The sequence below is a fragment of the Mobula birostris genome, chromosome 7 (genome assembly GCF_030028105.1).
Source record: "Mobula birostris isolate sMobBir1 chromosome 7, sMobBir1.hap1, whole genome shotgun sequence".
Lineage (NCBI taxonomy): Eukaryota > Metazoa > Chordata > Chondrichthyes > Myliobatiformes > Myliobatidae > Mobula > Mobula birostris.
The window spans coordinates 76,812,014-76,884,102 of NC_092376.1; the positions used below are offsets into that span (position 1 = coordinate 76,812,014).

The 72,089-nt window shown below is 40.9% G+C and overlaps 1 protein-coding gene across 3 annotated transcripts; it reads left to right on the forward strand.

Annotated features, from left to right (window-relative positions):
- The first annotated feature begins 18,532 nt into the window (after positions 1 to 18,532).
- birc2 (baculoviral IAP repeat containing 2) lies at positions 18,533 to 58,687 on the forward strand. Of its 3 annotated transcripts, none has more exons than XM_072263463.1 (9): positions 18,533 to 18,715; positions 40,356 to 42,262; positions 42,590 to 42,689; positions 44,268 to 44,349; positions 44,454 to 44,499; positions 46,401 to 46,640; positions 51,627 to 51,878; positions 55,116 to 55,154; positions 55,362 to 58,687. In XM_072263463.1, exons 2-9 carry the CDS (start codon positions 41,353 to 41,355, stop codon positions 55,553 to 55,555), a joined length of 1,863 nt encoding a protein of 620 aa, XP_072119564.1. In that variant the 5' UTR covers positions 18,533 to 18,715; positions 40,356 to 41,352; the 3' UTR covers positions 55,556 to 58,687. The 3 variants fall into 3 exon arrangements, with proteins under 3 accessions (XP_072119564.1, XP_072119566.1, XP_072119565.1); XM_072263465.1 differs by lacking the exon at positions 18,533 to 18,715 and adding an exon at positions 18,919 to 19,022; XM_072263464.1 differs by lacking the exon at positions 18,533 to 18,715 and adding an exon at positions 19,036 to 19,274.
- Positions 58,688 to 72,089: the final 13,402 nt, after the last annotated feature.

Genomic DNA, 72,089 nt, shown 5'->3' on the forward strand with positions numbered 1-72,089 from the left:
CAGCTCGGACACAATTGCTTTGCATCATAAATCACTTGCATTTATTTTATAAATTGTAAATTGATTTATTATTGTCATGTGTATATAGGTACTGTGGAAAAGCTTGGTTCTGCATGCTATCCATACAGATTGTTTCTTGAGATCAGTACATTGAGTTAGTACGAGGGGGACCAGTAACAAAATGCAGAATAGTGTTACAGAGAAAGTGTAGGCAGACAGTAAGGTGCTAGGCCATAATGAGGTAAGTTGTGAAGTCAGCAGTCTATCATACTAGTCCAATATTCATTCAATAGTCTGATAACTGCTGGATTGAAATGTCCATAAGACATAGGAGCAGAATTAAGCCATTTGGCCCATTGAGAATGCTCCACCATTCAGTCATGGCTGATCCTTTATTCCCCTCCTCAAACCCATTCCTTCTCCCTGTAACCTTTTGATGCCGTGTCCCATCAAGAACCTCTGCCTTAAATACACCCAACGACCCGGCCTCCACAGCTGCCTGTGGTTACAAATTAACCACCCTCTGGCTAAAGAAATTTCTCCGCATGTGTTTTAAATTAATGCCCCTCTATTCTGAGGCTGTGCTTTCTTGTCCTAGACTCCCCCACCATGGGAAATATCCTTTCCACGTTACTCTGTCTAGGTCTTTCAACATTCAAAAGGTTTCAATGAGATTCCCCTCCCCCCCCCACCTCATCCTTCTAAATTCCAGCGAGTACAGACAACAAATGATTCTCGTATGATAACCCTTTAATTCCCAGAATCATCCTTGTGAACCGCCTCTGGACCCTTTCCATTGCCAGCACATCTTTTCTTAGGTGAGGAGCCCGAAACTGTTCACAATTCCTGGAGGTGAGTCCTCACTGAAGCCTTATAAAGCCTCAGCATCACATGCCCGCTCTTGTATTCCAGACCTCTCAAAATTAATGCTAACGTTGCATTCGCCTTCCTCACCACTGACTCGACCTGCAAGTTAACTTTTAGGGTGCACTGCACAAGGACTCCCAAGTCCCTTTGCATCTCAGATTTTTGGATTTTCTCCCCATTTAGAAAATAGTCTGCACATTTATTTCCACTACCAAAGTGCATGACATGCATTTTCCAACATTGTATTTCATTTGTCACTTTCTTGCCCATTCTCCTAATCTGTCTAAATCCTTCTGTAGCTTACCTGTTTCCTCAACACTACCTGCTCCTCCACCAATCTTCGTATCATCTACAAACTTGACAACAAAGCCATCTATTCCATCACCTAAATCATTGAAATACAGCATAAAAAGAAGCAGTCTGAACACCAGTCCCTGTGGAACACCACTAGTCACTGGTAGCCAACCAGACAAGGATCCTTTTATTCCCACTTTCTGCCTCCTACCAATCAGCCAATGCTCTAAACATGTTAGTAACTTTCCTGTAATACCACGGACTCTTGACTTGGTAAGCAGTCTCACCTGTGGCACCTTGTCAAAGGCCTTTTGAAAGTCCAAATATACAATATCCACTGCATCCTCTTTATCTATCCTACTTGTAATCTCCTCAAAGAATTCCAACAGGTTTGTCAGACAGGATTTTCCCTTAAGGAAACCACACTGACTTTGTCCAATCTTGTCCTGTGTCACCAAGTACTCCATAACCTCAAACAACTGACTCCAACATCTTCCCAACCACTGATGTCAGGTTAACTTGTCTATAATTTCCTTTCTGCTGCCTTCCTCCTTTCTTAAAGAGCGGAGTGACATTTGCAATTTTCCAGTCCTCTGGCACCATGACAGATTCCAATGATTTTTGTTGAATGCAGCAGGCCAGGCAGCATCTCTAGAAAGAGGTACAGTCAATGTTTTGGGCCGAGACCCTTCGTCAGGACTAACTGAAAGAAGAGCTAGTAAGAGATTTGAAAGTGGGAGGGGGAGGGGGTGATCTGAAATGATAGGAGAAGACAGGAGGGGGAGGGATGGAGCCAAGAGCTGGAAAGTTGATTGGCAAAAGGGATATGAGAGGATCATGGGATGGGAGGCCTAGGGAGAAAGAAAAGGGGAGGGGGGATCCCAGAGGATGGGCAAGGAGTATAGTGAGAGGGACAGAGGGAGAGAAAAAAGATATAAATAATGGACGGGGTATGAAGGGGAGATGGGGCATTAACAGAAGTTAGAGAAGTCAGTGTTCATACAATCAGGTTGGAGACTACCCAGACGGACTATAAGGTGTTGTTCCTCCAACCTTAGTGTGGCTTCAGCTTGACAGTAGAGGAGGCCATGGATAGACATAGCAGAATGGGAATGGGATGTGGAATTAAAATGTGTGGCCACTGAGAGATCCTGCTTTCTCTGGCGGACGGAGCGTAGGTGTTCAGCGAAACGGTCTCGCAGCCTGCGTCGGGTCTCGCCAATATATAGAAGGCCGCATCGGGAGCACTGGACACAGTATATCTCCCCAACCGACTCACAGGTGAAGTGTCGCCTTCAGGGCCCCAGACAGTCCTTCCAGGTGAGGCAACACTTCACACTCCCACTTTCAAATCTCTTACTATCTTTTCTTTCAGTTAGTCCTGATGAAGGGTCTCAGCCCAAAACATCGACTGTACCTCTTCCGATAGATGCTGCCTGACCTGCTGCGTTCACCAGCAATTTTTATGTGTGTTGCTTGAAATTCCAGCATCTGCAGAATTCCTCGTGTTTCCAATGATTTTTGAAAGATCATTACTAATACCTCCACAATCTCTAATGCTACCTCTTTCAGAACCCTAGGGTGCAGTTCATCTGGTCTGGGTGACTACCCTTGGGTCTTTCAGCTTTTTTGTGCACCTTCTCCCTTGTAATAGTAACTGCACTCACTTCTCTTCCTTCACACACTACAACATCTGGCACACTGCTCATGTCTTCCACAGTGAAGACTAATGCAAAATACTCATTTAGTTCATCCGCCATCTCCTTGCCCCCATTATTATTTCTCTGGCCCCGTTTTTTAATGGTCCTAGTGCCCTTGAACCTGGTGGTACGTATTTTTAGGCTTCAGTATCTTTTGCCTGGGAGGTGAAGGAGGAGAGAGAATGACTGGAGTGGGAGGGGACTCTATGTTGGGTGCTTTACTGAGGCAGCAAAATGTAGACAGACCATGGAGCGGGGGCTGGTTTTTGTGATGTGGTGAGCTGGTCCATAATGCAGCCTTGGAAAGAACAGTTGATTTCCCAAGCCAGGATGCATCTGGACAGGATGCTTTCTATGGTTCATTGATAAAAATTGGTCAGAGTCAGAGGAGACGTACAAAATTTCTTGTGCAAAGTCAGAAGGTAGAGGCAATGGTGAGCTTTCTTGGCTGGCTGTGGCATCAAAATGGTTGGACCAGGTCAGTCTGTTGGTGATGTTCACTTCTAGAAGCTTGAAGCTCTCAATGCTCCAGGCCTCAGCACTGTTGACAGAAACAGGAGCATGTGAATTGCCCTCTTTCTGAATCAATGACCAGCTCTTTTGCTGATGTTGGGGATATTATTGCTGCAAAGAAATGAGATGAAACTTTGAAATAGCCTGCAGAAGATGACTGATGGATACTCAATGTAATTCTTGAAACATAGGCCATCTGGTTGGAAAGCTTGTGCAAAGGAAAGGACTTAGAAGTTCAGCATCAGCCTTGTAGTAGGGTTTTTTTTTGTAAATGTAGTGTCCTTTCTTGCTTGGAAGTGATAATTGACTCAATTTTCTAATGGTCTCACCCATTCAGTATCTGTTGCCAAGATTTACTTGTAAAACAAGCAGAAGCCACACATTAAGTTGAATGACCGCTCAGCACTGTGAAAGCAACCTATTCCAGATACCTATCGTTCATTCTCTTTAATTCCCCAGTGCATCTTTAAACTTTTCCTCTTAAAACTAGTGCCCGCTAGCATTTATAGTTCTACTCTGGGGAAAAGTTTCTGACTGACTAGGTATTAAAAATAATAAAAATTTATAAACTTCTATCAGGTCTTCCTCAGCCTCTGAAGCTCTAGAAGAAAAAACCCAATTTTGCTCATCCTCATAGCTAATACCTTTTTACTCCAGGCAGCATTTTGGTAAACTTCATCTGCACACCTTTCAACGCTATTCCTGTAATGTAATCTATGGAAAAGAGTAAACAGTCGACGTTTTGGGCAGAGAACCTTCATCAGGACTCGTGAAGGGTCTTGTCCTGAAATGTTGATTGTTTACTCTTTTCCTAAGAATAACATTGGCTACCTTCCAGATCTTCAGCATCTTGCCTGTTGCTGGTGAGGATACAGCGACCCTCGTTAAGTCCCAGCAATCTCCTGTTTTGACTCTTTAAATAATCTGGGATATAAGAGACCAAACACTGCCACTTTCTTAATCTCAAAGTGCCTTAGTAGGTTAATATGCCCTTCAATGATCCATCCTCCATGGTAAATACCAACACCAAGTACTTCTTTAGTATCTCACCCACTTCTGCTGACTCCCAAGTATAAATTCCCTTGTATTACCAGGAGTGATCCTATCTCCTCTATAGTTATTTACTTGTTTTAATGTATGTATAAAACACCTTGGGCTATTTTTTTCTTAATTTTAATTGCGAAGGATATTTTGTGGCCCTCATTCCCTGCTTGAGTTCCTTCCTGTTTTCTCTGCATGCAAAGTTTTGATTTCAGCATCATAAAACTTGCACTTTACTTTTTGACTAAATGTTCAACCTCTCTTGTCATCCATGGCTCCCTTGCCTTGCCATCCTCTCCTTCCTCCTTACTGGAGCATGCCATACCTGAACTCTGATCAGCTGGCCCTTAAGTGACTCTCACATTGAGAGCGCCTTTTATTGGGCAAGTCTGGCAATCTATTCTCCCTAGCTCCTGCCTGATTTGCTTACCCCTTCAATTTAGAACTTTGCTCCAAAGTTCTATCCTTGTTTATAACTAAAAACTTAAGGAGCGGTGAATGCTCGTGTTAGAATGCTTTCCCACTGAAATGCCAGTCAGCTGTTCCTTCTCCAGTTCTTACCTATTTTGTTTCAAGAAACTCTCGGATATACACAACAAATTTTATGCTGCTTTACCCTATGGAACACCCAGTTAATGGGGAAGTTAGTCACCCACAACAACAACAATGTTGCTTTTGCGTCTTTCCATAATCTGCCTACATTATTCTTCCTCCGTCTCATAGTCATAGAGCAGTACAACACAGATATAGGCCCTTCAATTCAATGAGTCCATACCAAACACAGTGTCCACCCAGATAGTCCCAGTACTCCAAGTGCAGCCTCACCAATAATGTGTACAATTGCAGCATGATGTCACAATTCGTATCTCCGGTGACTTGACTGATGAAGGCCAAAGTGCTAAATGCCTTTTTCACTACCGTGTCTGTGATACTGTTTACATTAAACTATCCACTTGCACTCTTAGGTCCATCTATTTCATTACACTCCCTAGCGCTCTACCGCTCACAATACACCCCTATCTCATCAAAATCTCCTGTAATGAATGATAACCATCACAATAACACCTCTTCATAATTTTGTTATTCACGGACTTACTGATGAAGTCTTTTTTTTCATCCAAATCATGGAATAACATGGGTCAACAGCCAACCCCTGCCATACATTAGTCACGAGCCTCCGTTCCAAGGAGCACCGTTTAACTACTACCACTTTGCTTCTACTGCCAAGTCAATTTTGAATCCATCTAACTAGATTTCCCTGGATTTCATTGGACATGACCTTCCAGACCAGCTTATTAAAGTCCATATAGACAATATCCACTGCCCTACCGTAATCTACCCTTTTGGTTACCTCTTCAAAAAAAAAATCTAAAAGATTTGTCAAACACGACTTCCCGCACACAAAGCCATCCTAATCAGATCCTCTGTCTGTCCAGGTGTGGTAGATAAACCTTGTCCCTCAGAATTCCCTCTTGTATATTGCCTGCCACTGATGTCAGGCTGACCAACCTGTAATTCCCTGGCTTGTTGCTATTCTTGTCAATGGAATGATATTAACCACCTTCCAGTCTTTGGGAATTTCACCAGTGGCTAACAATGAAGTAATACCTCTGCAAGGGTCTTTGACTTCTTCTCCAACCACTCACAAAGTCCAAGGATGCCACTTGTTCAGGCCTTGAGGACTTATTCACCTCTATGTGCTGTCAGGATGCAAAGACCTCCTCCCTGGTAATATCAACATCTCCATTTATCTCAATTTCTGTTGAGCAACATGATTTTCTCTTCAGTAAATACACCTTTTCCTGTGGCTCTAGGCATTGGTGGCCCTGCTGATCTCTAAGGGGACCTATTCTCTCCTTAGCCACTCTTTTACTCTTAATATCACTATAGAACATTTTGGATTTTTCTTAATCTCACATGCCAGATCCATCTCATACTTTCTCTTTGCCCTCATGATTTATTTTCTGAATTATATTTTAATCTTTTTAAGTCATCAAGGGATTCACTTTCTCCCAACTTCCTAAACCTTGTATACTGTACTTCCTTTCACCTGACTAGGACTTCAATATCTCTGAACAGTTAAGGTTCTCTAACCTTGCTAGGCTGGCAGTAAAAACTTGTTCCATTTATGTAAAATTACAAAGAAACTTACTCTAAGGCAATATGGGCAGTTCAAAAATAAGAAAAGGGATTATACTATAGGCCTCTCAATGGCCAGCAGGAAGCTGCATGGGGCTATATAATAGATCATGCAGTAATTAGTGGGAATTTGCATATTTCGGTCACAAATAGAAATGCTATACACAGCAACACTTCGCGGTTTTGAGTTCATTTGTTGTCATTTGCTTTGGACACAACCAATATGCTGTTTGAAGAGCTGAGTGTAGTCAATGCATACATGTTCTCCACAATATGGGTACTTATCCTGTGTCTAGTAGTCTAGTCCCCTGGATTTCTAGGATTTTCCCAACCAAAGCCTTCCATGATCAGAATTTCAGTTTTTGCTTGATAATTCACATTTTACAGAAAGTCTTGCATGTGTGTAATGGTGATCAATTATTTCCATTGCTTTTTGTCTTGTGTAATGGAATGCAAATGCCTTGTATTCCATACTGTCCTTTAGAAGCCAGCCAGTGGCGTTAGTGGCATCCATACCAGACTTCAAGGTGAATGGTCTCTGGTTTGAATCCGGCTGGGCTGAGCGTCGAGCTAGCAACTTGGCCTCGTAAAAAAACAAATTCTTAAAAAAAAGGCTAAAGATTGCCACCTGATGAGCCACAAGGCACAGAAAGGAACAACACAACTCCATAGAGTTAAATATCTTGGTTTATTTTTATTCCAATGTAATCCTTGTTTGTGGGTGAGAATGTTTCGTAAGTATCCTGTGATTCTTTACCACCATTTTTTTTTAATCCTATGTTATCGTCCCATTAAGCCTGCCATGCCATTTTTCTTAATGGGGTAGGACTGAGGATGGCTTGGAATGCACATCAAATGTCATGATGTTAGGAATGGCTGTTACCATATTAACATCGTGTGATGCAATGTAAATACACCATATATATCTGAAATGTTGCCTTTACCTCAATACAATATTGGTTTTACTGTGTGGTAGGGGTAAGGTTTTATTTAATTTGAGATGGCCAAACAGTTCATACTGTTTGAAAACTAGAAGACACTTGACAAGTGCCAGATTTGGACACAAAAGCATAGCTAACTAAATCAATCCTGTACAGGCCTCCTCTCAATGATTTGGGAATTTATGCCTAAATTTGGAAAGCTGTATATGCATACGTGAGATATTCTTACAAACAAAATTATACTTGCATCCACACTCTGCCAGAGGTAGTACAACAATGGAAGGAGTGTCTTAAGATTTTGAATTCCATGTATGTCATGGCCTCGAATCAAATATGGGTAAAGATTTGTGCTTCATCAACAGCAGTGTTTCTTAGCAGACTATAAAACTACAACATGTTAACTAGCATGTGGTGAATTTGCAAAGATCATGTGTATAGAAGAACAGCCTTTTCATTAGTTTAGTTTTAGGTGCTTGACACAAAATTTGCATTTGAGCTTAAAACGAGTAGGCATTTATACATTCATAATTAGTCAGCTGCTACACAAAAAGTTGGAAAGTTTAATCTGCAGTAAAAAGTTATGATTCAACCAATCATAATGTCAAACCTAGTTGACTGGGGGAGTAATGTTCTGATGTGAATATAATACCTGTGAGATAAAAGGGTTTTTTCACATGTTGCTTAGTATCTGGACAAATATCTGTGAATTAGAACCTGCCTGATTTTTGCAAGCTCATCAAAGTTTACAAGTTATGACTAGTTTAAAAGTTAAGTCAGATTTTCACTGGGGAGATAAAAGGCCATTACACTAAAAAAAAATGGTATTGCTATCAGCAGGATAGACATGTAGCCAGTTCCACAGTAGATTTATAGCAAACGACTACTTTCCTTTTCAAGTTTACACTGTATCATCACTGTGCCAAGAGAATGATTTGTGATCTGTTGTTAAACTTGGACAACAGATATAGCTCTCTGTTAGGACTGTGGTTCAAAGATCTTTGGGTTCAAAAACCACTTGAGGCAAACATTAGAGACTGGCTGCCATGTGTCAGAAAGGATGTGTTCCATTGAAATAAGATAAGCATTATATTCAAAAGATTAAACTTGGATATTCATCATTAGCAAACTACGTAAATAGTAACGCACAGGTCAGGCAGCATCTATGGAGGGGTATAAACAGTCGATGTTTCGGGCTGAGACCCTTCATCAGGCTAGAATAAGAGGGGAAGGAGTACAAGATGGCAGGTGATAAGTGAGACCAGGTGAAAGGAAGATGTGTGTGTGGTAAAGTGAGAAGCTGAGAGGTGATAGGTGGCAAAGGTAAAGGGCTAAAGAAGAAGGAATCTGATAGGAGAGAAGAGTGGACCATGGGAGAAAGGGAAGGAGGAAGGGCACTAGAGGGAGGTGATGGACAGGTGAGAAGAGGTAAGAAGGGAACCAGAATGTGGAATAGAAAGAGAGAAGGGAGAGGGGGAGAAATCACCAGAAGTTTTAGAAATCAGTGTTCATGTCATCTGGTTGGAGACTACCCAGATAGAATACAAGGTGTTTCTCCTCCAAGCTAAGAGTGGCCTCATTGAAGTAGTACAGGAGGCCATGGACTGACATGCCACCAGGAAATCCACTGTGGTGGGTGGAGTAAAGGTGCCCGATGAGGTGGTCCCCCAATCTATGTCGGTTCTCAATGATGTTGTGGAGGCCACAGAATACAGTAGATGACCCTGACAGGCTCGCAGGTGAAATATTGCATCACCTGGAAAAACTGTTTAGGGCCTTGAATAGTGGTGAGGGAGGAAGTGAAGGGGTAAGTGTAGCATTTGCCCTACTTGCTGGGATAAGTGACAGGAGGAAGATCAGTGGACAAGGGAATCCTGGAGAGGAAAGCAGACTCCGGAGGGGGGAGTGAGGGAATGATGTGTTTACTAGTAGGATCCTGTTGAAAGTGGCAGAAGTTATGGTCAATGATATGCTGGATGCAGAGGTTTATGGGGAGGTAAGTGAGGACAAGGGTAACTCCGTTTTTCCGAGGGAAGATGGGTTAAGGTTGGATGTCCAGGAAATGGAGGAGATGTGCGTGAGGGCAGCTTTGTTGGTAGAGAAAGGGAACCCTTTTTTTAAGAGAAGGACATCACAAATGTTCTGGAATGGAAAGCCTCATTCTGAGAACAGATGTGGTGGAGACAGGAAATGAGAAAAGGGAATAGCATTTTTATAAGTGACAGGGTGGGAAGAGGTGCATATAGTCAAGATAGCTGTGAAAGTCAATATGCTTAGAAAAGATATCAGCTGACAGTCTGTCTCTAGAGATGGAGACAGTTCAAGAAAGGGAAGAGGTGTCAGAGATGGACCAAGTAAATTTGAGGGAAGGGTGGAAATTGGAGGCAGAGTTGAAGAAGTTGATAAGCTCTGCATGGGTGCAGGAAGCAGCACTAATGCACTGGGGCTCTGGATTTCTAGCATCTGCAGACTATCTTGTTTATGTAAATAGTAAAACATTTAAATTAAATTTTAATTCATTATATATTGAAATATTCATTGTGATGGAGATTTAAATTTGTATTGAGTCTAAAAGGCTCTTGAAACAATAATTATAGTATTTTGCACTCTTTTAAAAACTTACCTTGCCTTCATGTAGTAAAACTTATTTCAGAGTATTTTACAGAAAGCCTAGAACACTAATATCAGAAAATTTCATCATTTCTACCTGCTTCCCCTAAATGTGTTGGTAGCAGTTGCAGAACAGCCCATCCATGCCGGGAACTTCCAATATTTCCATGTTAAACTATGAATGTTTTTGGCAGTTTCATAGAGTAATGACAACAAACACCCATAGTGTTCTTATATATAGGCATCCGTTAGTCTCATGAGGAAGGTTTCCAGGGCGCAGGCCTGGGCAAGGTTGTATGGAAGACCGGCAGTTGCCCACGCTGTAAGTCTCCCCTCTCCACGCCACCAATGTTGTCCAAGGGAAAGGGCATTAGGACCCATACAGCTTGGCACCAGTGTCATCGCAGAGCAATATGTGGTTAAGTGCCTTGCTCTCAACACGCTGTTTCAGCCAAGGCTCAAACTAGTGACCTTCAGGTCACTAGATGAATGCCTTAAGCACTTGGCCACACGCCAAGTAGTGTTCTTATTGCACACGTTAAACAAGGCCACTATTTCAATTAATAAGTGCCTGTGAATCCAGAGTACAGACACCGACTGTTCTCATTATGAATCCGCTAGACCTAAAAGTATGTCGCAGGATCCTATTAACAACAAAGCACATTTATATACAAGTTTTAACAAAAGTAAAGTGCCCTAAGGTGCTTTACTGAAAAGAGATGAGGTGTAGTTTGGTTGTGTTATGAAATGGTAATGCTTCTCAGCAATGATGTGGATATACCCATTCTCTGGAATTCCCACCCCCACTCTAACTCTTTCTCCTTTAATATGGTGACTAATATCGCAATTCCTTGACCAAATAATTGATCATCTGCACAAGTATGTTCTTTGTCAATTTTATATGAGGATGTTCATGTCAGATGCATTAAATTGCTTAGCAAAGCTGTTATTGTAGAAAATGCCACGGTAGGGTAGTGATTAGCGTGATGCTATTGCATTTCAGGGCGTTCTGCAGTTCAGTTCTGGTCACGTTCCACAAGGAGTCTTTCTATATCCTCCCCGTGGAATGTGTGAGTTTTCTCTGGGTCCTCTGGTTTCCTCCCACGAACCAAAGGCATACCTAGTCAGTTAATTCATCATTGTAAATTGTCCTGTGATTAGGTTAGGGTTAATCGGGTTTGTTGGGGGTTGCTGGGGTGGGGTGGCATAGCTCAAAGGCCCGGAAAGGACTACTCTGCTGTATCACTAAATACAGTAATAAAATAATCTACAAATACATTTTTTCAAACCACCCTCTAGATATAGGGATCACCTCAAAGGCCAGTATTTGTTCTCCATTTCTGGGGGCCTTGAAAACATTGGCCTACTGTGCTGTTGGGTTCAAAATTCAGGGACGTGAGTCAGTTCACACAAAGGAATAGCAAATTATAGATAGGGCGGTGTGTGGCTTTGTAATGGCATTCAAAAGTGCTTTGGAACAGATTCTGCCAATTGTGCTAATACATCCTGTGGAATTTTCCACATTGCAGCAAAGTGAACTAATGGGAGTATGAGTGTGTGTATGCCGGGTAGTGAACTAATCTATTTTCTTTGTCCACTATAAAGGCAAATGCAATATATTTCAATATACTAGAGACACAAAAATACATACAGCTAGTAATGAATTTTGATTTAAAAACAAAAAGAGATGTGGCTGTGACATTGAGCCATTAAGTAACAATCCTGATGCAGGTCTTTGATCTGAAACATTACAATTCCTTTCCTCTTCCAGATGCTGCTGACCCACTGAGTTCCTCCAGCAGATTGCTGGTTGCTCCATATTTCATTGAACACCTGACTTGTTTCCTACAGAATAAAATCAGAAAATGTAGGAGACACTCAACAGATCAGGAAGCCTGTGTAAAGAGGAACAGTTAATGTTTCAGGGCTAAGAATCTTCATGTTTCCAGTGTGTTTTTTTTTACTTCAGATTTGCAGGATCTGCGATTCTTTCACTTTTTTTTGTAAATGCTGAAGAAGCTTTAAGAGCTCAAGATGAGAAGTTCACCATAGTTGGGTAGCCAAATGGCTAATTCATTTTAGTTTCTGATCAGTGATTTCCCTTGGATATTGACGGTGGGATATGTGATAACAGCAATGCTATTGAATATCAAATAGAGTGATAATTCTATCTTGTTTCAAGGGCAGATTTTTACCTAGAAATAGTATGCCTCAAATGTTTTTTGCCATATCAGTTGATTAATATTATTTAGTAAATAGACGTAAACTGCTTTGTTATTGGGGTAAATTCATTGAACACTTCCAACCACATGATGGAGGAAAGCTGATTGAAAAAGCAGCTGAAAGTATCTGGGCTTAATAGCTATCAACACAAAGAACTTAGTTAAAAGTTGTATATAAATCTAAGTAAAACGTCCCTAGCTGCTTCATAGAAAAAGTGACTTGAGGCACTTGACCAAGGTCATTGGTTTTATGGATCATTTGAAACAAAAATCAATAATTAGAATTAGACAATTCCTAATTGCAGATATTATAAGGGTTGTAACATTGTAAAAATATAATATAAAAGAGAAGTGTCTTGACCAAATTTCTAAGATGTACAATGTACCTTGTGTTGCTCAGGGAAGCTGACTTGGTCCCTCACTCTTGTACATGGGAGACATCATTAGAGCGCATAAACTTGATTTCCACAGTTATGCAGGTGACACACAATTGTATATCTCAGCTGAGCCTGATGATAATACTCAATCTTCTCTGACTTCTGGGTATGGCTACAATAAACAAATGGATGAGCAATCTACTGTGATGAAGTGCTTCGAGAGTTTGGTCATGATTAGAATTAACTCCTGACTGAGCAAGGACAGGGATCCACTGCAATTTGACTACTGCTACCAACAGGTTTACAGCAAACTCAGGTCTTCCAGTCTAGTAAAGGTGGTACCAAGTTGTGATGTCCATCGATTGTGGCTCAGAATTAGTAGCTTTGTAGGTTCACGGGGATGGTCATAATTTACTGGCATAATTTACGTATTACTATTTAACTGCTTATGGTTCTATCACTATTTATTATTTATGGTGCAACTGTAATGAAAACCAATTTCCCCCGGGATCAATAAAGTATGACTATGACTATGGTTTGGGGGACAGCACGTGGAGTTAGGGGTCAGTTTAGGTTTTAGGGAAGAGATGAGGGAGAATTAGAAGTTGTGGCAATAAATGATAATTGGGCAGATGCTGGTGTTCAGAGTCCAGGTCTGAGCACTTTGTGGTTGAAGATCAGCAATCTTGGAGGTCAGGTCAGCAAATGCCAGGCCAGAGTTCCATGCTGGCAGGATTCATTTGGGCCAGTGAACCCCACCAGTCAGCGAGTCACAGGGTCAGAGATTTATGCGAGTCCAGAAGTTGGGAACTGAAGGTAAGTGTCCCATGATCGCAGAGTCCCTGGGGTCAAAACCCAGAAGTCAGTAAAGTCCAGGGGGCGGCAAAGCCAGTGGCCCGATGTCTAAGAGTTCAGGACCAACAATTGAATCTGAGATCAATCTTGTGGCTTTCCACTTGGTCTTGGACCACCTGAAGAACAGCAATACCTATGTTAGGCTGCTGTTCATCAATTATGGTTCAGTGTTCAACATCTTCATTCCTCATGTGCTAATTAACGTGTTTCAAAGCCCACTCCTCTACTCTCACTAGACTCGATGCTTTGTGGGGGCTAGCCACAGTGCAAACACCATCTTATAAATTTAGAATGTCAAATGGCAACAAGGCATACAGGAGTCTGATAGATCAGCAAGACCAAGGAACGATTGTGGTGCGGTGTTACATCGATTCTATTATGGTTATTGGATTTACTGAGTATGCCCACAAGAAAACAAATCTCAGCGCTGTATATGGTAACATATATGTACTTTGATAATAAATTTACTTTGAAATTTGAGGAAGTATGGTGGCGAGCATTCTGACTGGTTGTTATTGCCTAGTATGGCGGCTCCAATGCATAGGCTTGAAAAAGGGTTGTAGACAGCCAGCTCCCATCACGGGAACAAGCCTTCCATCTTTTACATGCGGTGCCTCAAGGTGCCATCTATCATTAGGGACCTTCACGATCTGGGACATGACCTCTTCTCATCACTACCCTCAGGGATGAGGTACAGGAGACTGAAGATGCACACTAAATGTTTTAGCAACATCTTTGTCTCCTCTGTCATCTAATTCCTGAAAGGTCTATGAACACTACCTCACTATTACTCTCTTGCACTTTATTTATATTTTTAATTGTAACTTATAGTAATTTTTATGTCTTGCACTGTACAGCTACCACAAAACAACAAATGTCATGACACATCAGTAATAATGAACCTGATCCTGATATACTTGAAAGATTTCTGGACTAAAATGCATGAGGTGATGTCAGGAGAGATTGGAGAACAGTGTTTGCATGACATCAGTCACAATTGTATCAAGATGAGTCTTGAAGTGCTGAATGCCTGTCTTCTACTTTATTATATCTCTCCAGTGTTAGTAGCAGAATATTTGGGGTGTTATCACTTGGTGTACTTTGAGTCTCTGCTTATCTCTAGATGTGAAAGACCCCATGGTTGCTGTTTTACAATCATTAAGTTGGATAAAAGTGTAAAGATTTATGAGAACGTTGCCTGGACTCAGCTGCCTGTATTATAGACAGGGGATGGGCAGGCTAGAATTTTATTCCTTGTAGCATATATATAACCTTATAAAAGTGTAACATCTTGGGGGGCTATCAACAAGGGAAATGGACAGTCTTTTTCCCAAGAACAGAGAATTAAAACCTAGAGGAAATAGGTTTAAGGTGAAAGGAACAGAGGGCAACTATTTCACTGAGAGTTTGGTCCATGTATAGAACAAACTGCTGGAGGTTGTGGTCGAGGTAGGTACAATAACACTTAAACGACACTTGGACAGGTACATGGAAAGGTTTAGAAGGATAACGAGCCAAATATGGGCAAATGGGGCTAGATTGGTGTCCTGGTTGGCATAGAAGATTTAGCCTGAAGGGCTTGTTTCTATGCACTGTTACTCTGACTTGAAAATAAGAAGAAAAAATTAAAACCTAGGCATTGCTTAATCAGGCCAGTGTAAGTAAACAAACACAATTTTTGACGAATAGGCAAGAGTAATGATTTCTGAAGTTGCGGATGGGAGATGCCAGAGAGTAGTGGTGGATAACTCTGTGTCAGATTGGAGGACGGTGTGTAGCGGTGTGCCTCAGGGATCTGTACTGGGTCCAGTGTTGTTTGTAATATATATTAATGACCTGGATGATGGGGTGGTAAATTGGATTAGTAAATATGCAGATTATACTAAAATAGGTGGTGTTGTGGATGATGAGGTAGGTTTTCAAAGCTTGCAGAGAGATTTAGGACAGATAGAAGAGTGGGCTGAAAGACGGCAGATGGGAGTTTAATGCTGAAAAATGTGAGGTGCTACATTTTGGTAGAACTAATCAAAATAAGACATACATGGTAAATGGTAGGGCATTAAAGAATGCTTTAGAACAGAGGGATCTAGGAATAATGGTGCATAGTTCCCTGAAGATGGAATCTCATGTGGATAGGGTGGTGAAGAAAGCTTTTGGTTTGCTGGGCTTTATTAATCAGAGCATTGAGTATAGGAGTTGGGATGTAATGTTGAATTTGTATAAGGCATTGGTAAGGCCAAATCTGGAATATTGTGTACAGTTCTGGTCACCGAATTATAGGAAAGATGTCAATAAAATTGAGCGAGTACAGAGGAGGTTTACTAAAATGTTGCTTGGGTTTCATCTCCTAAGTTACAGAGAAAGGTTGAACAAGTTAGGTCTTTATTCTTTGGAGCGTAGAAGGTTGAGGGGGGACTTGATAGAAGTGTTTAAAATTATGAGAGAGATTGACAGAGTTGACGTGATTAAGACTTTTTCCATTGAAAGTGGGAAAGATTCAAACAAGAGGGCATGGGTTGAGAATTAGAGGACAGAAGCTTAGGGGTAACATGAAGGGGAACTTCTTTACTCAGAGAGTGGTAGCTGTGTGGAATGAGCTTCCAGCAGAAGTGGTTGAGGCAGGTTCTATGTTGTCATTTAAAGTTAAATTGGATAGATATATGGATAGGAAAGGAATGGAGGGTTATGGGCTGAGTGCAGGTCAGTGGGACTAGGATAGGGTAAGAGTTCGGCACAGACTATAAGGGCCGAGATGGCCTGTTTCCATGCTGTAACTGTTATATGGTTATATGGATCGAGAAAGGGTGGTAAAGTAGAAATGTTAGGATCAGGCAAAGAACAGGGGATTCTCTGGTTACAGCTGAATAGGTAAAAGTGGAACCAGGCAAATGCAATCTCACATGGCTGATTGATATTGGAAAATGGTTGAAAAAGGATGGTACGGTCTGCCAAATTAAAAGTCAAAAACAGGACAAGAATGGAAAAAGGCCTATACTGCCCTTTGTTAGTCTTAAAACATCATTTGTGATTCTAATAGCCTATTCTAGGGTTAGAAAATAGATCCAAGGTTGTTTAATGTCATTTCCAGTGACAGGTGGAATTCCACAAAAGGTGGGCATTGTTTGGAAAGGGACACCATATCCAACAAGGAACAGTAAAAGGTGTTTAGTTTACAAGTACAGATGGATTATTTTGGGAATGATTTGAAAGACTGTGGGGAAAACATTTGAAGACTTTCAGCTAGCAATCTCCTGAGGTTGAGTTTATTATTGCAGGATCTTTTCAGCTGCTGTATTGGTGTTATCTCCTGAGAATGTAATGACGGTATTCAAATAAACATTGCCATTTATGCCTAATCCAACTCAGATCAATTTTACCCCTTAATGTCACCCTTGATCAAATATTGCCTTCAATTAAAGTCAATCAATCTTACCTGTAGAATTCAGTTATTTTATACTTGCTTCCACCATGTGTCTGGATAGGTGTGTATCTGAGATCCAGTGACTGGATGAATGCCAAGAGTGCCAAAGCAGAAAGGGTGTGAGGGTTTAAAGGAGTGATCTGTGAGAAGGGAAGAAACTCTTAAGATGTACAGAGTCACTGGGTTGGACTACTCCTCAAGTTCAGATGGGAGAGGGAGCAAGATAGATTTTTTTTAAAAAGTGAAGCAAAGGGTAGAGGAGCCAGTGAGGGAGATGGTAACTGTGTAGTAAACATGGAAAGGAAGTACGTGCACGAAAGGACAGATCACAAAAACTGATACAGGGAGTGACAGCATCAAAGTCAGAAAGGTAGAAAAAGAATGAAAGAATTTTTTTTTAATGTGTAGCTTGGATTGGAAATGAGGAATAAGAAAACATGAGATTGAGCAATACAGAGGAACAGAGAAATGAGGAAGAAAGACATTGGGAAAGAGTGGGAGTAGGGTGAGGGTAAAGGAAATGTGAAATTAAACTGCATGTACAAGACTATGACAGAAAAGTCAGCAAGAAATTAAGAAATAAGAACAAAAACATGGAAGGAAAGATGGGGATAGAGAATGAGCAACATGTTAAGAGGGCCAGGCCAAGAATTATATAAATTGAAATGAAGTGTGAAATAAATAAAGTAGCAAAGATAGCAAAACTCGTGTTACTTTGGTATTTTATGATTCTTTTCCCCAATAAGATAAAGGGGCTGACCATTTGGTCCATCGTGTCTGCTCTGCCATTTTATGATAGCTGATCCAATTTTCCTCTCAGCCTCGATCTCCTGACTTGTCTCTATATCCCTTCATGTCCTGACCAATCAAGAATTTATCAATCTGTCTTTAATACACATAAAGATTTGGCCTCCGCAACTGTCTGTGGCAGAGAATCTCACAGATTCACCACTCACTGGCTAAAGAAATTTCTCATCTCCGTTCTAAAAGGACGCCGCTCTGTTCTGAGGCCGTGTACTCTGGTCTTAGACTCTCTCACCATCCTCTCAACAGCCACACGGCCTTTCGCCATTCGATAGGGTTGAATGAGGTCGCCCTTCATTCTTCTGAATTCCAGCTAATACAGGCCCAGAGCCATCAAACGCTGTTCTTAGAACAAGCCGTTCAAAACTGGAATCATTTTCGTGACCCTCATTTAAAAACCCTCTCCAGTTTCAGCACATCCTTTCCAAGATGAGGGGTCCCAACTTTAAAACACGGTGATGTGTTTTAAACTTTTTCCCCACTTTCCCAGTTCTGGCGCAGGTTTTAATTTCGAGCTGAAACTCAGGTTTTCTTTTTCGCAAAATTTGTTCGATCTGCTGAACGTCTCCCCTACTTTCTGTTTTAATTTTGGACTTTCGGCATATGCAGTTTCTTTTAAACACACGCACCAAGAAATGATAGCAAAACAGCGAGCTGCAACGCCCTGAGGAAAGTCCCTGTCGGCCGAAGGCGGGCTGTCAGGTGCGGCCGTTTGTTTACGGCTTTGAGTTAACCGCGCAGCCGCACTCGGTGCTGCTGTAGCGAGGAGAGCCGGAAATCGGACGCGGGGACTTTCCGTCGGTCCAGGGGCAGGGCCGCCGAGCGCCCGGCGGTCAGTTCGGAGAGGAGGGCAGAGAAAGGGAGGAGGTGATGAGCCATTTTCCGCAAACGGCGGTGGTTTTTGGGCTGAAGGAGAGATATTTCCATGAAGCGAGTAAGTCTTATCTGACGCACGGGCTAAGTTGGTACTTTTGTAAACGTCATTGGAAATGGTGGTCTGCTGAAACTGAAAGGTCCAGTTTAGTTTAGCTGTGAAATTACTTTAGTAGGTAATGCTCTGGAGGCAGTACGGTTAAGTGGCCACCCATCTGGAGGTTCCTTTTGACATAACCGGAATAACTCGCTTTTGAATCAGAAGTGGGGGAGGGGAAGAGAACATTTTGTCTTGATGGCAGCTTCCTTTCTGGTAAATTCGATCATTTGTCAAACGGGTATAAAGGAAAAGTAAGACAACTGTTCAGGTAAGACTTGGGATCCAGTTTTCCTTTGTGTAACCTGGGCGTCGTTGTCGAGCTCATTATAAATAGCCCTTGAGAAGGTGGCAGTCGGCTGTCTTGAACCGATGAATTGCTTCTGATGAAGGGTGTTGGCCTGGTTCGTGCGGGACGGTGTGGGGGAGAAAGAAATGAAGGTTTCCAGAATTTTGATCCGACGGTTTTTGTAGAAATGGCTACTTATTTCCAGATTAATAGGACGTGTGAAACGGGAAATCGGTAGGTAGTGGTGTCCTTACTCATCTGTGTGATAGAATTTGCAAGTGTAAGTGTTGTCGGATTAGACCATAAAGTGTAGGAGCAGAATTAGGTCGTCTGTCCATTCTTCTGCCTTCTGCTGGTAACCTTTGACGACCTGATTAATCATGACCTTTTCAACCTCCGTCTTCGGTATACCAGACGACGTGGCCTGCACAGCAGTCTGTGGCAATAAATTCCACGGATTCACCACCGTCTAGCGAAAGAAAATTTTCCTCATCTCTGTTCTAAATGGACGTCTCTCAATTGAGGCTGTGTCCTCTGGTCCTAGACAACCCCCAACAGGAAACATCCTCTCTATCTAAGCCTTTTAATATTTGATGTATTTCAGTGAGATCTCTCATTGTTCTAAACTCCAGTATGTATAGGGCCAGAGCCATCAAATACTCTTCATATGTTAATCCTTTCATTCTTAGGATCATTTTCCTGAACCTCCTCTGGACCCTCTCCAATGCCAACACATCCTTTCTTAGATTAGGAGCCCCAAGCTGCATCAATACTCTCGCAATGTGACCAATGTCTTATAAAGCCTCAGCATCACATCCTTGCTTTTATATTTGAGTTCTTGAAATGAATGCTAACATTGCATTTGCCTTCCTTGCCACAGACTCAACCTGCAAGTTACCTTTAGGGAATCCTGCACCAGGACTCACAAGTCCCTTTGCAACTCCTGACTTTTGAACTTTCTCCCCATTTAGAAAATAGTCTACGCCTTTATTCCATGTGGCAAAGTACCTTACCATGCACTTCCTTACACTATATTCCATCTGCCACTTTGCCCATTTCCCCCAATCTCCTACTGCAGGCACCTTGCTTTCTCAACACTACCTGCCCTTCCAACTGTCTTCATATCATCTGCAAATTTGGCTGCAAAGCCATCAATTCCTTCATCCCAATCATTGACATATCACATGAAAAGAAGTGGTCTCAACATTGACCTATGTGGCATACCACTAGTCACTGGCAGCCAAACAGAGAAAGCTCCCTGTATTCCCAACTTTTATCTCCTGCCAGTCAGCCAATCTTCTATCTATGCTGGTATCTTTCCTGTAATACCATGGTCTCTTACCTTGTTCAGCAGCCTCAGGTGTGGCACCTTGTTAAAGGCCTTATGAAAATTCAAATAAACAACATCCATTGACTCTCCTTTGTCTATCCTGCTTGTTAATTCCTCAAAGAATTCCAACACATTTGTACAGCAAGATTTCCCCTTAGGAAACCATGCTGACTTTGACCTATTCTATCACGTGCCTGCAAGTATGCTGAAACTTAATCCTTAATAATAGACTCGAACATCTTTCCAACCATGGAAGTCAGGATAACTGTCCAATAATTCTTCTAGCATTGAAAAATCAATACTAATGCCTCCACAATCTCTTCAGCTACCTCTTTCAGAACCTTGGGGTGTAGTCCAGGTGACTTGCCTATCTCAGACTTCCCAAGCAACTTCTCCTTAGTAATAACAACAACACTCATTTCTGCCCCCTGATACTCACATTTTGGGCATTCTGTTAGTGTCTTCCACAGTGAGACTGATGCAAAATGCTTATTAAATATTATAGTCTGGAGAAGTAACTGCAGTCCACTTTCTGTATAGTACATACCTTTTTGTGCTGTTGGTGGAGGATGAATGTTTAACTGTGTGCCAGTCACTCTACTGCTTTTGACTTTCTTGAGTTCTTGGCACTGCATTCAAGGCCAGTAAAAAGTATTCCATAATTCTGCAGACTTGTGTCTTGGACCATAAAACTCTGATAATCCCAGGAAATTTTGGGATTTTGCAGGGCCATCAGGTTTTCTGTACTCTTGGATGAATACTCAAATTGACCTTTTAAATGTTTCATAGTATTATGGTAAATTTTTCAGTAAGTCAGTTAAGTGGGAAAGGAATATGGGAGCCAGGCCTTAGTGAATGGAAAGGAACACAGCAAATATCATCTGGTAAATCGGATGCCAAACCATTGAACTTCTGAGTTGTTGGATAGTTGGATTATTGTTAATGTTGGAAAGCCTTTGGAATGTCAGGACATGAATAGCTTCCATTAGATTCCCTGCCTCTGTCTTGTCCTCTTAGCCATAGTGGCTGGTCAATTTGATTTTTGGTTAGTGGTAGCCTGTAGGCAATTGATAGTCAGTGATTTGGTAATGGGAAGGATCACAGAACAGTACAGAACAGGAACAGGTCCCTTGTCCCACAATGTTGTACCGATCCAAATAAATTAGTAATCAATAGCCAACTAACTAATCCCCACTGCCTACACAATACCATATCCTTCCGTTTTCCTCACATTCATGTGCCTATGTTCTGCCTCTGTCTCCAACCCAGACACTCCAGGCACCCAGCACTCTTGGTGGAGGGGTGAAACTTGCCCCTCAAATCTACTTTCTGTCACCTTAAATGCATGCCCTCTGGATTTAGACACCTCAGCCCTGGGAAAACGATATTGTCTGTCTTTTCTATCTATGCCTCTCATAATCTTTATAAACCTCTATCAGATTACCCCTCAGCCTCCACCACTCCAAAGAAAACAACCCAAGTTTGTCCAGCCTATTGTTATGCACATGCCCTCAATCTAGGCAACATGCTGGTAAAGCACTTCTGTACCCACTTCAAGCCTTGGCATCCAAAACTGTATGCAATACTCCAGATGCTGCCAACCTAAAGTTTTATTATACTGCAACATTCTGGTGTTTGAACTGAATGCCTCGACTAATAAAGGCCTGCATGCAATCAGCCACTGTAACTACTCTATCAACCTGTGTAGCCGTTTTAAGGGAACTATGAACTTGGACCCCAAGATCCCTCTGCTCCTCAACGTTATTTAAAGTCTTACCCTTGACTTTTTTTGACTTTGCTTTAAAATATCAAAGGTTAAGTTATTAGAGGGAGTCATTACATGGTAACTTTTGCTACTTGTCATCTCACGCTTTAAATTTGTTTAGTCCTTGTGGCATGCAGGCATAGGCTGCTTCAAAATGACGATGAATTGTGATTGCAATTCCACATTTAATTTTGAGATATAAACAACATGACTAATCAGTGGATCAGGTAATTTTGTGAAGAGAGAGAATGTTTCTTATTGACATTCATCAGAATGGAAAATTTAGAAATTAATCAGCTTGGAAGTTCAGTGAGGCTACACGTTGTATTATGCACGGTTTTGGTTTCCTTACCCAAAAAGAATAATATTGCTAGACAGGAAATGCAAAAATATACCTTATTATTTCCTTGATGGTGGATAAGCTAGAAAGCTGTATTTACAGAGTTTTGGTCTTTTGTTATGTGCTACGTCATATGACGTAGGCAATCATGGTCTTTCCATGACCATGATTGTTCTTGGAAAATTTTTCTACAGAAGTAGCTTGCCATTGCCTTCTTCTAGGACAGTGTTTCTACAAGGTGGGTGACCCCCCCCCCCCACCGTTATCAATACTCATCAGAGATTGTCTGGTGTCAGTGGTCGCATAACCAGGATTTGTGATTTGCACCAGCTGCTCCCATGGCTTCATGTGACAATGATTCGGGGGGGTGGGGTGGGGGGGAGGCTAAGTAGGTGCTACACCTTACCCAAGGATGATCTGCAGGCTTGCGGAGGGAAAGAGTTCCTTACACCTCCTTTGGCAGAGACTTATCTCCACCCTGCCACCCATCCCTAGAGTTTACCTTCCTTTAATATCTAGATTAAGACTTGAGTCATGCAAAATTCTTTAAGGACTTGACTATAAGGAGCATGTTTCCTGTGGCTAAACAATGCAGAACTAGGGGTGATAGTGTGAAAATGAAGGCATGCGCCATTTAGGGCTAAAATTTGTTGTTTCTTCACTTTATTTTCTACTGCAAAGGACTGTAGGAGATCAGTCAAATATGTCAGTAGGTAGACATTAGCTAAATCAAGGGGTATGTGGGTATGGCAGGAAAATTGTGTTGAGATGGAAAATCAGCCTCGTTCTTGTTGAATAGAAGAGCAGCTTGATGAACCAATAGCTTTTTCCTACCATTTGTACTTCTTAAGGATGAAATGTGTGGAGAATAGAGCTGAGGTATTGTGAGGCTGGTGCATTGGCTAGATAGATAGAGAATGAAATTCAAAGCTGACCAAAAAATAGAATATGCCAAGGGCAGGAATATGACATTTAGCGCAGGATAATTATTTTAAAGAAAACACGCTTTATTTGTCACATGTACATCAAAACTTCGAATGAAAACTTGCATCAAATCAAATCAGCGTGTGCTAGCAGCCTGCAAGTATCACCACGCTTTTGGTGCCAATATAACATGCCCACATTTACTAATCCTAATCCCTATATTTTTGGACTGTGGGAGGAAACCCGTGCGGCATGCCTTATTCTGATTGTTGAAAGTCTGTTCCATTATGATTGGTTAGTGTAGAAGCTGCAGCTGCTTTTCCCATTGGATAGATACCCGTTGTCCAGTTTCAAATATCCTGGGTATATAAAATTGCATGTGGAAGGGACTTTCTCTCTTTCTTTGTTTAAGGCAAGATCACTGGGAAGGTTTGCTCTGCGTGCACTTTTAACTAAGTATGTTTGTTGAGTATTCAAATTTGTAGTGTCTGTAACTTGGGGACATGAATGTTTGAGTTTTTACTGTTTGTAAATAAAAGATTAATATACCTATTCACAGAGAGTGCTTTCTGTATCACTTGCCAGACCTACGAACCCGATTCAGTATTACACGGGGAGAATGTACGTCTTATGGGCAATGGCAGGAATTATCCTGATTGATAATCATTGGCGTAAGGTCATGGCCAATATGTTACCTTAGGACTACTTTCCTACACTTACCTCAAGATGCTTTAGGCCCTTAAAACTTGAAAATATTTTGATGCTAGTCTTGAATATATATTGTGACTGATCCTTTACAGCCCTCTTGGGCAAGGAATTCTAAAAATTCACAACCTTTTAGGTGGAAAAAAATGACTTGTTATTTGGGACTGATTCTAGCCAAAGAAAACTTCATCTTCATATAAGCCCTAAAATCTTATATGTTTCTGTGTGATCACCTTGTATTCGTTTAATCTCAAGAACATAATCCCATTTGCTTTTCTCTTTGTGTTGAAAAATTTGACATCCGGGAATCAATGTTTTGAATCTTTGCCACACTTTCTCTTGACAAATGGATCATTCCTTGAGTATTAGGTCCTGAATTTCACAAAGCGTTCTGGGTGTAACCTTGCTAGGGCTCTATATCATTGGAGCAAAATATCTGTACTCTTGCTATAAAGAACAGCAATCATCTGCTGTTTTATTTGCTTGACATACCTGTTCGTTGTTACCTTTTAGTGATTTGGATGGGAGGACATCTGAGTCCCTCTAGACAAAAACAAAGTGTTGCACTTTTGTATGAAGGTTGCAAATCAGCAATTCAAAGTGGAGCAGTCAATTCCAAAAGGGATATGAGAACAGATATCAGTGCGTAAAAATGTTTAATTTGTTCAAAATAGGACAAGTTGGGATCGTTGGAAAAAATGGGACCGTGTCCTTGAAAGATAGATGTGCAGTGTTACATAGAAACATAGAAAATAGGTGCAGGAGTAGGCCATTCAGCCCTTCGAGCCTGCACCGTCATTCAGTATGATCATGGCTGATCATCCAACTCAGAACCCTGCTTTCTCTCCATACCCCCTGATCCCTTTAGCCACAAGGGCCATATCTAATTCCCTCTTAAATATAGTCAATGAACTGGCCTCAACTGTTTCCTGTGGCAGAGAATTCCACAGATTCACCACTCTCTGTGTGAAGAAGTTTTTCCTCATCTCGGTCCTAAAAGGCATCCCCTTTATCCTCAAACTGTGACCCCTGGTTCTGGACTTCCCCAACATCGGGAACAATCTTCCTGCATCTAGCCTGTCCGATCCCTTTAGGATTTTATACGTTTCAATAAGATCCCCCCTCAGTCTTCTAAATTCCAGAGAGTATAAGCCTAGTCGATCCAGTCTTTCATCATAGGAAAGTCCTGCCATCCCAGGAATCAATCTGGTGAACCTTCTTTGTACCCCCTCTATGGCAAGAATGTCTTTCCTCAGATTAGGGGACCAAAACTGCACACAATACTCCAGGCGTGGTCTCACCAAGGCCTTGTACAACTGCAGTAGTACCTCCCTGCTCCTGTACTCGAATCCTCTTGCTATGAATGCCAGCATACCATTCGCTTTGTTCACCGCTTGCTGTACCTGCATGCCCACTTTCAATGACTGGTGTACAATGACACCCAGGTCTCGTTGCACCTCCCCTTTTCCTAATCGGCCACCATTCAGATAATCTGTTTTCCTGTTTTTGCCACCAAAGTGGATAACCTCACATTTATTCAAATTAAATTGCATCTGCCATGAATTTGCCCACTCACCTAACCTATCCAAGTTACCCTGCATCCTCTTAGCATCTTCCTCACAGCTAACACTGCTGCCCAGCTTCGTGTCATCCGCAAACTTGGAGATGCTGCATTTAATTCCCTCGTCTTAAGTCATTAATATATATTGTAAACAACTGGGGTCCCAGCACTGAGCCTTGCGGTACCCCACTAGTCACCGCCTGCCTTTCTGAAAAGGTCCCGTTTATTCCCACTCTTTGCTTCCTGTCTGCCAACCAATTCTCTATCCACATCAATACCATACCCCCAATACTGTGTGCTTTAAGTTTGCACACTGATCTCCTGTTGGAGCAAGAAAATCAGGAAGAACCTTCACAAACCCGTAGTTTGATGTCAACTGGAGTATTTGCCCAAATGTGGGTGTAGCACTTTTTAAAAAAAAACAATATTAAAGACAGTCTGAGAGATTTATCTGGATTATTTATTAGGATTATTACAAGAATTATCCTGGGATAATTCTCATGAACCACCTTCAATGCCAGTACATCCTTTCTTACAGAAGTGACCCAAAACTGCTCACAACACTCCACAAGTGCAGTCTGATGAATGCATTATAAGGCCTTAGCATTACATCATTGCTCTTGTTTTGAGAGGACTAGAATACAAATGTTTTTGCCTTACTTACCACCAACAAGTTAACCTTTAGGGCATCCTACACAAGAACTCCCATGTTCCTTGGTACCTCTGATCTCTGAACAGCTCCCAGTTTAGAAAATGGTGTAAGCCTATTCCTTCTACGAAGTGCATCACCATACCCTTCCTTACACTATATTCTGTTTGCCACTTCTTTGACCATTCTCTTAATTTAAGTTCTTCTGCAGACGCACTGCATCCTCAACACTATCTGTCATTTCACCAAGTAAACACCATCCACTGACTCTCCTTGGTCTATCCTGCCTGTATTGGATTCTTAAATAAGGAATGGGTAACATTGGCTGAGGTTTTAATATCCAGCATGTTTCACTGCCTTTGAGAGATGTGTAGTGATGAGAAAGGGAGGAAAAGAAATTTGTTTTACATATTTTGGGTAGAAATAAGTAATGATTTAAATATACAACTCTGTATTACTATTTATAGCATGTCTCATTTAATGCTACGGGTGGCAGGGTTGAGATACATCTCTGCCAAAGGAGGTGTAAGGTGCCCTTCCCTCTGCTAGCCTGCAGGTAACACCTGCTTAGCTCGCTGATCAGTGTTACATGAAGCCATAGGAGTGGTGGATGGTGGTATGAGCAGCCATTGCATATCACAAGTCCTGGTTATGTGACCACTGACACCAGGTAGACAATCTGAAGAGTATTGATAATGGCTGGGGTTACCTGTCTTGTAAAGATACTGTCTAGAAGAAAGTAATAGCAAACCACTACTGTAGAAAAATTTGCCAGGAACAGTCATGGTCATCGAAAGACCATGATCACTTATGTCATATGACACAGCACAAAATGAACAAACAAAATTTTAGTGCTATAAAATTACTTATTCCTTCATGTGGATTGAAACAAATTTTGACATATGAAATAATTACTGACCAATGGAATAGTGAATGTATGGATGAAGAATTAAATGAAGATTTTACAAATACTTATAATGTACTTTGTGTGATATATTGAATCATTCTGTATATGAAGTCTGATTCCTGTAACAAAATCTTTAATTATCTTGTATTTTTATCTGGGATATTTACTATAATGTGGATTGGATAGCCTTAATAGAACAATGGGATGTAGAGTAATACCTAATACAGTGTCTTGTAAAAGTATTCAACCCCCAACCCTTTGTTCACATCAATGAGTATTGCAACCAATAATTTTGATCAATTTAACTGAGAACTTTTCTTTGTAAATCCTTTTTAAACAGTAGAGCTCCAAAGAACAGGGAAAATTGTTAAGCATGGAAAAACTAAAAATTCAAAAACTGATAGATATACTTTATTGATCCCGAGGGAAATTGGGTTTCATTACAGCCGCATCAACCAAGAATAGAGCATAAATATAGCAATACAAAAACCTCAAACGATCAAACAGCAAAATGCAAACTATGCCAGATGGAAAATAAGTCCAGGACCAGTCTATTGGCTCAGGGTGTCTGGCCCTCCACAGGAGGAGCTGCAAGTTCAATGACCACAGGCAAGACCGACCTCCTGTGCCGCCCAGTGTTGTATCTCGGTGATATATGGCTGAAGTCCAACAGTAAAAGGTTCAATATCCAGTCTACAAACACGTTCCTCAATCGTAATATGACCCGGATTGCACCATCCGTTGTTAACCAGAACAGCAAGCACCCAACTCCTTTACGCTTACCACTGTCAGTGTACTTCCGGTCAGCCCGAACAGTCCGGAAGCTGTCCATGGAAAAGTTTTGATCGGGTATGTCCTCGTGCAGCCCCAGTAAAATACATAATACTGCACTCCCGAAATGTTCTCTGACGCCTGGCTAGCGCCGTCAACTCGTCCATTTTATTACCCACCGAACTCCTCTTCTCCATTACTCTCTGTCAGCAGTTCAAAAGTATTCATCCCCCTTTGTTCAGTACTTGGTTGAACCACCTCTTGCAGCTATTACAGTCGTTTTGGAGAAGTCTCTATATTAGCTTTGCACAAGGTGATGGAGCAAAATTTGCCATTCCTTCTTGCAAAATTGCTTAAGCTGTGCAAGGTTAATTGGGGAGTGGCGGTGGAGAGCAATCTTGAGGACTTGCCAAAGATGTTTGATCGGGTTAAGATCAGTACTCTGGGTCACTCAAGAATATCAGTTTTCTCCATTTGAAGCTGCCCTATGGTTGATCTGGCAGAGTGCTTTGGGTCGTTGTCCTGGTGAAAGGTGAGCTTCCTCTCCAGTTTAAGCTTTCTGGCAGAGACTGGATTTTATCCAGTCTGTACTTAGCAGCATTCATCTTCTCATCAATTCTGTCCAGATTTCCAGTTCCTGCTGCTAAAAAGCATCCCCATAGCATGATCTTCCACTGTACTTTACAGTAGGGATAATATTTCATCGCTGATGTGCAGTATTAGATTTACATCATACTTATTGCTAAGGTCAAAAAATTCCACTTCAGTCTTATCCGACCACAGGGCCTTCTACCACGTCTTTACAGTATTTTCTGAGTGACGCTTTGCGAGTTCTTTACAGGCCAGGGAATGTTTTTTTAAATATATAGCCAGGGCTGCTTCCTTGCCACTTTCATAGCTGCCCTTTTTGTGCAAGGCTTTAGATTGTGGAGCTATGAACTTCATCTCCAATTGCAGCCACTACTTCTGCAGCTCACTCAGAGTGACTTGGCTTCATAGTAACCTCTTATACATTTGCTGTTTTTGCCCAACAACTAAGTTTCGAGAGGCAGCTAGACTTAAGCAGTGTGGCTGTGGTTTCATAACTTTTCCACATTTCCATGATGGACTGCACTGAACTCCATGGTATGTTCCGTGCTTTTGAAATTGTCTTGTCCCCTTCCCCAGATTTGTGCTTCTTTATTATCATTTCCCTGACTTGCCTTGAATGCTCTTTTGGCTTTGTTTTGGATGGGTCTGTTGAAAATCCACCATACTGTGTTGGACCTTACAGAGAAAGCGGGTATTTATTCAGGTGGTCCTTCAATTTTCTACATCAACAAATTGGATGAGTTGCACCTGAGGAAAGTTAGCGTAATAATTACAGTCTCACTACGTACTGCATCTTCTTGTATAGCAACTGCCCCATCCTGTGCCCTATCACTTTGGTTCCCACCCCCTTGCCAAATCAGTTTAAACTCTTCCCAACAGCTCTAGCAAACCTGCTTGCAAGCATATTGGTCCCCCTCGATTTCAGGTGTAACCCTTCCTTTTTGTACAGATCATACCTTCTCCAGAAGAGATCCAAGTGATCAGGAAATCTGAAACCACTTCCTCAGCCATATCATGGACCCAATTCGAGATGTCCCTGATCCTGACACGTGAGAGGCAACATACCACTTGAGTGTCTCTTTCACAGCCACGGAATCTATGTCTGCTCCTCTAACTATAGAATTCCTTATCACCACTGCTCTCCTCTTCTCCCCCTCCCCCCACCCTTCTGAGCCACAGAGTTAGACGGTGCCAGAGGCCTGGCCACTGCTGCTTTCTCCTGCGCACTGAGTAGAAGGATTTGGAATGTACTGGCATCAAGGGAGAAAACACTTCAGTGGTCAGAGGCCTACCTTGCATAAAGGAAGGTGATTGTGGCCTTTAGAGTCAGTCATTTATATCATTGCAGCAATTCCTCTGAGCTATTTCCTTATCGTTGACCTTTCTTCCATCATGAGCAATCATTCCCAATCTGACCTGATTATTGAATGTTATCACTCAAATACTGACAAGTTTCCCAGCCATCAGCACTCTGGGGATTTACATAGACTGAACACTCAACTAAAGATTTGCTGTCCTGTGCAATGATTCGCTTCCTAAACTCCAAAACTCTTCAGTGTCTATAAAACATGTCAAAGGTGCGAGGAAATACTTCCCACTTGGACAAACCAGACAATAGCAAACCTCTTGGTAAATATCCCATCCACATATCTGAATGTCTGTTTCCTTTGTAACCTGTGTGCCATCCAGAAAATGCACTGCAGTTACTTGGCTAGGCTGTTGCTAACAGCATTTTCTAAACATGTGATTTCCATTGTGAAGAAGCACAGCAACAGCACCACCATCTGCATGTTCCCCTCTAAACGGCACATTGTATGATTTGGAAATACTGCTGTTCTCTGTCCCTGGGTATAAATCCAGTAATGTCTATGTCCTGAAAAAGTGAACGTATAAAAATTGAATGGAATAGTCTGCAGTTTTAAATTTGGAAAATAATTTCTGCCTACAGAGGCTACATTAATGTTTGCATTGTGTATCCAATAGGAGCTTTGAATTTTCAAGGCCAATAATGCCTACAAGTGTAATTCAGATTGTTGCTGGGCTTTAATAGCAGAACAGCAGAAATGGTTTGGAAACACTTGATCATCCATACTAAAACACCAGAAGGTGGATCAGTAGAAGCTATCTTTTGTTATTGATATACATAAGTAACATAAAGAGTTGCTTCAGTTTTGATTCCTTAAAGGGGTCTGAATTGTAAGGACTGAAGCTCGTACTAATATACCCAAAAGACAGATGCGAAGATCTCAAGAGCCTTAATAATTGCTTGCTTGATGTTGATGTTTTTTCTTTATTGACTTAAGCTATGTTATGTTTGCTGAAAACATATCAATCACATTGTAGAGATCTCATTTTGCATGAATGGTTCTTTCAAAATTAACCATATGCTGGCAGAAAGGGCTTTGAGGCTATGAGTAAGAACAGAATGAGGCCATTCAGTAGGATTGATGGCTAATTTACATTCTTAATTCTCTTTACTCTTTACATTCTTAATACTCTTTACTCTCCGCTTTAAGTGTACACAAAGACCCCACTTCTACATCTCTCTGACAAGGACAGTCAATCCACTTGAGAGCAATTATCCTTTCAGTTGTAAATGGGTGCACCCTTCTTCTGAGGTCAGGCCCCTGATTCTGTACTCTCCCATTAGAGGAAACCTCCACTCTCCATTTATTCTGTAGGGTAATATAATTGGGAGAAATATATGTAATTCACAATGACCGACATTGAGTTGGGGCTGGTCTGGCGTGATGACGTTGTTAGTAAAGATTTTTAGCGCGCTTTTGTGTTTAGGTTTTGGAGTTTAATAAAATGTGTTACGGACTTCATTAAACATAAAACACCGCACTTCACTTTATTGGTGAAAACTCACATTGGTGATTCCAGTTACTGAACATGTTAACCAACACAGTCACTTTGAAACCGCCGGAGTTTTGGGAGCAAAGTGCTGTTACCTGTTCGCTCTGTGAGAAATCACTGCCAGCAACACCAAATTCTACTAGGTGGTTGTGTCACGCAGCAATTCCACAGCTATGAGAGCGGTGGGTCTGTTTGAACACCTGCCTGGACATGATAACCGGTTGCTGAAAACTCACCTTTTACAGACTTCTGAATTATCGGAATCTGAGCACGCCAAGAAGTCGCTCTCCTTACCTGATCTCAACAATGCTAGGCCTTCGGAGCTAATGGACCACATGCTGTCTCTTCTAGGTAATCACCATCCTTGTTTTATTTTTAAAGAACTCTTCATGCAGCAAATGCCTGATGAAGTTTGCTTAGCCTTTGCTAATGCACCTGTGAAGAACTATAGGGAGCTTTCCAAAATGGCTGATAGGCTACAGTCAGTGAGGCAGCAGTACATCATTCCTCTTTTCTCTACCTCAATAATTCCAGTCAGCATGCTCTCTTTGGTACGAATGCTAGGAAGTGCCAAGCGCCTTTTAGCTTTGACAGTGCCAGCACATTGGGACATGAGAGGTCTGTGAGCACCCTGGGTTCCAGCTGACAGAGTCGTCTACTGTTTATTACGGACACCCTTTCAGGCCAACGCTTCCTGTGTGTCATGGGTGTTTGAGTGTGCTGCATTGTCATCTGTTGATGTGAAGAGAAAGAGTGACAAAACCTCGCTGGAGATTGCCAATGGCAGCAAGATCCAGGCTTACGGGAAACACTGGTGACACTCTGCTTCAGTAGGCAACATTACACATGGGACTTCGTCCTGGCTAAATTAGCTAGACCTCTGCGTGGTGCAGATTTCTTCTGTGTCCAAGTCAATGGTAGTCTTGTTAGTCGACCTTAAGAACTGCTGGCTTGTAGATGTCATGGACTTCAAGTCGTTGCCCTGTTCCCCCCAGTAAGTTCCCCACAACAATTCTGTCAAGCACGTGCACCACAACTTGTGAGTTTACTCGACTGTTGGGTGAATTCCCAAACCTCACCAAGCACACACTGTCCACTACAGTCACAGAACATGGGGTTGAGCACCACATTCCCACAACTGGCCTGCCAGTCCATGCCTGCGCACATAAACTGGAGCCAGGAAAGCTGGCAACCGTGAAGACTGAGTTTGCCAAATGGAAAGACTCGGTATTGTATGCCAGTCGAATAGCCCCTGGGCTTCACCTCCTCCTTATTGTCTCTAACTAAGTCCAGTGGTGGTTGCTGCCCATGTGGTGATTGTCGATTCCTTAATGAGGCCATCACCCCTGATTGTTACCTGATCCCACACATCCAAGACTTCCTGGCATGTTTAGCCAGAAGGTTAATTTTTTCCAAAGTCGATCTAGTTGGCTACCATCAGGTGCCTGTGTGCTCAGAGGACATTCCCAAAAGAGCTGTGATAACCCCATTTGGCCTTTCTGAATTTCTGCGTGTGCTGTTTGGACTGAAAAATGCAGCACAGACTTTCCATTGGCTGAGGTATTCTGTATTAAAAGGCTTAGGTTTTCTTTTTGTTTACCTGGATGATATGCTTGTCACCGATGTGTCCAAATCTGAACATATATCTCATCTCTGCACACTTTTCAAGCTCTTAAGCGAACGCGGGTTGATTATTAACCCTGCTAAATACCAGTTCAGGTTGTCAACCGTTGACTTTCTCGGCCTTCACATCTCCGCAGAAGGTGCAAAGCCCTCTCCTATCAGAAGTAGCCGCCATTATGGATTTCCCACTGCCCTGTAAGACTACAAAAAATCTACAGGAGTTTGTAGATATGGTCAATTTCAATCACCCACGAGCTAATTAACCTGTGCTCGACCTGTATAGTGCACGTAAAGGCAATACCCTAATCAACTGCTTGACTGGTCGGTGGACGTGATTAGGGCATTTGATGATTTGACCATGTCAATGTGGACCTTATCAGTCCTCTTCCCCACCCCGCCCCCATGGTTTCATGCACCATCTTACCGTGGTGGACCATATCACTAGGTGACCAGAGGTTGTCCCTCTAGCATCGATGACAGCTGCAGACGTGGCTCGGACGTTTATCAGCATCTGGGTTGCTTAGTTTGGCACTCCATCTGATATTTCCTCTGACTGCGATCCTCAATTCATTTCAGACCCCTGGGCTGTGATGGCCCAGAACTGTGGCATTAGGTTACATCACACCACGGTATATTATTTGCAGTCCAATGGCCTACGTGAGCCATTTCACTGCTTAAAGGTTGCTCTGAGGGCTTCCCTGACCGATGAGTGTTGGCATGATCGTCCCCTTTGAGTCCTGCTGGGGCACAAAACAGCTTCAAAAGAGGACCTGTAGATGTTCGTGACAGAGTTAGTATATGGGCAGCCATTATGAGTGCCAAGTGATTTGATCCCTGATACCACGACTGCCTTGTAAATTCTCAGTAAATTCAATTCCTTTTCACCTATTTCTACCTCTCATTGTGGTGCACAGCACTCTTGGGTTCCTGATGACCTACATTCCACCTTGTTTGTTTTCGTCTGCCATGATGCACACTAACATCCCCTTAGGTCCCCTTACGATAATGTGTTCCGCGTTTTGGAATGGGGTGAAAAGTCTTATCATACATAAGAGCGGAAAGCCTGAATGTATTTCGGTGGATTGCCTTAAACCAGCCCACCAAGTTTTGGAGTATTCTGTTGCCAGGCTGCTGGCGTCACAACTTGACCATGAGGGTGCCGCTGCACCTCTGGGTGAGCCAGAGGCACCAGCGATTCCTGCATCCATGGGGCACAGGACCTGAGCAGGGCAGCTCATCCGAGTTCCACACAGGCTCACATTGCTGGTTTTAGTGAAATCTGGTGGGGGGAGGGGGGCCTATGTAGGGTAACGTAATTGGGAGAAATGTACACAATTTGCAACACTGACATTGAGTTGGGTTTTGCTTTAAGAGGCTGGTCTGACGTGATGATGACGTTACATACAGACTTCTAGCGCGCTTTTGTGTTTAGATTTTGGAGTTCAATAAAATATGTTACAGGTTTCATTAAACATAAAATGCCTCACTTTGTTTTATTTGCAAAAACCTACAATTCTATCTAGACTTTTAAGAAATGTGTTTTATTTTTTACTTAGAGATACATTGCAGAATAGGCTGTACTGGCCCTTCGAGCGGTACTCTGATTTAACCCTAACCTAATCCCAGGACAATTTAATATGACCAGTTAACCTACTAACCATTACGTCTTTTGTATGGGAGGAAACTCAGAGAAAAACCACACATTCCAGAGGAAGAAATACGAACTCCTTGCAGAGGACGCTGGGATTGAACTCCAAACTCCTACACTCCAAGCTGTAATAGCATCGTGCTAACTGCTACATTACCATGGCAGCCAAAATTTTTTACAAATAAGTTGCATTTTGTTCTTCTGCAGACTGAAGAGCAGAGTCTCAGTCATTTCACCTTTTATCATGGAATAGTCCTTCTGATTCCAGTAAAATAACATCTTAAAGGACCAAAACTGTTCACAGTATTCTGTATGTGATCCAGATACAGTTATTTGCTTAGTGTTACGGGTTCTGGTCTTCCTGCTGTAGATTTTCTGTCATGCCATTTGCTAAACTCAATATAGTTGGCCACCAGACAAGAGAAATTACAAAACATGACAATTGGATTTACAGCTTTGAAAATATTTTGCATCCTGCTTTGTCATACCAATTGGTACTTTTTGGTTTTTACTGCAATATCCCCATAATAATCCCACATCTAATCCCAAAAGTTCTAACACCTGCGTCAACTCACCATAAAAGTCAGTATAAATCAAACCCAAACAAAGGTTAGAGAAATGCAACTGTTGGAGAAGCATATGTACAGTCAGATCGGCAGGAGAAAATGAGGGGCAAGTAGAGTTGGGATGGGACTGTTGAGGTTGAAACAGGTAAATAAGTGGAATCAGATGAAGGAAGGGAATGGAAACATGAATCAACTGAGATGAAACCAAGATAGATAAGTGTGTGGGTGATGGGCAGACGGAACCAGATGGGGGAGAGTAGTGACTAGATGACAAGCTGGAAGGGGGCAGATGGAAAAAGTGAACAAAGAGAGAGAGAGAACCTGGGTGGACTGATGGGAGTGAGAAAGGAACACGGGGAACAGGTTACCTTCTTCAAAGGGAGATGAAAACCAAAAATTGCAGTTGCTGAAAATTTGAAATAGAAATAGACAATGGAGGAAGAAAGTTATTTGCAAGTCAGGCAGCATCTGTGGAAAGAGAAACAGTTAATATTTTGAGTCTAAGACCCTTTGACAGAACTGGGAAAGAGATGAAAGAGGAAGGGAAATGGAGTAGGGTTGTGTTGAACAAAAGGAGTTTGTGATGAGATGAATTGATTTGGCTGAGCAGCACATTCAGTTGTTAGGGTAAAGAGTTTCATTCCTCACAAAGTCACACATTACATGACCCTGATACCACATCGCATCTACCTCATGTTCACTTTTGTCAGAAATTCCTTCTGTTTAACCCACAACACATTGCTATCCAGACTGACTAATAATTTCTCTTTCTCAGATCTGATGCAGGGTTTCATTTAAAATATTAAGTGTTTTCCATTGATGCTGCTTAACTTGATTAGTTTTTTTTACAGCATTTCCATTTTTTTCATTATCATTCACAAACCTCACTACCTTGCCATTAACAACTTGTTACACAAGCTTAGTAGCTTAATTTTCTAAGCAGTCCATTAAGGCTTTTCAGTGCTCCCTTTGTTCTATCACTTCCTTCTTGCTATCTGGATGCAAATGTTACCATCCTGAAGCAATGACTGCTTCCACAGATGCTGACTGACAATATCCAAGCACTTTTTAAAAAATTAGCGGCGCTGCTTTGTGCATATGTGAGTGAACCATGGTATTGACACTAATGCCAGATCAAATTTATGTGGATGTATTTGTCTTATTTATTACACAGTAGGCACTGATCTGCAATATTTGCATGAAAGTTACATGTAGTTCTGTGTAGTTATACAATTAAAGTTATATGTGGTTAATGTGCAAGCATGTAGGTTCAGGTTGATAATAGAGTTCATTTTTTATGTACAAAGGCCGTCCAGTAATTAAAGACTAATTTAATGTTTTCATGGTGATCAGGGGATAAAAAGTATTTCTTTTGGTTTGGGCGTCTGACAAAATCTAAGAGGACTGAATTAAATGAAAAATTGCTGTATGGTAATTTATAGTTGCCACAAATGGCAATTGATGTTAGTTTATTCATTTATAAAGTAAAACAAATAAATATTTATTTACCGAAGATTTAAAGGGAAATGGAGGGTGGGTGTCAGAGTCTGGAATTGAGTCACAGATATGATCTTGAGTGGGCCAAAAAGATTAAATGTATATTAATTCCTCTGTTTTTGAGTTGCATATCACATTCAGACATTGGCTGGAGTTTACTAATCATTAAGTAATATTGAACATTGTGGAAAGTTATCATAGGTGCTGTTATTAATTTCACTTACTCCATGTTGGAGATGAATACAACACCTGAGAAATCTAAAACTCTCTTCACAGAGCATATAATTCATCAATACTATTATCTTATTCAGTACTTATCTTCTGGAGATTGCTTTCTTATGTGGGTTTTGCCTTTACATTTAATGTATATCACGGATTTAAATATTGGATTATGACGTTTTAATCCAACACTCTTTCAGAGGTCAGGAAAGAGGCACAAAACTTGTTGCTTCATGCAAACACGAGGAAATCTACAGATGCTGGAATTTCAAGCTGCACACATAAAAGTTGCTGGTGAAGGCAGCAGGCCAGGCAGCATCTATTGGAAGAGGTACAGTTGACATTTCGGGCTGAGACCCTTCGTCAGGACTAACTGAAAGAAGAGCTAGTAAGAGATTTGAAAGTGGGAGGGGAGGGGGAGATCCGAAGTGATAGGAAAAGGCAGGAGGGGGAGGGATGGAGCCAACTCTTGACGAAGGGTCTTGGCCCGAAACGTCGACTGTACCTCTTCCAATAGATGCTGCCTGTCCTGCTGCGTTCACCAGCAACTTTTATGTGTGTTGCTTGTTGCTTCATGATCATTTTATTAAGTGTTAATAGAACCAAGAGAATTGGGAAACAGAGTGTGATAGAGGTCTATTCAGAGAGAAACAAAGAAGATGATGTCACCCAATGTGGGTTAGCCTTTTTGTACCAAGATAAGAAAAATTCCATTCATAGTAGTAGTAGTCATAGTCATACTTTATTGATTCCGGGGGAAATTGGTTTTCGTTACAGTTGCACCATAAATAATTAAATAGTAATAAAACCATAAATAGTTAAATAGTGATATGTAAATTATGCCAGGAAATAAGTCCAGGACCAGCCTATTGGCTCAGGGTGTCTGACCCTCCAAGGGAGGAGTTGTAAAGTTTGATGGCCACAGGCAGGAATGACTTCCTATGACACTCTGTGTTGCATCTCGGTGGAATGAGTCTCTGGCTGAATGTACTCCTGTGCCCAACCAGTACATTATGTAGTGGATGGGAGACATTGTCCAAGATGGCATGCAACTTGGACAGCATCCTCTTTTCAGACACCACAGTAAGAGAGTCCAGTTCCATCCCCACAACATCACTGGCCTTACGAATGAGTTTGTTGATTCTGTTGATGTCTGCTACCCTCAGCCTGCTGCCCCAGCACACAACAGCAAACATGATCGCACTGGCCACCACAGACTCGTAGAACATCCTCAGCATCGTCCGACAGATGTTAAAGAACCTCAGTCTCCTCAGGAAATAGAGATGGCTCTGACCCTTCTTGTAGACAGCCTTAGTGTTCTTTGACCAGTCCAGTTTATTGTCAATTGGTATCCCCAGGTATTTGTAATCTTCCACCATGTCCATACTGACCCCCTGGATGGAAACAGGGGTCACCGGTACCTTAGCTCTCCTCAGGTCAAATTTGCAGATAAGAGTTAGCCAGTCAGAAAGCTGCTATTCAAATAATGCAATGCCAAGAGAAACCTCTAGACCTTTCCAGAATCATACGCGAGTAACCACTAGGGGACACACTGAACGAGTAGATATACATTCTGTGACCACCAGGAAACATACTGAACAATTACATGAAGTGGACTTCATCCACTTTGTCTCCAACTTCCACCCTGCCCTAAACTTTACCTGCTCCATTTCCAACACCTCCCTCCCCTTTCTTGATCTCACTGTCTCTATCTCCGGAGACAGCTTATCCACTGATGTCTAATTATAAACCCATGGACTCTCACATCCACTTGAAGTATACATCTTCCCACCCTGTAACTTGTAAAAATGCCATCTCAATTCCTCCATCTCCGCCGTGTCCTTTTCCAAAGAAAGGGGCTTCCCTTCCTCCACCATCGAAGTTGCCTTCAACCGCATTTCTTCCTTTTCACGAACGTCTGCTCTTACCCCATCCTCCTGCCACCTTATCAGGGATAGGGTTCCTCCTATCCTCACCTACCACCCCACCAAGCCTCCATGTCCATCACATAATTCTCCGAAACATCCACCATCTCCAATGGGATCCCACCACTAAGCACATCATTCCCTCTCCCCCCCCCCCCGCCAACTTTCTGCTTTCTGCAGGAATCGCTCCCTATACTCGGCTCCCTTGTCCATTCACCCCTCCCCACTTATCTCCCTCCTGGCACTTATCCTTGCAAGCGGAACAAGTGCTATACCTGCCCCTATACCTCCTCTCTCACTACCATTCGGGACCCTAAACAGTCCTTCCAGGTGAGCCGGCACTTCACCTGTGAGCCTGTTGAGGGTCATATATCATGTCTGGTGCTCACGGTGCAGCCTTCTTTAATTTGGTGAGGCCTGACATAGATTGCGAGATGTCTTCCGAGCATCTACGCTTCGCCCGCCAGAAAAAGCAGGTTCTTGCAGTAATCACCCATTTTAATTCCACTTCCCATTCCCATTCTGATATGTCCATCCATGGCCTCCTCCGCTGTTGTGATGAGGACACACTTAGGTTGGAGGAACAACACCTTGAATTCCGTTTGGGTAGCTTCCGACCTGATGGCATGAACACTGATTTCTCAAACTTCCAGTAATGCCCCACACCTCCCCTTCACCATTTTCCATCCCCCTTTCCCTCTCATCTTATTTCCTTGCCCACCCATCTCGCCCCTCTGGTGCTCATCTCCCCTTTTCTTTCTTCCATGGCCTTCTGTCTCTTTCACCAATCAACTTCCCAGCTCTTTACTTCATCCCTCGCCCTTAAGGTTTCACCTATCACTGTGTTTCTCTCTCCCCTCACCCGACCTTTTTAAATCTACTCCTCAGCTTTTTTTTCAACAGTCCTGCCAAAGGGTTTCAGCCTAACAACTAATTGTTAATCTGCAAAGAAAATTTCAATTAAACAGTTGTATCCAACAATGTCTTCCTGCAACCCCTCATGTATCATGTATCTTATATTATAATGGGGTATAGTTTCTAATTCACCCTTCCACACATATATGCTGCACATATCTTAATATCGTTCTTTTCCTGGAACTCGGAAAGAAATGTGCTGTCAAACCTTGTTTGTCCGTGTCGTTATGAAGTAATTCTTTGTGCTCTTTGGAAGGAAGGCAATGAAGAAACAACTGAGATTTGCCATGTCCATGTAGTAGTGATTCCACTGTTTAACTGTGTGCTACTATTGTTCCTTAACAGGCTTGTGGCTATAATAAGTAATTCAACAGTGTTGAAGGGTTGCTCATCATCAAAGTACATTAGTGTTTAAAAAAGTTAGTGAGAACAATGGTAAACGTAGAATGAAATTTCATGGTTGCAAGATAATACTTTGTACTAAAATGTTTTACTCAATACTTTTTTCCTTTATTTTCAGGTTTCTTTTGAAGACTGACAGTCGCCAGTTATTCTTATCATGCAAATATTTCCAACAATGAAGATGCACCGTTTTCTTAAGCTGAAGTTTTAACTTTATGATGGAGGTTTAAACAGCAAGGGGCATATACCTTTTTTTGGAAGGAGCTTTGTTTCTGTTCAATTATTTTTCAAGAAGGCAGTTGTCTAACTGAGATCTTGTACTCAATTGTTTGTTCACTGTGGAATTCTATTTCTTCTAAGATTATGAAGTGCATCATTCAGTTGAACTTCAAATATTGATCACTTCGTTTTATTTCAAATAGAGATACTTAATTAGTTTATTTTTTAACATGATATTTTGCCAGTTCAAGATCATGGAGCTAGGAATGAGAGAGAAAAGCAAATTCAAAATAGATTTTTTCTCTCAGGTAAGACAATCGTCACAATAAGACCCTCTGCACATTGGCTGCTGCATGTATACAGCATAACTTGGGAAGTGCACAGTTGATATATTACTATCCTTTCCTGGAGCTCAATTAATAAACTATATTTAAATGACCCCACCAAGTATTTGGCTGCATTCTGGTGATATGAGTGCCATTCTTGGTCTGTCCAAATTAGGAAGTCTAAGCTTGCTGTGAACTAGTGATTTGAAGGAACAAGTCTTGTGAATCATTCACTCTCCCTTCCATCCTCATTAAGCTTTTTTGCCTTTCCTCTCTTCCACTACTACCCCATCCTTGGCCCGCAAACCACTTCCAGGCTCAAACTTACTTGAGTGAGGTAGCCATTCTTGTAAACTTATAGCAGTTAATATTAATACACTGTGATGCATAGAACCTGTTAAGTTAGGGCCTAACTATTTTAATGAAATGTCTTAGTTAGTTTCCTAAGCCTTGCTGCATTTTAAAAAAAATTATACACGTGCCTGAGTGCTCCAGTCTTAAAATTGAAACTTATGTCCATAAATTTTTACCTTTGAAAGCCATTAACAAAGCTCCTCCCAAAAAAAAGGTATGCCCTTATTCTGCAAAATATTCTTCATGAATATACTTCAAAATCAACATCTTGGCAACTTTAGAATAGGTGGTGATCAAGAACTGCAATATGACTTCTCTTCAGAACTTTACCGTATTTCAACATTTGCTAAATTCCCACCAAATGCTTTGATAAGTGAAAGGAGCCTTGCACGTGCTGGATTCTATTACACCAATATAGGTGATAAAGTGCAGTGTTTCTCTTGTACTGTTATTGTTGAAAACTGGCAACCAGGAGATAATCCTGTTGAAAGGCACAAAAAGGCTAGCCCAAGCTGCAGTTTTATTAATAACCTGCGTTCAGGTATTGACTGTTCTTCAAACCGCTCTCAGTTTTCTCTGTCAGGTGGCTCTTTTTTTCAGTCATCTTATTATGAGAATGCAGCACCATCTGAATTGTACTGTAGCAATCTCTCTGATCCTGTGGCCTCAAGAAGCGTGGAAGACTTTTCTCAACAGTTGCGATGCCCTCATTACAATGCATTTATGCGTAGTGAAGAAACAAGACTTCAAACTTTTCAGAACTGGCCTTCCTATTCTTCTTTGGTTCCCACAGAGCTAGCTAAAGCTGGATTCTATTACACTGGGGAAGATGATAAAGTTGCATGTTTTGTTTGTGGTGGAAGATTAGGTAACTGGGAACCTGGAGATCGTCCATCAACTGAACATAGAAGACATTTTCCAACATGCCCTTTTGTTTTGGGGAATGAGATTGGTAACATTCCCATGAATAACTCAGAATCGCAAAGGCCAAATCCACATGCTGCCGTGCATCCAAGACATCCTGAAATGCAGTCTTATGATAGACGGCTACAGACGTTTTTGAGATGGCCAGTGAGAAATTTTATTCAACCTGAACAATTATCTAGAGCTGGTTTCTACTATGTTGGTATGAGCATTCTATTTCTAGTTCTGCACAGCTTTGCAACAGTGTGGATTTTTCTACTTTGATAAGATTTTATGCCCCTTCTATGATTAGTATTGAGTTGTCACTATACTGTATATGCTCATTTTATGTTAAGTTCTCACAAGAAATGAAGAATTTCTGTTCAGTGGGCTGCTCATTCCCTTCAATTATCTGATTTCATCTTATCATTTTGTATCTTATTTTCATTTGCCTTTGTAGCTTTTGGTATAGAATTATTTAAATAGAAGGGACCTAAAATAAGCTTGGATTATCGACAAATGAAGTGAAAAATTATTTTTTTTCACTCAGGTCAAAATGATGATGTGAAATGTTTTTATTGTGATGGTGGCCTGCGAAGCTGGGAGGCTGGAGATGACCCGTGGGTGGAACATGCAAAATGGTTCCCAAGGTAAATTATTCAAAAAAAGTATTTAACAAAACATAAACAAGAGAAAATCTGCAGATGCTGGAAGCCCAAGCAATACACACAAAATGCTGGAAGAACTCAGCAGGCCAGGCAACATCTATGGTAAAGAGTAAACATTTGACATTTCAGGACAAGACCCATCATCAGGACTGGAAAAAAAGAGGAGTCGGAGCAAGAAGGTGGGGAGGGCGAGGAAGAACCACAAGGTGATAGGTGAAATTGGGAGGTGGGGGGAGAGGTGAAGCAAAGATCTTGAAAGTTGATTTGGCTGGAGATGGGGGAATCTGATAGCAGATAACAGAAGGTCATGGAAGAAAGAAAAGGAGGCGGAGCACCAGAGGGAGTTGACAGTCAGGTAAGGAGATAAAGTGAGGGAGGGTAATGGGAATGGGGAGTGGTGGGGGGTCATTACTGGAAGTTCAAGAAATTGATGTTCATGCCGTCAGGTTGGAGGCTACACAGAGCATAACCTGTTTCAACAAAACATGTTGAAATATTTAAAGTTAAGCTAAAGGTCTGCTTGTGAAAGAAATGGATACCCATTCCAGCCCTGGCCTATCTCCAGACATACAGAAAGTCACGTTAGCCCCAGTTAGTGTTAGTGGTTTGTCTGTGCCTAACCTGCCAATCACCGCGAGTGTTGCAATCTTGGATGTACTATTCATATGTAGTGATCCTGGCTGGGCAGTCTTCAGCTGGAACAGGCCCCAGCTAGGGTCATTGTCCCATAGCTTGACCCAACCTGAGGCAGAATGTTTTATCAGAGTACACACCTGGTTTGAACCCAACACATGGTTGAGTTTGGGTCAGGTATCCCACCTCTGTGATAATTTATGTACTTTCTATTATAAATGCTTCATGAGCTTCCCAAGCACAAACAAGAGAAAATCTGCAGATGCTAGAAATCCAAGCAACACGCACAAAATGCTGGAGGAACTCAGCACACCAGACAGCTTCTATGGAAAACAGTACAGTCGATGTTTCGGGCCGAGTCCCTTCATCAGGACTGCTGCCCCAAAGCTAGTCTAAAGCTAGAGTTTTTAAAGTGATGCAGTTGTGATTGATTTTAAACTAGAGTTTATATTAACAGTGCATTTACTCAAACATTTTTGCACCATTTTTTAATTAATCCCATGGTTCTTAGAATTTTAGTGTCTGCCAAAGAATAGAATTAAATATATAGATCATCCCTAGGCAACTAACTGGTTCCATTTTTACAGACATCTTCAAGTAGTTTTGTCCCTAAGTCAGAAAGTACATGAAGAAAATCACTCAATGTGCTAATCACAACTCCACAATATTGTAATAAATAATATCAAAAGCATGAGTGATAAGAAAGAACAAAAAACGAATTTGATGTTCGTAGGAATAAACGTGTGTTCATTTGTTGATCCATTGGATTTAATATTATGTGAGCTTGTACAAATGTAGAGTCAGGTGTCCGTAACTAGAGTTTGGCCTGCAGTTATCCTTGTTCTCCCTTCTTTATAATTATTGCACTTGAACACTAATCCACAAAACTGATTGTGGTGTTAACCTGCCAGTATATTATTACTTCAGGTGTGAATATCTTCTCCAGGAGAAGGGACAGACGTTTGTAAATCAGATTCAGACAAGGTTTCCACATCTGCTTGATTTCCAGGTAAAAGTCTGCTTCAGTTAATCTAGAATGCCATGTGGTATCTATATCTGTATCTTAAGCATTTTTATAAATATTTTAAAACATTTCACTATTTCCTTTTAAAGCTGCATTCCAGTTCTGATGATATCTTGGAAGAAACTCAAACAGCAGGTAACCTTAAAGTATCATTAGAGTCACATAGTAATGTAGCAGTTAGTGTAATGCTATTGCAATGCCAGCGAACAGGGTTCAATTCTGCTGTCTGTAAGGCTTGCGTAAGTTCTCCCTTGACCTCGTGGGTTTCCTCCTATATTCAAAAGATGTGCAAGTTAGTGCACTATTTCATGCTAATCCTTAATTGGGAGAAGGCTGAGAGTTCCTTCATTGTATTGTCTCTTTGGTTGCCCCTTTGCGCCTTATGAATTAGAACTGTAGATTAGGAATGGTAAAAGTAATCTGTAGGTGAAATATAGCTTCAAGCTTTTAATCCATCCCTCAAGCAATTTACTTGGATTTGCATGTCTCTATTGTTAAACTATTAAGTAAATAATTATTTTGCTCTATTTGTACTTTGTGCTCTGTGCAGGGAGCAGCCAACTTATGAATATCTCAAAACCTCATAAATTAGGGTAACTCCCATATTGCAGGAATAGCCTCATTTGCAGTGGTCTTTGAAAGCACTATAGCGTGAGCTTTAATGCTGGGCCTACTGTAATTAAGGGGTTTGTGCACAATAAGTATGAACCAAAATTGCTAGGAAAGCAGCAATTAAATAAGGTAATTAAATAATCTGGCCTCTTATTTTTTGAACACCAAAGGATGGTAAACTTTTGTAGGGTGCTACCACTAGCAACAATTAAGGTGAAAAACATTAAAACAATTACAGATGCAGAGAAGTTGAGGGAAAGGAATAAACAGATATGTTAAAATAAAACGTGGGAAGGGGCTCACCAGTGAATGGTCCACTTTTTCCAGTTTTCACATTAGTCTCCGGGTCTTTACAGTTGTATTTCATTGGTTTTCACTGTTATATTAATTGACAAGAAGCTAATAATCAAATGCAAGCCATTTGATAGTGCTAATATTGTCCTTACAAAAAAAGTGTGGAGTAAATATCCTTTGATTAATTTCAATGTACTCAGCACAAATCTTTTTACAAAGGTTGTAAAAAAGAATGCTTTTAAACACATTTAAACTGTTTAAGCAGCAGACATTCCTCACTAGAGTATTTTACAAGGAGATAATAGGGCAGATGACTAAAACATGATTAAAGAGGTAAGTATTCAGGAATGCCACGAAAGCAGGAAAAACAGAGGCAGCATTCAGGGAGAAACTTCAGGAAAATTTATGGCTTCAAAAGCATGACTTCCAATAACAGTGTCATTTTAAAACATTTATGCAAGAGATTGGAATGGAGGAATATCTGTAAATGTACAGAATCGAATGAGATTAGAAATTAAAGGACAAATCATTGCCATTTGGATACCATTTTAGCTTTAATATCTTTTTATTGCTTAGTCAATTCATGTCTGAAGCATAGATGTGACGAATTATGACATGGGCTGAGGAAACAATATAAGGGTATTATTTTGGTATGATAGGTAAGAATATAGCAACATAATTACAATACTTTTCAATTGGACATCAGAGGAACAATGAAGGGGAATAGCATGGTCAAATACTTACAAACATATGGTTCATGTGATCTCTGAGCATGGTGAAGGGGATGAAAGTAAAGAAATGTAAATTCGGCTTATGGGTATGGGGGAAATTTTGAGGACATTTCACCTGATGGATTTTGGGAATTACGTTGGAGACAAAATTTGAACTTTTGGTACATTGCAAAGGAATGCTGTATTTAGTTAATTAAATTTACCTTTTTTATTTGTTTGCATGGGTTTAGTGTGATACAGTTTCAGTTTTGGTCCAAACATTTTACAAATGTTTCACTTCATTAAACTTTTGCAGGTGTATACTGAGATACTGGACATCTCCAATAATTCAGATAGGATAACAGCTTGGGAATCTTTTCATTCCTAATTAAATTTTTTCTATATATTTAATTCATTCAGTTAATTTTGAGCCTGGTGAAAATCGTACAGAGGATGCAGTCATGATGAACACACCAGTTGTCAAGGGAGCTATGGAAATGGGTTTTAGTCGAAAACTTGTGAAACAGACAGTCCAAAGAAAAATTGTTACAAGTGGTGAGAATTACAAATCTGTTATAGAATTAGTGACTGACTTATTGAATGCTGAAGATGAAGAAAGACAAGAAGACAGAGAAAGAAAAATGGAAGAGTTGGATGAAGGTATGCTATTCAGCGTTGCTTGCCCCTTTTTTTTGATGCTGTGGTTATAAGGACAGAATGTCACATCACTAGAAAGCTGAATCTCTTTAACTCAATTTATCAGTGTTTCAGAAATTACACGTTTCTCATTTTTGGGAGATCAAGTTTAGTTAATACACTAAAACATGAGATACAATATACCCGAACACATCTCTGGTTTTGAGGCTTGTTTGTCATGGTGCTATGCAAAGTAAGTAAACGTATGACCATTTCTAGCTTGTGGATTTTTGAATAAATATATTTGTTGCTCATCATTAATTGTTAGAATTTTGTCCATAACACAATGCAACAAGATTCCACCACCAAGTACACATTTCAACAACAACTTGCTCTTTGATTTCCTTGTCACTCATCTACCCCCACCCACCATGCTGTGTATTATGGGCCTTTTGTGTGCAACACCTATTCTTTTACTTGTTCACTTCTCAGCATTACAGAACCCAGACTATTAATCTAACTGTTCCCATTAACTCATCTCTGCCCTACCTTCTCTGCTGCTGAAAAGTAATGTGCTTTTCTCTCATTCCCAATTCTGGCTCCAGACCAGAAACACGCTCTTTCCATTTGCCTGGTGAATGTTTCTAGTTCATTCAGTTTTTATTTCAGGTTTACAACAACTGCAGTTTTTAAAAATTTTTCAAGAAATCAGCACTGACAATTTGTAGCCTTTTCTTAACTAAGAATGGCTGAACCTGAAGTGGCTGAACTCTCATACCAGCTGGAATTTTCCTCTCCCCTCTATCCTTGCATCAAAAATATACTATTTGAAGGAATAAAAAGTCTTGTTAGCTGCTGATATAATTTCTGTAGGTGTTTAGAAATGATTCTATAAGGAACAGTGCTGGTAAGTTGCTGAACAGTATATGGACTGAATAGGAAAGGAACTGAAGGTTTATGCAGAAGCATGAAATCAGAAAGCAAACTAGTTGTTCCCAGTCAAGGTTAGTCATTTTCCTTGGAGTATAGCATGATTGGTAGAATGAACAGCAAACAATTGAGCTGGGATAACAAGGTGGATAGCTGACAGTAAAAGGTTATATACATTGTCAATTGAGTAGTTTTCATTCTGAGCTTTGGCGAAGGACAGCATGAGAAATGTGGTCCTGTAAGGAAATGTACACTTGAATATGCTATGTGCTGTAGCCATAATCCAGCTGCAGTATTGTGAAGACCAGTTTACCAGAAGATTTCAAGATTGCTTGCTGGTTCATTTTTGAAGGCTGCTCCTAGGTGCTAACATACAACTGGTGGCCATTTGGACACCTGCTTGTTAATTCAAAAGTCTAATCAGCCAACCGTGTGGCAGCAACTCAATGCTTAAAAGCATGCCGACATGGTCAAGAGGTTCAATTGTTGTCTAGATCTAACATATTATCAGAGTTCGGTCAAAGCTCATTTTGGGGAGGTAAAACTAGTCAAGACTCTGGGTAGCGCAATTAAAACTCAGTTCATTAAGAGGAAACACTAAAATAATACAAAATATCATCTTTTATTGTTCAATGCAATCATGATACAGTCTTTGTACAATAATCTTTGAATCTTATAATCTTGCACAACATTTAATTCTGAATGCTCCATCTAAACTCCATCTAATATTCTCAAATTCAATCTGGTGTTCAATCAAGTGATTCTGCCTTGTCTGCACAGTAAATCAGATCACTCTACTGTTCCCTTTCAAGTTGCTCAGTATTGCTCCGAAACCCCACTTGTAATAAGTAAGGATCATACCCATGGCAATTGAGGTAAATCTGTGCTCATTTTACCTGTGGCACGTCTGTCATTGATTATCATTAATGATTATTTGCATTATTATTAATTTCCATCAAAAATCTCTTGATTAGAAAGGACACCAAGGTTACATGTACCTAGAATTTTACAGAAATTCAGCGAATTGTCATTCTGTGGAGGCTGTGATGAGAGCAGTTAATGTATGTTATGGCCTTAGACACAGTTCATTGTCATGTTTGTTGGGGGGAGGTCTGTCTCACAGATTCTTTAGATAGTTTGAAAATATTTTAAAGTCTGTGGTTCTTCAGGGCCTGCTAGAATAGAAACTTTGGTCAATGTTTTGTGCTCTTGATACATCCAGGTTTTGGTATCCACCGGCCTTAAATAAATTACCCTATCTGAGTTCTATGCAGTAGAACTTAATGTGTAACCTTGTCTTCAGTTCCTTTATTACTGTTTTGCCCCATACTGTCTGCAGGCATCTTGTGCGGCGTTATTTACTGTGTGCAGATCTTGTTCTTTGCCTAGTTTCTTTACAATGTCAGTATTTGAGCTAATGGTTTAAAGTGTTAATGGAGTGACTATCTTTATCTTTACACTTCCTGTTCTAAGCATTGTCTGGCTGGGATACAATTCTTTATCTGAAAGGAGATAGGATATGAAAAGGTGAAGGAAAGGTAGGAAAGCAAGAGGTGAATGCTTACATTATCTGGCTTTTTTGTATGAACAGTTTTGCCTTTGAAAAGGAAGTTTGGCTCTATGGATGCAATATTTACGGTTTCTGCATTGTTACTGGTCACAGTGGCAAGCATAGCTGCTAGAGCTTCTTTTTCACAGTGTCATAGACCCAGGATTAGTCCTGATCATATGTTCTCCCTGTGACTGCATGCATTTCCTCCCACAAGACAAAGATGTATGGGTTGCTAGGTTAATTGGCCACTATAAATTGCCCTATGTTTGTAGATGAATGATAGTGGGGAGAACAGAAACTTGAATTCATGTATAATTAATGAAAATAAGTGTTTGATGACGAGTGCAGACTCAGTGAGCTGAAGGGTTTGTTTTCATGTAGTATTCCTCTGATTCTGTGACTAAGATAGTTATTGCTCTAGTGATAAATAGCCAGTTCTTGCTAAGGGGCATTGACTGAATTATCACCGTGCTGTCTACTAACAAGCAAATGTGTTTGAATGCCGTGCGTATATGGTAGGTAATATGTCTATCTTTAAATAGTTAAGACTATATATCATGTAGGGGTTATGGATGTGACACTTGCAAAAGTGCAATATATGAAAATACACTGAAGCAATACACACAAAATGCTGGAGGAACTCAGTAGGTCAGATATCATCCACCGATGGAAATAAATAAGCAGTCAATGTAACGGGCAGAGAGACCCTTATCAGGAATGGGAAGGAAGGGGAGAAAGGCAGAATAAGGCGGTGGGGGGGGCAGGCAAAGGAGTACAAATAGAAGGTGATAGGTGAAGTCAGGTGGGAGGGGAAGAGCGATGAAGTGAGAAGCCGGAAGGTGGTTAACTGGAAAAGGTAAAGGGCTGGGGAAGAAGGAATCTGATAGGAGAGGAGAGAGGACCATGGGAGAAAGGAAAGGAGGAGGGGCAGCAGAGGGAGGTGATGTGCAGGTGAAGGGAAGAGGTAAGAAGGGGGCTAGAGTGGGGAATTGAAGAGAGAAGCGTGGGGGGTAATAACCAAAAGTTGGAGAAATTGATATTCATGCCATCAGGTTGGAAGCTACCCAGACAGAATATGGGGTGTTGCTCCTCCAAGCTGAGAGTGGCCTTGTGGTAGTTATAGAGGAGGCTATGGACCAATGGGAAATACTGCTTTTTGCAGGTGAAGCAAAGGTGCTCAACAAAGCAGTCCCCCAATCTACATTGAGGCTGCAGTGGGAGCACCAGATACAGTAGATGACCCCAACAGATTCACAATTAAAGTGGTGCCTTACCTGGAAGTACTGTTAAGGGATCTGAGTGGAGGTGAGGAAGGGATTGGAATGGGCAGGTGAAAAACTTCTGCTTGCAGGGATAAGTGTCAGGAGGGAGATTTAATGGGGAGAACAAATGGACAAGGGAATCACGGAGGGTAGGAGGAGGTGAAGATGTGTTTGGTGATGGGGTCCCATTGAAGATGGCGGAAGTTGTGGAGAATGATGTGCTGGATATGGAGTGGTAGGTGAGGAGAAGATAAACTCTAACAGATGCAGGCAGATTCTCCAGTACCTGCAGAATTGCTAGTGTTTATGAAGATGCACTGGAACATGTTAGTCATGAATACTAATGGAAATTCCTATGAGTGGTGCAAATGGGAGAACATTGCATGAAATTGTTATTAGGGGCATGGAGTCAATGTAGTTGGATAAATTTTTTTAAGATGCATTTACTGATAATGAGCTATTAATGAAAAATTAATGAACTGATGGGACCAGATGTGTTTCCTCCCATTGACTGACACTGAGAATATCCTGATATCCTCGTAACATTTTATGAGCAAGTATAAAAAAGTCCTGTCCTTGTTGAATCACTTGTCATTCTAGTCATTCAGTCAGTGGGTGCCGTCCTGATTCTGGGGTTGGTGGCTATGCACCTCCATCTTCTTTGATCTTGCGCTCTTTTTCTGGCCTCAGCATAACACAACCCAGTCCATTGCCTCACATTATCGTACCAAGTGGTTCGCTGCCTTCCTCTTTCCCTCTTTCCTTCTATCATCCCTTCCAAAATCAATCTCTGCAGTCCACCACCTCTTAACAAGTGCCCAGCATATTCCAGCTTCCTTTTCTGCACATTCTTCAGCAACTCCTTTTCTCTCCTCACTCCCTTCAACGCTTCCATATTACTGACCTTCATCACCCATCTAATTTTCTGCATTCTCCTTAAACACCACATTTGAAATGCCTCCAGTCGTCATTGCACTTCCTTGCATAAGGTCCACAATTCAACTCCATACAACAGACTGCTCCAGACGTAGCATTTCCAAATTCTACAACGCAGCCCAAAGTCCAACTTCTTGCCACACAGCAGTACCAGGAGCAAATTACCTTGTCTTTGAGAGGAGCAAGTTGGCATTAAGCAGTGAGAATAGCCTTAATTAACTATTGATGAGATTTGGCCCTTGTAGAGATAAACCCATCGCTTCTAAAATGTAGCAACATTTCACTATTACTGTTAATCAAAACTTAGCAAATTCTGACTTCTTTTTGCAGATGTATTACTGTTGAAGAAAAATTGTGCCGCTTTGAGTCATAATTTGACAAATGTAACGCCTTTGCTGGAAGATCTAGAAATTCATTCTGTTATTAACAAAGTGGAAAGTGATGTGATCAAACATAAACCTTGTGCAAATGAACAAGTCAGAGAGCTAATGGACATGATCATTTGCAAAGGAAGAGCAGCAGCTGAAGCCTTCAAAGATGTGCTTTTGAAACATGAGCCTGAATTGCATGAAAAGCTATATGGTATGTAATTCCTGTTGTTTATGGTATGTAATTACTGTGGCAGTTTATTTCTGCATCTTATGTTAAACTAAAGCATGCCTTGCAATAGAAAAAGCAGTCTGTAAATACTGTAAGACTTTATTGTCGTAGGGTTTGTTTTGTCAGGATATTTTGAATTCTTGTTTTAAGTTAATACTTTTCTCAGTAAGTATAGAAAGTAACAACTGAGAAACTATTCCAATGCTGCATCCTTCAACAGAGGAATCAATGCATTTTCAGTTTAAAATGTAACTTTGACTAAAGCTTGTCAACTTGCATTCTGAATCATGTTATTCCAGTGCAATAGTAATTATGCAAATTGTGTCCATTCCATTCTGCCTGTGTAGGTAGGTACAAAATCCAATGTTTTGAGAATGTGCATTTGAACCACTTATAGTACTGCAAGTTGGAGTATCACAGAAACAAAAATATTTTTAAGCACAGCTGCAAAACTGGTTGTGTTAAGTTACAGATGTTTGCTTGCATAACAGATGTTGCTAGAATTTATGTGGATTTAGTTTTTAAAATTGTCTAGGCAAAACATATCCCTTTCTCCCTTCTTTCCCTTTTAAAATGTTTTCATCCAATCAGGAAATATATTAACTTTTCTCATTAGTTGTATCTATTGTACTATTTCCTTTTCTCTATCGTGTTTTGCCAATTCCTCAATTAGCAGGAGGATAGTACTTTTTAAATTTCTTTGCATTCCTCAATATTATTTTAAATTGGATCACTAACTGTTTATTGATTTTGACAATTATGCATTACCAGGTCAATGGAGTCTTCACTAGTGTTTTAAAACTTACTGCATTCTAGGCGTTATTTGAGTTCTCTTCATTTCATACCTACATACATAAATTTGGAAGTATGACACATTTTAAAAATTGTATTTATTTTCTTTTTGCTATCTTGTACCATTTGGTGTTTATAACCCACTCCTCTATTTCAACTTCTACTGACACCATCTCCCTTTCCCTGAATTTAGCCCTTCAGTGCATCTGCTGTGAATTTATTTCTATCAACCATGAAAGAGTGAGCTTCATTTTGAGTACTAATTGAAGAATTTTGATTGTATATTGTTGGCTCCTTGTTTGTTTCACTGTTCCAGATTGTTTGGGGGAAGTGTTTAGATACACTCCTTTCCTGTTAGTTTGGGTTTGTCACAGTTTGGTTGTTGGGTGGAGGGAAGGGGATGAAATGGTGCTTTGGAGATGATTGTTTTACATAGTATTCCCCACTCTTGGAGTGTGTTAGAAATGAATCGCTTGATATTGAAAAGACTCCAGTATTTCCCTTTTAAGCTCCAGAAATCGTGTGTTATAACAGATTGTGTTAGAAATCTTGATATTTTTTAATAATTAGCTCTAATTATGTAATATTTTAACATTTGAGAGTAATAACTTACTGAATTTTGCTGAACTCAGTCCTGTCTTGTGGAATTATCCAATTTAAAATTTGTACTGTAAATTTGAGAGTTGGTGTGGTATCCAGCAGGACAGAAGAAAGCCCTGATTTGAAATGTCCTCAGAAATATGACATCTGGCAAAATCTTACTCTTATTAGAGAGTATCAAAGTTCAGTGTTCTTTCTCTCCATCCGGCCTGCTCCAATAATGATGGAAATACTTAGCAGGTCAGCCTAAACGGAAGAAAAACAATTAACATTACATGAGTATTTCTAGCATTTTTTTGTTTTTATTTTAGATTTCCAACATTTGCAGTTTTAAATCTTTTTTTCAGTTCATTTTTGGGTTACCAGTGATCATAGAGTATTGTTCACTGTTGTTTTGTGACTCCAGGGCTGTAAGTTGACAGTGAGAAGCTTGAAGTAAAACATTAATTCAAATCGAAGTGCCTTTATATTTTGTAGAAGAAATACCGGTATTTTTTCTCATTCAGCTAAATTAGACCTTCAATATGAATAGATTTTCTCGGTAAAATTGTGCTTTTTCTGTACAAAATTATCCTTTAGGTTCAAGGGAATGTTGCTTGTCACATTAAAGTGATGTATTCATAACCTTGTTTTTGAATGTGATAATAAGCTACACAGACTAGGTGTTGAGAATTGAAAGCTTGAGGAGAGATCTTAAATGGATTTTTTGCACCTGAATTTTCTCGGAAGACAGACGCAGTCTGTAGAAGTGATCTTCTCAGGAGATGGACACGGTCTATAGAAGTGAGGCAAAACGACAGTGAGGTCACAGAATGTATACAGGTTACAGAGAAGACGTTTGCTGTCTTAAGGCAAATTAAGGTGGATTGACAAAGTGTTTCCTCAGACCTTGTGGGAGGCTAGTGCAGAAATTGCAGGGGCCCTATCAGAGGTAGTTAAAGCATCCTTAGCTTAGGATGAGGTGCAGAACTTGTTCTTGCCCATACACATGCCCTTACACTTCCTCCCTCACCACCATTCAGGGCCCCAGACAATCCTTCCAGGTGAGGCGACACTTCACCTGTGAGTCGGCTGGAGTGATATCCTGCGTCTGGTGCTCCCGATGTGGCCTTCTATATATTGGTGAGACCCAACGCAGACTGGGAGACTGTTTTGCTGAACACCTACGCTCTGTCCGCCAGAGAAAGCAGGATCTCCCAGTGGCCACACATTTTAATTCCACATCCCATTCCCATTCTGACATGTCTGTCCATGGCCTCCTCTGCTGTAAAGATGAAGCCACACTCAGTTTGAAGGAACAACACCTCATATTCCATCTGGATAGCCTCCAACCTGATGGCGTGAACATTGACTCCTCAAACTTCCGCTAATGCCCCACCTCCCCTTCGTACTCCATCCGTTATTTATATACACACATTCTTTCTCTCACTCTCCTTTTTCTCCCTCTGTCCCTCTGACTATACCCCTTGCCCATCCTCTGGGCTTTCCCCCCCTCCCCCTTTTCCTTCTCCCTGGGCCTCCTGTCCCATGATCCTCTCATACCCCTTTTGCCAATCACCTGTCCAGCTCTTGGCTCCATCCCTCCCCCTCCTGTCTTCTCCTATTATTTCGGATCTCCCACTCTCCCTCCCACTTTTAAATCTCTTACTAGCTCTTCCTTCAGTTAGTCCTGACGAAGAGTCTCGGCCTGAACTGTCGACTGTACCTCTTCCTAGAGATGCTGCCTGTCCTGCTGCGTTCACCAGCAACTTTGATGTGTGTTGTGCAAATATTTTGTTGATGTTCATTATTATTAATTCTAATAAGGCTCTAATTTGTTTTTTTCAGTTCAAAAAAGCCTGTCTTATTCTCCATCAGATACGTTGGGTGAGTTTATGCTTTACTTCCTTAATCAGAAAATATGACACAAATTTGTGCACAATCAACAGACAAACTGTAGTTTAACACTTAAAACGAAGATGTTCTATTTGAAGCAGTAAAGTGAAATGCAGTGGCATACAAGCAGGCACCAGCTGAGTAACAAACAACTTCAAAAAGCCATCAAGCATTAACAGATTTCATTATTTTCTTTAGGTCTATCGATGGAAGAGCAATTACGAAGGTTGCAAGAAGAAAGAACTTGTAAAGTATGCATGGACAAGGAGGTCTCAGTTGTGTTTATAACATGTGGTCATTTGGTTGTTTGCACAGACTGTGCACCCTCCCTTAGAAAGTGCCCAATCTGCCGTGATACTATCAAGGGAACAGTTAGAACCTTCCTGTCATAATCTTGTAATTTGTCATCGTCATCATTAAGTTCCATTTGGCGGACAATTTCCCTCCACGCCGCTCTGTCCCGATAATTGTCCACAACATCCCTAGTCTTGTCCAGCTTTGCCTTCCTCTTCCTTTCTTTCCCTCCATCTTTCCATAGGTTGATTAGTCATTTGATTTAATTCTGGTAAATCTTCAATCCTGCTATCTTCAAATAATTCCCAGATGTATTCAACCCACCTGTCCATGACCTCTTTTTCATAGCATGGATCACCCCTACTGTCTCCGATACACTCAGTTGATGGCACAGTCTGTCTTAATTAATCTTGTAATTAATTAAATATTAATAAATATGCTTTTCAGACTAGATGTACATTTTATTCTTGGTGAGAATGCTTTAGCCAGAGACAAGCTTCTGCTCTTCAAGCCCTTTACCTACATCTTAAATTAGGGTTTAAATTAAAAATAATGATTGCTTATGTGTTTTGTATTTTAATATTGTATAGAATATCATAATTTCAATTTAAAATATTGCTGTTGTGAAGTCTTGCCTATAAATGATATCAGCAATAATCACTAGTGTATGAATGCTTTTGATCAGTGGAATTTTACTGCATTGCTGACTCATGAGATGGATGAGTTTGAAAATGGCAATTGTGTGAACAAATATTTGATAATTTTGCAAAGGTATTTGTATATAAATAATGCATGGATATTACAATATCTTAATGGGTTGTTTGGCAGGGCATAAAGTGCTAGAAAATACAAGATTGTGTTAATAAAAATGAAAGCATGTATTTTTAGTTTTAGAATGACACTAATTCAAAGGCATTATATTTGCATTTCTAATTGAGGAAACTGCACATAATTAGTTGACTTAAGTTCAACATTTTGAAAATTGAAAAGTGTTGCATGTGGTGCATAAATATTAGGGTTTGAATAAATGTTTAAGGGCTTCGTTAGAGGAGAATTTTTAAATGTGGCCTCCTGTTTTAGGGTGCCTTAAAATAATTCATTCTGTTGAAATATTGGTGCCTGACCTAAATATAGTGGTGCAGCGTGGAAGAATGAAGTACGTTGTATATTAACTACACCACCCAAGTCAGCTATCAATATCTTGGCCCATAATTTAATGCCTTGTGTTGGAGGATCTGAAGTCTTGACGTGAAACTATAAAGAGACTTTGGTAGTTTGGAGTTGTCAGATTTACCAATACTACTTATTTCCACTTTTTTTTTTGAATAATATATCCTAATCTGTATATATACAGTACTGTGCAGAAGTTTTAGGCACTTGTAAACAAATTCTGTAAAGCGAAGATGCTTTCTGATATGATGAACTGAGAAGTTTCTAAATGTATAAAAAATGTACTTTAAAGAACAATAAACAGTAAAATAACTAAATCAAATCAATATTTGGCATGACCACCCTTTGCCTTTAAAACTGCATCAATTCTCTTAGGTACACTGTCCTGCAGTTTGTTAAGAAAATCAGCTGGTAGATTGTTCCAAGCATCTTGGAGAATTTGCCACAGCTGTCTTGCTTGTTTGTGTCCCTGTTAAGTATTCCTAGAGAGCCTCAATAATACTGAAATCAGGGCGCTGTGGAGGCCATACTGTGCCATCTGAAACCATATTTTAAAAAATCTAGGCTGCCTGAGACTTTTGCACAGTACTATATGGCACATTCCTGGGAAAACATTAAGTGGATTTTCATGCATTAAATTAGGTGAAATACATTATGGGTATTTAGGACATGGTATTGGAATTCAAAATAACAACTGCTTGTCAATTCAAGATATATCCTCAAAAGATTTGTGACATATAAAATGTGTAAATTGAATATTTCTAAATGAAGGAATTTCTGTTTAACTCCACTTGTTAGATGCCAGAAGTTTGATTACAATGGCATGCAAAAGTTTGGGCACCCCTGGTCAAAATTTCTGTTACTGTGAATAGTTAAGTGAGTAGAAGATGAACTGATCTCTGAAAGTCATGAAGTTAAAGATGAAACATGGGCTCCTCTAAGCAGCTGCCTAGCACTCTGAAAATTAAAATAAATGATGCCCACAAAGCAGGAGAAGACTATAAGAAGATAGCAAAGCATTTTTAGGTAGCCGTTTCCTCAGTTCGTAATGTAATTAAGAAATGGCAGTTAACAGGAACGGTGGAGGTCAAGTTGAGGTCTGGAAGACCAGGAAAACTTACTGAGAGAACTGCTCGTAGGATTGCTAGAAAGGCAAATCAAAACCCCTGTTTGACTGCAAAAGACCTTCAGGAAGATTTAGCAGGCTCTGGAGTGGTGATGTACTGTTCTACTGTGCAGCGACACCTGCACAAATATGACCTTCATGGAAGAGTCATCAGAAGAAAACCTTTCCTGCGTCCTCAACACAAAATTCAGCGTCAGAAGTTTGCAAAAGAACATCTAAACAAACTTGATGCATTTTGGAAACAAGTCATGTGGACTGATGAAGTTAAAACAGAACTTTTTGGCCGCAATGAGCAAAGGTATGTTTGGAGAAAAAAGGGTGCAGAATTTCATGAAAAGAACCCCTCTCCAACTGTTAAGCATGGGGATGGATCGATCATGCTTTGGGCTCGTGTTGCAGCCAGTGGCATGGGGACCATTTAACTGGTAGAGGAAAAAATGAGTTCAATTAAATACCAGCAAATTCTGGAAGCAAACATCACACTGTCTGTAAAAAAAAAAAGCTGAAGATGAAAAGAGGATGGCTTCTACAATAGGATATTGATTCTAAATGCTACCTCAAGAGGCGCAAGCTGAAGGTTTTGCCATGGCCTCACAGTCCCCTGACCTCCCCATCATCGAAAACCTGTGGATGGACCTCAAAAGATTAGTGCATGCAAGACGGCCCAAGAATCTCACAGAACTAGAAGCCTTTTGCAAGGAAGAATGGGGGAAAATCCCCCAAACAAGAATTGAAAGACTCCTGGATGGCTACAGAAAGCATTTACAAGCTATGATACTTGCCAGAGGGGGTGTTACTAATGACTAACCTTGCAGGGTGCCCAAACTTTTGCTTCAGGCCTTTTTGCTTCTTTGTTATTTTGAAACTGTAAAAGAGGGAAATAAAAAAGTAATCTTGGTTAAAATATTAAAGAAATGTGTCATCTTTAACTTTATGCCTTTTGGAAATCAGGTCATCTTTTACTCGCTTAGCTATTCACAGTAACAGAAATTTTGACCAGGGTGCCCAAACTTTTGCATGTCACTGTATATAACCTGGGTATCTCTCTGTGTTTTTCACAAATTTTTCTCATGTCTCAGAGCTTTCATGCACGTGTTTTGCGTCAACTTGTCCTCCTGTACAGTATTATATCTGGTACTGCCTGATGACCACTGCCACTGAATGCTACAAAACATTATATCTTTATCTGCTCAACCATACAGTTATGTTCCCTAACATGCTTGCATAGTTGTAATCGTGACTTGTCAATTGTGAAAATAACTTCCTCCTGTATTGTTGTTGGACCATACAATTCTCAAAAATTTGCAAATGCAGATTACAGCTGCTTCCCATGTTATTCATTTACTCATCTTGGTTGCTGAGCCATATCATTAATTCAACACACAAAACATTTAAGCATTCAGCATTTAATACACTTGGATTCTCTATTATAGAGGTGTGATTTATTCTACTGTTTTAAAGAAAATGCCAAATATATTTGCTATTAGAACCTATTAACACTCTTCCTAAGATTAGCTGTGACCATTCTACTTCGTATTTAGTCTTTTACAGTTTACATGGGTGTAGTGTCATTTTCTGCTGCGTGAGTAGATATTGATCTCATGGAACTATTGCTCCCAACAGATCTGAGTTCTTCATTTACAATTTGTTCCTTGTTTTCATGTGTTGAAAAAAGCATACTAAGGCACCATCTTTGCAAAACAGCAGTAAGATAATTTGCATGCGTTTTTGATTACAGGCAAATATGCCAGATCTTTGAATTTGCAGTGCTATTTTTGTGACCACTTGAGTCGAGTATAATCTCTTTAAGGGTCCTGTAAAGGCCAGTCAGGAATCCACATATTTTGGTGCAGTGTGGGCAAGAGTAAGTGGTAGCTGTGGTTGATAGTTAGGTATTCTGGTTGTTCAGTTTTTCCTTTTACAGCTGCTGCTTATTCTGTGACACGGCAGATGTCACTGTCATGTGGCACAGCTCATCCTTGAACAGATTTTCTCCAGGTGCATCTATTGAGTGCAATGACTTCCTTGTTTTTAGATGTAATGTTAAATTTCTTCAGCTTGATTTTGCTGTTATCTTTGAAGTGTTTCCTTTGCCCATGTGGGGCTCACTGACCTCCTTCCAATGAGAATAAAGGATTAGTTTGGAGACCTGGGTCAGGCTTCCAGATGGCATGACCAATCCATCGAAGTTGGTGATGCTTTATCCTGGGTGGAGATGTTACTCATGTTGGCCTCCTCCATTACGCTGGTGTTAGTGCATCTGCTCTTCCAGCTGATCCTCAAAATCTTCCATAAGGATCCTTGGTGGTATTTTTGCAGGAATTTCACGTGCCTAGTGTAGGTGGTTCAGCTGCATACATTAAAGTAGGAAGAAGACTGATCTATAGACCAAATGTTTGGAGCTGTAGGCCTTGGTCCTCCAAGGCTCTGCCTTAATCTTGTATAGGCTTCATTAACACTGCTCAGGTGGTGGTAAATGTTTGCACTTGACAGAATGCTTCTAAGGTAGGAAGGTGGTTTACACTTTCAAGGGTGGTATCATCAAGTTTCATGGGGGGCTGGATAAATGGCTGGTTTGGGTGGTGGTTGATTCAAAGTACATTTATTATCAAAGTATGTGTGCTGTATACAATCCTGAGATTTGTCTTCCCACAGACAGCCATGAAACAAAGAAATACTGTGGAACCCATTCAGATAAAACATTAAACACTAAACATCAAACATCCAACACGTGCAAAAAAAAAATCAAAAAATGCAAATGACAAAAAAACCCAGCGAATAACTCTCAGAAATATTAAATGTCAAACTGCAGAGTTTTTGAAACGGTCCAGAAATGTTTAGTTCAGTTCAATTTAGCACTGCATTGTTTTGTTGACTGCAGGACACGGACCCAATCCACCCCGATCAAAACAGCAATTTACAAAAGGAGCACCCAGAAATCAGATATACATATAATATGAATTGCAGAGTCTAAAAACAAGTCCAATCTACAAACCTTGCCTAATACCCAAGACTCCTGCAGCTTCCTCCAGCAGCAGCAACAGAGAGACCTGTCAAAACACAAGCAGACTGCGCTGAACCCCTGCTCGCCTTCTGCTCTTATCCTCATTTATTTCAATCTTGTACAACACTTTAATCAGCGAATTGGTTAAGAATCCGAGCCAATTATGGGTTTGCACTCCTAGCTCTCTAGGTTCCCAACCTAGCTCTCAACCACGCCAAATTCCCTTGGAGATAGCAAAAGTGCCAGATTGCTCAATCAGCCCAAAAACACATTGCCAAAATGTACATTACAGGCTTCAATCACACAGATTAGTAGTAGAAGTATATTTAAAAGAAGCAGTTTTGTAAACTGCAGAATGGCGCCATTGGCTGTTGGCACCATTTTGTCGTGGATCTAGGACTTGTTTTTTTTATATTCAAGACAAAGTCTGGGGCCTCATTTTGTACACTATTGAGATTCCCTGTGGCAGATCTTTGCCAATAAGGTGAAGGATTGCACCAATAACAATAGTAAATAGGATAGGTGCAATGATGCATCCTGTTTAAACCTGTCTTAACAGTGAAGAGTTATGATTGAGTGCCACTGTTGCTGTGCATGGAACATTGCTGAGTGGGACAGTTGTCCAGCAGGTATCTAATGAAATTTTCACACTGCATTTACTTACTTCACTGTTGGTATTTTAAAGGATCAGAAAGTTTATTTAACTTACCCTAATTTGAATCTCTCCTTGTGTATAGAGTTTTCATTCTCTCCTCTAATCTATCCTTTACAATTTGATTATTAAAACCAATTTAGATATTTAAAATATTCAGATATTTAAGATTCATCTATCTTACCTCATCCAGTCTTAGGAGCATGGTAAGAGGGCTGAGCTGAAGATGAGGCTGAAACAGTATGGGAGACCTTCTCCCTTGTATAATACCAGCTAATGTCCAGGCCATCAAGAACAAAGTTGATGACCTAAGGCCAATGCTGACCTACCAAAGAGAACTGGACTGTTGTGTCTATGTCTCATTGAAACATGGCTTACCACTGCTTCACCTGACTGCAGTACAGCCTGGATGGACTGCATGGTGTCCTTGGGCATAATTAGCAGCTGAGGTGTCTGCTGTTTAACACTGTGTCATGGTTCTGATGTGACAGTTCTGGCAAGCTTCTGCTCATCCAACTTAGAATATCTAATGGTGAAGTGCCACTCATACTACTTGCCATGAGAGTTCACTTCAGCTATCCTGACAGCAGGCAATATTCTTCCTTGGGTGTGAAGCCGGCACTCCATGATCTATACTTAATCAGCAGCCATCAAGCGGGATACCCTGAGGTCCTGTTCATCATTGCTGGTGACTTCAACCAGGCCAACTTCAAGGGTGAGTTACCAAAATACTATCAGCATGTTTCCTGCCCCAGCAAGGGCTCGAACACCCTCGACTATTACTACGCAACCATCAAAGATGTCTACTGACCACACCCTCATTCATTTTGGTAAATCAGACCACCAGGCTGTTTCTTCTCCTTGTGTACAAACAGAAGCTTAAACAAGGATCCATTAAAGAAAGTGTTATCTTAGGAAATAGCTGAGCTTCTATATGTCGTCTTTGCATTGGTAGACTGGACCATGTGTACCAAAGAAGACAATTTGAGTGTTTCCAAACTAGAAGCAATGAATGAACCATGAGATCCACTCCCTACTGAAGTTGAGGATGCAACTTTAAAATCAGGTGGCCCTGACCTTTACAAGGAATCTCCCCCCCCCACTTCCCCCCATAATGCTGTAAAGATACCACGAGACAATACTAGTCCAAAATTAAGTGCCAGACCAGCCATCACTTGCGGCAGGGTTTACATGCTCTAACAGATTACAAAAGAAAATTGGTCAGCATTGCCAACAACAGCATATACTTGCCAAGTGAGCTCAATGCATTCACTGCACAATTTGAACAGAAAGGAATTGGAATATCAGCACTCACCCAGTTACTGTTCTTGTTGTTATGATTAGTCTTAAGATGAATGAACCCATGGTGCTTATATTCTGTAGAGATCAGCTGGTAATGGGTATATTCAGATATTTTTAATCTCTCTCTACTTAAATCTTGAATTCCCACCACTAAGATGACCATCATCATCCCCGTACCTAAGAAAATCAATTTGCCTTGATGACTACTGCCCAGTGGCTCCAATGTCCACCATCATGAAGTGCTTAGAGAGGCTGGTCATACATGTATTAACTTCAGCCTCTCGGATAACTGCGACTCACTGCAATTTGACTACCACTGTAACAATTCCACAGCAGTTGCCGTCTCCTTGGCCCTACACTCATATCTGGAGAGTAAAAGCATCTATGTTAGACAATGATTAATTGACCACAGCCCTGCTTTCAATATTATAATTCCAAGGAAACTCATGACCAGATGTAAGACCTGGGTGTCTGCAAATAGCTCTGACCAACAGACTGCAAATAGTAAGGATAGGCTGCATGGTAGCGTGGCAGAAATGCTTTATAGCACCAGTGATCACTGTTTGAGGTTCAATTCCCAATGCTGTTTGTAAGGAGTTTGTATGTTCTCTCCATGACTATGAGTTTCCTATGGGCATCCTGGTTTCCTCTGCATTCAAAAGACGTATGGTTAGGACTAGTAAGTTGTGGGTGTTCTGTGTTGGTGCTGGAGGCATCATTGCTACACTTGCAGGATCCTCAGACTTTGTTGGTCATTGATGAAATCAATGCATTTCATGTACATGTGACAAAAGTTTTACTATGGTGTGACAATACAAGTAATTCTAACCAGAATTTCATAGGAAGCAATAGAAAATACACACCTAAAATGTTATCAAACAGAATCAATGCAAGAAAAAATAGAAACAATGTCAGTGATAATTGTCAGAATATGCTGTATAATGCACTCTAACAAAGTAGGTAAATTGACTGCACAGAAACAAATGGATGTAATCTGATGCCAATAAATATAGCTCAGAGTGATTAAGGATGGGCAGTGTTTGTAGACATTTCAGAAAGAGAAGCAGAAATGAAAAGAAAGTGTAGTAATTCATTTAATGAAGGATGACATTAGACCAGTAGTGATAAATGATCTTGACTCAGGACATAAAGATGTTGTATCAATTTGCCTTGCGATAAGAAATGACAAAAGAATGAAGTTGTTGGTGTGAGAAGTCCAGAGGCAACCCAATAGTAGCAATACTGTAGAAAAAAAATCACTCAAGAAGTAATGGTGTCCAGGAAGGCACTGTAATAATCATGACTAACTTTAATCTTCAAAATGATTAATAAATCAGAGATAGTTTTGAGGACGTCAATTGATTATTTGGGGCAACTAGAACAATATGTTGTAGAACAAACCAGGTGTCAAGTTAGTTTAGAGTTGGTCAAGTGTTAGAATAATTAGTGTTTTCACAGTAAAGGATCAGTGATGATAATGTGATACAATTTCACATTAAGCTTTAGAGTGAGAAACTTTGGCTTGTAACCAGTGCCTAAAGGGTAAAATAAAGATAATTACAATCAAAGCTGATTGAGGAAAATAGCTTTAATAAGTATCAGACATTTAAGGAAACATTTCATAATTCTCAAAGATATTGAGAAAGTTTCCAATGAAGAGGACTCATCTATGACTAATTAAACAGCTGAGGACCAGTTACCTGTTGCAGTCAACCAAGGATGGAGACGATGGAGGCAGCATGGGAGAGAGCAGAGGCGCTGGAATCCGTACTGCGTTGGGGGCTGCCCCTCACATGGGTGCTACCCTCTGGTGCTGGCTCAGTGCTGCACCCCCAGTGTTCGCTCAGTGGAAGTACACTGACCAAGGACAATTTACCATCAATATACAGTTATGCCACTCAGGCATTTGGGCTAAATATTTTTTTCCTTTGTGACTGTACAGTATATTTTACTGAACTCATATTTATACGTAGTGCTATTTGAGCTATGTGCTATGAGCAGTGTGTTGTGTGATGTCAGTAATGTGTTTTGAATTTTGGCCCTGGAGGAAAAATGAGGAAGGTGCAAAACATGCGTATTCCAAAAGCGAAGGAATACTCAAAGAACAAAATAGTACAACCGTAGCTGACAAAGGGAGTCAAAGCTAATGTAAAAACAAAAGAGAGGGCATACAACAAAGCAAACATTAGTGGGAAGATAGAGGATTGGGAAGTTTTTAAAAACCTACAGAGAGCAACTAAAAGAGTCATTAGAAGGGAAAAGATGAAATATGAAAGCAAGTTAGCAAATGATATCAAAGTGGATAGTAAAAGCTTTTTCATGTATGTAAAAAATAGAAGAGAGATAAGAGAGGATATGGGACTACTAGAAAATAAGGCAGGAAAGATAATAACAGGGAATAAGGAGATAGCAAATGAACTAAATGAGTATTTTGCATCAGTCTTCACCATGGAAGACACTAGCAATATGCCAAATGTTGAAGGGTGTAAAGGAAGAGAAGTGGATGCAGTTACTATTACAAGGGAGAAGGTGCTCAAAAATCTGAAAGACCTAATGGTACTTAAGTCACCCGGACCAGATGAACTGTACCCTAGGGTTCTGAAAGAGGTAGCGTTAGAGATTCTGGAGGCATTAGAAATTATCTTTCAAAAATCATTGGACTCTAGCATGGTACTAGAGGACTGGAAAATTGCAAATATCATTCCACTCTTTAAGGAAGGAGGAAGGCAGCAGAAAGGATTGTAGACCAGTTAGCCTGACCTCAGTGGTTGGGAAGATGATAGAGTCTATTGTTAAGGATGAGGTGACGGAGTACCTGGTGACACAGGATAATATATGACAAAGTCAGCATGGTTTGCTTAAGAGAAAGTCCTGCCTGAAAACCTGTTGGAATTCTTTGAGGAGATTACAAGTAGGATAGATAAGGGAGATGCAGTGAATGTTGTATATTTGGACTTTCAGAAGGGCCTTTGACAAGGTGCTACATATGAGGCTGCTTACCAAGTTAAGAGTCCATGGTATTACAGGAAAGTTATGAACATGTTTAGAAGCATTGGCTGATTGGAAGGAGGCAGCAAGTGGGAATAAAAGGATCCTTGTCTGGTTGGTTGTCAGTGACTAGTGGCGTTCCACAGGGGTCGGTGTTGGGACCATTTCTTTTTATGCTGTATATAAATGATTTAGATGATGAAATAGATGTCTTTGTTGCCAAGTTTGCAGATGATACAAAGATTGGTGGAGGGGCAGGTAGTGTTGAGGAAGCACGTAGGATGCAGAAGGACTTAGACAGATTAGGAGAATGGGCAAGAAAATAGCAAATGAAATGTAATGTTGAAAAATGCATGGTCATGTACTTTGGTAGTAGAAATAAATGTGCAGAGTATTTTCTAAACAGGGAGAAAATCCAAAAATCTGAGATGCAAAGGGACTTGGAAGTCCTTGTGCAGAACAGTCTTAAGTTTAATTTGCAGGTTGAGTTGGTGGTGAGGAAGGCAAATGCAATGTTAGCATTCATTTCAAGAGGTCTAGAATACAAGAGTAGGGATGTGATACTGAGGCTTTATAAGGCACTGGTGAGGCCTCACCTTGAGTATTGTGAACAGTGTTGGGCTTCTCATCTTAGAAGAAATGTGCTGGCATTGGAGAGAGTTCAGAGGAGGTTCACAAGGATGATTCCAGGAATGCAAGAGTTATCATACAAGGAATGTTTGATAGCTCTGGGTCTTACTCGCTGGAATTTAGAAGGATGAGGGGAGATCTCATTGAAACCTTTTGAATGTTGAAATGCCTAGACAGAGTAGATGTGGATAGGATGTTTCCCATGGTGGGAGAGTCTAGGACAAGAAGACATAGACTCAGGATAGAGGGGCGTCCATTCAAAACAGATTTGGAGAAATTTCTTTTGCCAGAGGATGGTGAATTTGTGGAATTTGTTGCCACATGCAGCTGTGGAGGCCAGGTCATATTTAAGACAGAGATTGATAGGTTCTTGATTGGACATGGCATCAAAGGTTACAGGGAGAAGGCTGGGAAATGGGGTTGAGGAGGAGAAATAAAAATGTTCAGCCATGATTGAATGGCGGAGCAGACTCGATGGGTTAAATGGCCTAATTCTGATCCTATGTCTTATGGTCTAACACTGTTTCATTTGGCTATATTTATGTATGGTGGAATCATAATTGAACTTGCTCTTGGATTTAGAAACATAGAAAACCTACAGAATAATACAGGTCCTTTGGCCCACAAAGCTGTGCTAAACATGTCCTATACAATAGAAGTTACCCAGGATTATCCATAGCCCTCTATTTTTCTAAGCTCCATGTACCTATCCAGGAGTCTCTTAAAAGACCCTATCGTATCTGCCTCCACCACCATCACCAGCAGCTCGTTCCACAAGCTCACCATTCTCTGCATAAAAAACTTAACCCTGACATCTCCTCTGTACCTTCTTCCAAGCACCTTAAAACTGTGCCCTCTTGTGCTAGCCATTTCAGCCCTGGGAAAAAGCCTCCAACTATCCACATGATCAATGCCTTTCATCATCTTATACACCTCTATCAGGTCACCTCTCATCCTCTAACTCTCCAAGGAAAAAAGGCTGAGTTCATTCAATCTATTCTCATAAGGCATGCTCCCCAATCCAGGCAACATTCTTGTAAATCTCCTCTGCACCTTTTCTGTGGTTTCCACATCCTTCCTACAGTGAGGCGACCAGAACTGAGCACAGTATTCTGAGTCCTATATAGCTGCAACATTACCTCTCTGTTCCTAAACTCAATCTCACAATTGATGAAGGCCAATGCACCATATGCTTTCTTAACCACAGAGTCAACCTGAGCAGCTGCTTTGAGTGTCCTATGGACTCAGACCCCAAGATCCCTCTGATCCTCCACACTGCCAAGAGTCTTACCATTAATATTATATTCTGCCATCATATTTAAGCTACCAAAATGAACCACTTCACACTTACCTGGGTTGAACTCCATCTGCCTCTTCTCAGCCCAGTTTTACATCCTTTTAATGTCCCGCTGTAACCTCTGACAGCCCTCCACACCATCCACAACACCCCCAGACTGGAACAAACTGAAGATTTGAGTGGAAGATGGTCACACAAAGGGACATATGTCGCATAATTTAAATAACTTAATGTTATAGAAAAAAACTTCTGAAAATAACATTAGCTTTCCAATCACTTAAGTTAAAAATCTACAGGAAAAATATTGTTTATAAAAAAGTTTATACAGCTTGAAGATCTGTAAGCAATATCTCCTTCCCAATTTTGTAGTTAGTTCCCAATTGCACTGGTCTTTAAAGCCCCCTCTTGATGCCACTTTTAGCCTCACGTGAAGAAAGAATACTGTGGGAAAAAAATCTCTCAGCAATTAGTTTAATTTCTTAGTGATGGCATACTCTAGGAGGCAGTTTTGTTTCAAATCATGGTCAAAAGCTATTGGCATTGATTGCAAGTTCTGAGCACAGTATTCAGATTTTTAGTGCTACAACATATTCATGATTACAGTTTCAATCATACACAGGATCTGGTAATTTTATAATCCTTGAACAACTATAACAGTTATTCCACTAAAGTACCACTGCTGCAAAAGATTTTGGATTACTTCCAATAAGTCATGTAAAAGAATTCATCAATAAATGAAATTAATCATTTTGGCTTTTAAAGGGAGAAAATATTGGAAACATTTGCCTGAACATTTACCTGTGCTGATCAACTGGCAGAAGTTTTCACTGAGACCTTTAACCTCCCACTTTGGCAGTGTGAGGCACCACCTGCTTCAAGCAGGCTTCAATTACATCAGTGCAGAAGAATAACTGACTCAATGCTATTGTCTAGTAGTACTTATATACACAATGATGAAGTGTTTTGAGAGGTTGGTGATGAAACCCCTGCCTGAGAAGCGACCTCGATCCAATTTGCTTCCCAACACAAATGGTCCACATTAGCCGTCTCATTGGCTCTTTACTCAACACTGGAACATCTGACTAGCAACGTTGGACAACCCACACCAGGGGTGCATGAAAAGAGCTACTTTTTAAGCGGGGCGGTAATCGAGATTTTGAAGGCAGAGTTTCTCTATGGGTTTTCTGAGTTGAGGAGCGATCAATCAGCAAGCAGTGCTGCGTAAAAAGAGATGCCTTTCGGCCAGGCCTGTGTTCAAGATTTAAGAAGCAGAGCTTTGAACTAATTTTCTCTGAGTTAGACGACCCACACCAGGGGAGCATGAAAAGAGCTGCTTTTTAATCAGGGCAGTGATCAAGATTTTGAAGGCTGAGTTTCTTGGCAGATTTTCCGAGTTGAGTAGCAACCAATCAGAGAGGGATTCATTGGAAGGGGAAAATAAGATTAATTCAAGTGCAAGCAGAGCAGCCATTCTTTGAGGGGCTATTCCTTTGAGTATGCCCGTCTTTAGAGTGGCTTGGCTCATCAGGCTTAGGCAACATCAGGTTTGGGTGAGATAGATTGTCTCTCTCTCTCTCTGAGTAAGTTACTCGCTCTCTGTCCTGCTTTGTTCATTTCTCATCTGTTAGTCCATGGTATAGTGAGAATGGCTCCAGCGGCAGTGTTTTTTCACTGTGTGTGGGACGTGGGAAGTCTGCGAGACTACCAGTTTCCCAGATAACCACATCTGCACCAGATGCACCGAGCTGCATCTCCTGAGAGAACATGTTAAGGAACTGGAGCTGCAGCTCGATGACCTTCAACTCGTACAGGAGAATGAGGAGATGATAGACAGGAGCTACAGGGAGGCAATCATCCCGAGGTTGCAGGAGACAGTTAACAGTGTGACCATCAGGAGAAAGAGGGGGAGATGCATAGCCAGTGCAGAGGACAGCTGTGGGCATTCCCCCCCCCCAATAATAAGTATATAACTTTAGATACTATTGAGGGGGACAACCTACCGGGAGGAGCCACAGTGACCGGGTCTCTGGCACTGAGTCTGTTGCTGTGGCTCAAAGAACAGAGAAGTGAGGAGGACTGCAGTGTTGATAGGAGACTGCTTAGTCAGAGGAACAGAGGTGAGGTTCTGTGGGTGCGATGGAGACAACCAGATGGTATGTTGCCTATGGTGCCAGGACCAGGGAAGTCTCGGATCCAGTCCACGGCATTCTCAAGGGTGAGCGTGAGCAGCCAGAAGTCTTGGTACATATTGGCACCAATGACATAGGTAGACGGGTGAGGAGGACCTGAAGAGAGATTTTAGGGAGCTAGGTAGAAAGCTGAGAAACAGGACCTCCAGGGTGGTAATCTCTGGATTGTTGCCCGTGCTATGTGCCAGTGAGGGGAAGAATAGGATGATTTTGCAGGTGAATGAGTGGCTGAGGAACTGGTGCAGGAGGCAAGAATTCAGATTTATGCATCATTGAGATCTCTTCTGGGGAAGGTATGACCTGTACAAAAGGGACAGGTTACACCTGAACCTGAGGGGGGTTAAGTATCCTTGCGGGCAGGTTGACTAGAGTTGTTTGCGTGGTTTTAAACTTATTTGGCAGGGAGATGGGAACCAGAGTGATGGTGCTGAAGATGAGGTAGTTGGTTTACAACAGAGACAATGTTGAGTGAGTTCCTAGTGAGGAGAGGCTGATGTTGGGGCAAAATTGCAGTCAACAGGATGAGTTGCAACATAAAAGGTGGACAAGATCGGAAAAGGTGTTATATTTGAATGCATGCAGTATAAGGTCGATGAATTTGTAGCACAGTTACATTTTGGCAGGTATGATGTTGTAGACATTACTGAATCATGGCTGAAAGATTATAGCTGGGAGCTTAATGTCCAAGGATGCACATTGTTTCAAAAGGACAGGCAGGAGGGCAGATGGGGGTGGCATGGTTCTGTTGGTAAAAGATGAAATTAAATCATTAGAAAGAGGTGACATAGGATCAGAAGGTGTTGAATCATTGTGGATAGAGCTAAGGAACTGTGAGGATAAAAAGAGACCCTGATGGGAGTTTATACAGATTCCCTGGAATTTAGAAGAGTGAGGGGTGATCTAATTGAAACCTATTGAATGGTGAAAGGCCTTGGTAGAATATATGTGGAAGTGGATGTTTTCTGTTGTGGGAGTGTCTAAGACTAGAGGACACAGCCTTAAAATAGAGGAGTGTCCTTTTAGAACAGAGATGAGGAGGAATTTCTTTAGCTAGAGAGTGGTGAATCTGTGAAATTTGTTGCCACATGCAGCTGTAGAGGCCAAGTCTTTATGTATATTTAAGGCAGAGATTGATAGATTCTTGATTGGTCAGGACATGAAGGGATACAGGGCGAAGGTAGGAGATTGAGGCTGAGAGCAAAAGTGGATCAGCTGTGATGAAATGGCAGAGCAGATTTGATGGACCAAAATGGCCTAATTCTGCTCATATATCTTATGGTCTTATGCTTTTTATTGACTCCAGCTTGGCATTAAAGTTCTTATTGACAGTTATTTTATTTCTTTTAAATAATGAACAGCAAACTGGACTTTGCATTTTGTTATCCTGAGAATAGCTTCAGGTTTACTTCCACTTAAAATTCAGTGTGCACAGGTTGTTGTTACTTGGTGAAAAATTGCATAGCACGAGATTTTTGCACATACTGGTCATTACAAATTAGAGGGGACATTGGCTATCATCCCCTCGAAACTAATCAATAAGCTTCAAGACCTTGGCTTCAATACCTCCTTGTGCAATTGGATCCTCACTTGCAGAACCCCGTCAGTCAGATTGACAACATCTTCTCCACAATCTCCATCAGCACAGCTGCACCACAAGGCTGTGTGCTTATCCCCCAGCTCTACTTCCTTTATACTTATGATATGTGGCTAAGTACAGCTTCCAAGCCATATTCAATTTTACTGACGACACCACTGTCGTAGGCCAAATCAAATGTGTCAACAAATCAGCATACAGGAAGGAGATTGAAAATCTGGCTGAGTGGTGCTACAACAACAACAACCTCTTAGTCAACGTCAGCAAGAACAAGGATGTGATTATTGACTTTGAGGAAGTGATGGGAGCCAGTCCTCATCAGGAGATCAAAGGTGGAGGGGGTCAGCAACTTTAAATTCCTCATTGTTACTTCAGAGGACCTGTCCTCAGTGCAGCACATACGTGCAACTACAAAGAAAGTACGGCAGCACCACTGCTTCCTTAGGAGTTTGCAAAGATCCAGCATGACATCTAAAACTTTGAAAAACTCCTACAGATGTGTGGTTGAGAGGCTATTGACTGGCAGCATCACAGCCGGGTATGGAAACACCAATGGCCTTGAATGAAAAATCCTAGAAAAAAGTAGTGGATACTGCCCAGACCATCAGAAGTAAAGCCCTTCCCACCATAGAGCACATCTACACAGAATGTTGTCGCAGGAATGCTGCATCCATCATCAG

Excerpts from the sequence above, each read along its gene's own strand:
- birc2 (XM_072263463.1), top strand. The coding sequence starts at position 41,353 with ATGCCCTTATTCTGCAAAATATTCTTCATGAATATACTTCAAAATCAA. Across the intron at positions 42,263-42,589 it reads AGCTGGTTTCTACTATGTTG|GTCAAAATGATGATGTGAAA; the intron begins GTATGAGCATTC and ends TTTTTCACTCAG. Across the intron at positions 46,641-51,626 it reads AATGGAAGAGTTGGATGAAG|ATGTATTACTGTTGAAGAAA; the intron begins GTATGCTATTCA and ends TTCTTTTTGCAG.